The sequence below is a fragment of the Crinia signifera genome, chromosome 4, assembly GCF_055691185.1.
Source record: "Crinia signifera chromosome 4, ASM5569118v1, whole genome shotgun sequence".
Classification (NCBI taxonomy): Eukaryota; Metazoa; Chordata; class Amphibia; order Anura; family Myobatrachidae; genus Crinia; species Crinia signifera.
In genome coordinates this window covers 333,244,138-333,316,226 of record NC_139220.1, presented here as the reverse complement: position 1 = coordinate 333,316,226, position 72,089 = coordinate 333,244,138, and the positions used below count along the sequence as shown (strand labels likewise).

General features: G+C 46.0%; 1 protein-coding gene across 1 annotated transcript; it reads left to right on the top strand.

Annotated features, from left to right (window-relative positions):
* The first annotated feature begins 14,322 nt into the window (after nt 1-14,322).
* LOC146076010 (uncharacterized) lies at nt 14,323-50,465 on the top strand. The gene is made up of 2 exons (XM_083185772.1): nt 14,323-14,417; nt 46,071-50,465. The coding sequence occupies exon 2, from the start codon at nt 46,241-46,243 to the stop codon at nt 47,939-47,941; it is 1,701 nt and encodes a 566-aa protein (XP_083041898.1). The 5' UTR covers nt 14,323-14,417; nt 46,071-46,240; the 3' UTR covers nt 47,942-50,465.
* The last annotated feature ends 21,624 nt before the right edge of the window (nt 50,466-72,089 follow it).

Here is a 72,089-nt window from a genome sequence, read left to right as displayed (position 1 = left end):
TTATAAGTACAATGGCCTTATTGTCTCTGGAGTGCAACATACTACTGACATTAAATTAAATGAAAAACATCTTTGATTAAGAAAAGCACAATAACTATTCGATATTATAAGTGAATTCACGATTTAAGGTACAACGAAGAGAAAAGTAATTTAAAGCTAATGACACTGGTTTAATGTGTATAATAGTCTAAGATATTAGTCGACAGTCTATTTATCATATTCGTATTGTTCCTACATACTGACAATATTACTAATATCCATTGATTGACTATATAATTGATACAATGATGAAAAGATAGGGTGATAATTAACAATTTTCTTTTCACTTACACTTAGCTGAACATATGGTATCCATAAGAAAGATGATCATTTATAGAGATAATTCTATATTTTTGAGACCGATAATTATATATTAAGGGATGAAGCTGATTCTACACAAAGAATAATGCATGGGTTTATTCTAAGTAAGATTCTAATAAAATGGTTTATGAATCAAGACAATAGGTTACACGATTATTAATGCATTGTGCTCCAAGATTACAGAAGTTTCTCTGAGTACTTCAAACTGATCATCCGGATCCAGAGATGTCACCTGTATCTAAAGAAGTCCTGTCAACTATAAATCTTCATTTGTGGGAAAAACAGGAGGAACTGTTAGGATGGGACAAAGTTATATTTCCACACAAGTTGAAGATTTCAAGTTAATAAGCAATATATATATATATTCAGTATATGTATCCAAGGACTTATATGTGACATATCGTAATTGCAAGCTACTATCACCTGTTCCTGTCAATCAAAGACCAATCAACAAGCTATTATGAGGATCACCAGTTGTTCCTGTCAATAGAAGATATCGTGAAGTGAATGTATAGCTTAAATGTATAATTATAACATGTTTACGTCAGAGAGCCGATTAGAACTGCTGACCAATACTAAATATGTTCTTCCATATATGTAATGATTTAAATAAAGGTAGTTAGCATGATCACCATATATGAAAGCACCCCCATACTATTGTGGCCAAAAATAGATAGTAAAAAGTATAAATTGTATGATGTGACGACAGCAAAGAAGGAGGGCTGGGGCCTGCCCCTCCTCCTTCTCCACACTACACACTACATGTCCTTGGATGCTGTGCTGTCCTGTTCTGTCTGTCTAAAGAAAAGCAATATTGTATAATATATTATTTTGGATAAATATGTAGTTACGTGTCATTTATTTATCCTCGAACTTAACAGTGGATTTATTCCCAACTTATCAGAAGGGAAAAAAAGGATGTCACTGTAGTCGAACCCAGGTCTCCAAGCATGAAGAGCCGTGCAGCTAACCACTAACCTACGCAGCACATTGATATGTACAGGCTGTGGAGTGCTGCTCATACAATCAGTGGCATCTGCAGCCCTAGCAGCGAAACACGAATCCCTGCATCCCTTACATGGATTAGCGCTGTAATATAATGTATTGTACTTTTGTGTACTGTAGGTCAAGTCTGGAAGGGGAGGAGGCGGTTGCCTTTAGCTGCATACTGTACACACTAGGTGATTCATCGCGCCCTACGGGCGCTCTTCAAACCGTCGTAAGGGGCTGCGCCCCCTTAATTTGTGAACATTTGCATATGAGAAAGATGGTTAGAATTGTATGAAAGATGGCCTGTATTGCAACTTGAGTTATAGGTGAAATGTGTTAAATAGAGAGCATATGATGTGGAAGGGGGTGTGTATTGTTTTGTTTAATTAAAAAGCGGTTACAGAGCAAGATGTACATTGATAGTGTGGATGGTACAGTGACATTTGTGGGTGTGGGGGGGGCTGTGTGTGCGTGTTGTTTCGGTGTGTGTGTGCAACAGTATAGTAGGGTGTTTCTGAGTCAGCGGCTCCCCACTGGCGGAGGTCACGACACAGGAAAACAGGAGGCTGGGTAGTGATAGGGGTGTGTGGGCATAAGGGGGACTAAAGAGGAGGGTGGGAGATACTGTGCAGCTTCTGCCAGTGGGTGAGGGTCCAGCGTGGCAGTACAGGAGTACAGGATGGTGGCCCTTAGTCAGTGTCTCCTCCTACTGGATGGGAGTTCGGGTGCATGAGAGCAGGAGGCTGGGCTATGAGGCATGATAGGGCATGTGGGCAAAACAGCGTCAGCGACTCCCCAGTGGTGGAAGTTACGGTTCAGGAGAGCAGGAAGCTGGGTAGTGATAGGGGTGTGTGAGTATACGGGGGACTAAAGAGGGGCTTAGGGGTGCTGCCGTGGGTGGATGCCATGAATTGCGGGAGGAGGGGGGGGGCCGCGGGGGTGTGTGTGTGGGTACCGCGAATTGTGGGAGGGGGGGCGCGGGGGGTTGCAGTGAATCGCGGGAGGGTGCGTCGCGGGGGCGGGTGGTTGCCGCAATGACAGGAGGGGGGGTCAGGGGTGGGGAATCGCGGTAGGGGGGTCGTGGGGGGCACCGTGAACAGCGGGAGGGGGGGCCCGGGGGGTTGGCGCGAATCGTGGGAGGGCGGTTCGTGGGGTGCCGCAATCGCAAGAGGGGGGGTGGGTCCGCGAATCGCGGGAGTCACCGGGGGTGCCGCGAATTGCGGGGTGTGTGCTGCAAATCGCGGGAGGGGGTCGCGGGGGGTGCCGCGAATCTCCACAAGAAAAAAATCAACACAGAAAGTTCAACACATGTAAATGTTGACATAAGTGTGGCACTTCATCGGTGTCCATGTCGACACATGAGAATGAATATGAAAACATTAAAAAAGAAAAATAAATCTTCAAAAACTCATGTCAACCTTTTTCATTGTCGACCATAGCCGTGCCAGTGTTTTGCATGTGCCATTTAATCCTGGGGTTGCCGTGAATCATGCGCGGGGGTGGGGGGGAGGGAGGAGGTGAGGGGTGTCCGCGAATCACGGGAGGAGGGGTCATGGGTGGATGCCGTGAATTGCGGGAGGGGGTGTCGCGGGGGGGGTGTGGGTGCCGCGAATTGTGGGAGGGGGGGGCGCGGGGGGTTGCAGTGAATCGCGGGAGGGTGGGTCGCGGAGGCGGGGGGTTGCCGCAATGACAGGAGGGGGGGTCAGGGGTGGGGAATCGCGGTAGGGGGGGTCGTGGGGGCACCGTGAACCGCGGGAGGGGGGGCCCGAGGGGTTGGCGTGAATCGTGGGAGGGGGGGTCGCGGGGTGCCGCGAATTGCAGGAGGGGGGGTGTCACGGGGTGGGGCCGCGAATCGTGGGAGTCACCGGGGGTGCCGCGAATTGCGGGGGGTGTGCTGCAAATCGCGGGAGGGGGTCGCGGGGGGTGCCGCGAATTGCCACAAGAAAAAATCAACTCAGAAAGTTAAACACATGTAAATGTTGACATAAGTGTTGCACTTCATTGGTGTCCATGTCGACACATGAGAATGAATATGAAAACATTGAAAAAGTGAAAAATAAATCTTGTCAACCTTTTTCATTGTCGACCATAGCCATGTCAGTGTTTTGCATGTGCCATTTCATCGTGGGGATGCCGTGAATGGGGGGGGAGGGAGGTGCATACCTCCCAACATGACCCTCTCCAGGAGGGACACATTGCTCTGTTTCTGGACTTTCTTCTTAATTTATGGATTACCATCACCTGTGCTTAAACACCTTTCTTATCAATTACCCTGTTTAAAACAGGTGATGACAATCATAAATTAAGATGGAAGTCCACAACCCAGCGTTACAGCTCCAGACACACTTTGAGTGACAGATGTAGCCAAATATATAAGAGATTACACATTACTGTTACACATTACGGCTACGTGAACAGCTTGTAGCCCTTTTGCTCACTCCTACGGCCACGAGCGTCTCATTTCCTACGAGCGGCTCATTGTGCACGAGCGTCTCATACTGTAAGCGCGCTCTTTACGGCGAATAGCGGGATACCACTGGCACATCACTCCGACTGTAGCTTGATGGAGCATTAGCCACCCAGTGGTGGCGGATTGTATTACATGGCATGCTCCCACACCCCTTGGCGGATGCCAGCGCCAGGAGAATATCAATGCGCCAGAGCCTCCGCCATGGCGGCCTGGCGGCAAAGATTAGACCCGGTACATCTGTATATGCCATTTCTATGTCATCAACACCCAATTGACCTCATGTAATATAAATATTTAGTAATGTGAAAATGCAAACATTCACTGTCAATTATGTGTATTTTGTGTCAATACTTACAGCGTTGAAGTCGCCGCCTCAAAGCCTGCAGAAGCTACGGCGGGCGCCTCCGCAGGTCGGACCATCGCCTCTCCAACTGAGCGATGGTCCTCCGCACATTTGTGCGGGCGTATATTCGGCGCCGGGCTGCAACGTATGCCCGGCGCTTGTCCTGGTTGGACACATAGGGCCCTGCCTGCCCCAGCCTCCTCTCCATAACCGACACCAGCGACAGCAGCTCCGCAGTGCTAAAGGCTGCTGCGTGCTGGTATGCCGCCATTTTAGCACTGGCACATGAAAAATCTTCATGTCCTGTGATTGGTTGTTAACTTTACTATTTGGTATTAACTTTATTATCCATATTGACATGAACATTGTGTATGCGCCCAACAATCGGCGAAAACATCGCACCGCCAAGCAACGCGTGCTATAGCTTGGCATTGCATAGCTGTACTTCGCATTACTTACTGTATGCATTTATGTGTATGTGTACATTTATGAGAAAAAACACATACACATACTAGCACTTCTCCTGACTACACCATTATATTGGACACCTGCCTGCCTGCCTAGCTCCTACTTCAAATATATTTACAAAGAAACACCCAACAAAATAGATATATATATATATGTGATAATAAATATTACATCTACAAATAAAATAATCACCCCCACATCCCACACATACATGGTGAAAAAAGTATGAAATTCAATGTACTCACCAGACATGGATGATAAGCTCAGCTACAATAATGGAAACATAAAATACATTTTCAAATCTATGTACAAGGTATAATTGTGACCTGCAATATTGGTCTTAAACCAATACACCTCAAACATAATATGTAGTGCTATTGATATTGGCATTAAGAGGCCATGCTGGCTAATGTTTAATTTGAAGGACACAAAATTAACATCATTTTCCACCTTGATGGGTGTAATTGATCTGAAATTGGGTTGGTCTGTGCAACATTCAAAAATGTACCTGAAGAATCTCTGGGCCACAGAGTCCCGCAGCTGGTATCCACGACGGCTTTCCGGGGAGCAGGATGGGCGCAGGGGCGGATCTTGCGGCTCAGATGGTACCTCCCACTCATCAAAGGTTATCTCACGCCGCACAGCTATGTTGTGAAAGCATACACACAAGCCCACAATCCTCGACACCATTTCAGGCGCATACTGTAAGTCACCACCAGTCCGGTGGAGCACTCTAAATCGACCCTTTAACAGGCCAATTGAGCGCTCCACCACTTGCCTGGTGGCAACATGCGCCCTATTGAATGCTTCCTGTGGGCCTGGTGCTGGGGAGCTGTACGGCGTAAGTAGCCATGGCGTACATGGGTAACCGGAGTCACCCAGAACCCACACATCACGGCCTTCAAGCTCCTGGAGTCTCTGCCAAATCCCGGTTTGTCGGATAACATGAGAGTCATGGGCACTTCCGGGAAACTTCGAGTTGAAGGCGAGAATTTCCATGGATGGGCCACATACCACCATCACGTTGAGTGAGTGGAACAATTTTCGGTTCCTATAGATCTTCTCACTTCGTGATGGAGGCACAAATGGTACATGGGTGCCATCCACAACCCGTATCACATTAGGGAAGCCAGCAATTTGATGGAATGCCTGCTGGCTTCTGTGAAGGGTCTCTTGGGCAAAAGACATGGCCATGAAGTGCCCCTTGCACCTAAACATGGCTGACATCACACGCCTCAGGATTCTGCTGAAAGCAGGCTGAGATATTCCAGCAAGTACTGCCACTACTTGTTGGAATGATCCTGAGGCGCAGAAATGCAAGACCGCCAGCAGCTGACCGTGAGCCCATGAAGAGGTTCTAGATCACTCTCAATTAAAGAGAGTATATCTAGAATTACATGTGGGGGTAACCGGTACCTAGTAAGTACCTCATCATTGGGCATCCCAAAGAGTGTCACCCGTGTGTGAAAGATTCTTGCATGTCCTGGCCTCCTTGGGCGACGAGTGGGGTGAGACGCAAGTGCCCTTAGGCTATTAGCCATGAAGTCCATCATTGCTTCAGCAACCTACAAAGAAATGATCATAAATAATGAAGCACCTATGCAAAGATTGGTCATGCCAAAAAATTAGTCTCATTAGATGAATCCATACGTACAATAGACGGCCGCCCAGTGAAGTCCCGAATATCCATAATGATCTACAATGATGTAACAATAATATTACCTCACCACACACCTTCTTAAACACAAATATCTCGAATACATGTAACAACCAAACACTAATTAAGTATTATAGGTTTGAAAAATTGATCAATAAATCATGTAGTCAGACACATGTATGTCAAATGGAAAGAATATGTTGGGTGAAAATGCATGGGACAGCAAAGTGTGCGCCTTCTGATGGTGTGAAAGGGAATGTTGTAACCAGAAAAACCTCCATTGTGAATTGTAACAGTATTTCACATTGAAGTATGACACATTTCAACTATTGCTGGGACATGTAGTTCAATAATATATGGTGACACTCAGGTTTAACACCTGTGAGTTAAATGGTGGCCAGGTAACATGTTTCAATAATGCTAACAAGCCTTTGCTGTCCCAACAATCTGTACTCAGTGAACCAATGGTGCATACATTATTACCCTTACATTGTTAATGTATATCATCTCTACAATGACCATGGGAGAGATTACCTTAGACCCTGGCACAATACAGATCTGGAGACAAATGAATCTAGCAGCAAACCACTATTTATAGGCCTATCACATGTGTTGTGCATCAGTGATGACTATTGCATGACTTGTGGCCTGGATTTCCCAATGGATTGGGTTACTTAAATTTTTAGGACAATCTCAACACTAGCACAGTACTAATGAACATTCACAGATAGCATTTATGATTTCATAACGTTGGAGGTGTCCATTATAGCAAATCTTACAACAGTTCACCTAAATTAGACTTTGAAGGTACGCCAGGTTTTGCACAATTGAATTGCCGCTACTATGGGCGTGGCCTATGCGCCGCACAAACAGCACGGCGTACGCTGCCGCACGGAAAGCTGCCGCACGGAACGCAGGGTGTCGCTGATGTACGCCAATTACAGAAATAGTATTTAAAGGTGTGCTAGAAAGGCAAAAAGTTGTTGCAAACATGGCTGGATCTCAATCTGAGGGAGACCAGGAGTGCCAGGAACTGTTTGCCCGGCTGGACTCCAGCACCTCCTATGTGCCCCTCAACACAGACCAGCCAGTGGGAGAAGAGCAGGCAGCTGGGCCATCCACATCAGCCCAATCTGCAGCTGGCCCATCTTCTGCCGCAGCAGAATCATTGGGAACACAACAGGTGGCTTCCCAACAGAGTAGCCTGGCCAGCACTTCAAGTACAGCGACAGGTGGCCGTGGCCGAAATAGGCCAACGGAGGAACCAAGCAGCAGGAACATGGCATACGAACCGCAGGAACTTGCCATACTGGTACCCCGCGCACGGGATTGGATCGAGTGTCCACAGGACAGGTTGACACACACAAGGAGATGGAAGATTTGGGAGGACATAACTGCGGAGATTAATGCGGTGGCTCCACAAGTTCGTGAGGCGGAGCACGTTAAGAAGAGGCAAGTTCATGTGTGTTACATTTGACCAGTACAAGACCAGTAATGTTTAAAATAGATGTTAGATGGAGTTGGTAAATGGCCGGTCACGTTGCTTGGAGCCACACACATGATTGCCATGTCATTTAATCGATAGTTATTGTAGGGTGAGTGTGAATGTATCTTCTAAGGGTTGTTTGTATATTTCAAGAGAATGTAAGTTGTGTGTAATGAAGCACATGTTGTAATCTGTTGCAGATTGCAATGGGTGCTACAGCAAACATCAGGAGTGACATGTAGTAATATGTAAACTTTGATTGCAGGTGGCACGACTTCAAAACCAACCTCAAGAAGAAATTGACCAAACGGTGGGAACACAGCCACACCTCTGGGGCTGGCCCCATGCCAGGCCGCCTGAAGCTCACCCCCCTGGAGGAGATGGCCGAGTGCTGCATTGCAGTAGAGGAGGTCCGGGGGGTGAGCAACATGGATAGCGAGGCCCCAGCGGAAGTCTTTGCTGCTTTTGTTGAAGGTAATTATTTGCCATGGCATAAGTAGTTGGTACTAATTTGCTTGGAATGTGTTGTAATTGTAATTTTCTCTTTCACCAGCATCCCCACCGCTTGGTCAAGAATCTCTTGAGGAGGTGGCGGAGTCTGTGCCACCTGCCACCAGTGGCAGGCATGTGCAGCAGCAGCAGCCACTGGCCGAACCGAAATACGACAGGTGGGTGCAGGTGCTTGGGCAGATTCACCAGCAGGGAGACTTAGCATCAGAGCGGATGCGTAGGACCGAGGAGGTCATGCAGGGTTTGGTCAGCACCCAGCAGACAATAGCTGGGAGCCTGCAGGCTATGGCTCAGGCCCAGCAGGCCATGGCTGGCACCCAGCAGTCAATAGCTGCAAGCCTGCAGGTGCTGGCAGATCAAGCCCTGTGGCAAAATTACCTCCTCCACCACCATAATGAGCTTATGGTGGAGCTAGTTTCCAGCATTAGGGCCCTATTGTCATCCGTTTCTGGTGCATTTCCACCAGCAGCACTCCCTGCTAGCAGAGGGGAAACACCATCCCCCCCCCTCACCAGCATCTGCTCCACCTGCGCCACCATCCCAACGTGGCCGAAGAGCAGCTGCACGTGGCAAGGAGCCTACCAGGGCAAAACGTGCCCGCAAATGAACTTGTGTCCGCATTAATCTCCACCCTTATGTCTTCCCAAATCTTTCATTGAGCTGTGTGTGTCAGCTTCCTGTGTCCAATCCCGTGCAGAGGGTACCCACATTTGCCCTCGGTTGGAATGTCTTGTTTGGTTCCCCTGTTGTCCTCTTTTGGCTACCATTACTGTCTGCTGTACTTGAAGTGTTGGTGCTGTACTTTTGTTGTGAAGCCACCATACATGTTTTTATTTTGTTTTCTTTGTGTACATTCCTGGCATGGTACCTTTTAATTTGTTACATGTGTCGAAAAACATGCTTTTCCCATTTTCTGTTTGAAGTTATTTTAATAAATTTATATTTTGATCCCCAAATGTGTGGTTTAATTGGTAAATGTAGAAGTGACATGTATATTTCTATTAGTGATAGTAAGTTCTGTCCATTGGTTGCAGTGTAAATGTGTGTCCAACGTGCAGCATATATTTGTGTGTTTAGTAATGGTCCATTTAAGCTGCAATGGTTCCAATTGAAGCACTGACAAGCGTGTAATTAATGAGTAATGAGTAAAGGAGTGGATTGTATTGTGTTCAGCTGACATTGGTTGAGGTGCGTCCATACTGATTAGGCGTTCCGATTGCCTAGCGCATGACCGAGTGGTATCCGCAAAACAATACTTGCTTATGAACACCGCATATTTCTAGCCTTTTTGTTCGCGTGCATTCGGTGTGCTGTCCGAATGCACGCCTACCAGAATGAGTGCATCCCTCGTGTCCGCCCATGTTTACGCCCAGTTTAGCCCACTTTGAAACTACGCCCCTGTGTACTTCCGAATGACGTCCATCATACGCCCATATTTCCCGAGTGATTGCGGTGCACATTTCTGTACGGTATTAGTGAGAACAAGTACGGAGACCATGCGTGGCACATGCGCATAGCGTTCCCCACGCATGCGCAGACGGCTAAAAAACACCTTCCGAAAGAGTGCGCGAAAGTACGCACAGACCAGAATAAGGCCCCATGTATGCTATCTGCAGAGCATTGCACTCAGGTCCATTCCTTCTCACCATGTATGCTATCTGCAGATCATTGCACTCAGGTCCTGTCCTCATCTGCAGATCATTGCACTGTGCCCCAGTCCTCCTCACCATGTATGCTCTCTGCAGAGCATTGCACTCAGGTCCAGTCCTCATCTGCAGATCATTGCACTGTGCCCCAGTCCTCCTCACCATGTATGCTATCTGCAGATCATTGCACTCAGGTCCAGTCCTCATCTGCAGATCATTGCACTGTGCCCCAGTCCTCCTCACCATGTATGCTATCTGCAGAGCATTGCACTCAGGTCCAGCCCTCATCTGCAGATCATTGCACTGTGCCCCAGTCCTCCTCACCATGTATGCTATCTGCAGAGCATTGCACTGTGCCCCAGTCCTCCTCACCATGTATGCAATCTGCAGAGCATTGCACTCAGGTCCAGTCCTCATCTGCAGAGCATTGCACTCGTCCAGTCCTCCTCACCATGTATGCTATCTGCAGATCATTGCACTGTGCCCCAGTTCTCCTCACCATGTATGCTATCTGCAGAGCATTGCACTGTGCCCCAGTTCTCCTCACCATGTATGCTATCTGCAGAGCATTGCACTCAGGTCCAGTCCTCCTCACCCCGTAGTCTGCCCCCTGGTGACACAAGGACCACCCCTTGTTTTTATTTATCTCAGTGAAATTATTTTTCAAAAGTAGACAACCCTGTGGTAATAACCCCATACCTCCCAACATGACCCTCTCCAGGAGGGACACAATGCTCTGTTCCTGGACTTCCCTGGTAATGTATGATTGCTATCACCTGTGTTGAACAGGTTAATTGATGAGAAAGGTGTTTCAGCACAGGTGATGGCAATCATACATCAAGCGAGAAGTGCAGGAGCGGAGCATTGTGTCCTCCCGGAGAGGGTCATGTAGGGAGGTATGTAACCCTGTGGTAATAACCCTGTGGTAGCCCTGTGGTGACCCTGTAGTAGCCCTGTGGTAATAACCCTGTGGTAATAACCCTGTGGTAATAACCCTGTGGTAGCCCTGTGGTGACCCTGTAGTAACCCTGTGGTAATAACCCTGTGGTAATAACCCTGTGGTGGCCCTGTGGTAATATCCCTGTGGTAATAACCCTGTGGTGGCCCTGTGGTAATAACCCTGTGGTAATAACCCTGTGGTAGCCCTGTGGTGACCCTGTGGTAATAGCCCTGTGGTAATAACCCTGTGGTGACCCTGTGGTAATATCCCTGTGGTAATATCCCTGTGGTAATAACCCTGTGGTAATATCCCTGTGGTAATGACCCTGTGGTAATAGCCCTGTGGTAATAACCCTGTGGTAATAACCCTGTGGTAGCCCTGTGGTAATAGCCCTGTGGTAATAGCCCTGTGGTAATAACCCTGTGGTGGCCCTGTGGTAATATCCCTGTGGTAATAACCCTGTGGTAATGACCCTGTGGTAATATCCCTGTGGTAATAACCCTGTGGTGGCCCTGTGGTGACCCTGTGGTAATAGCCCTGTGGTAATAACCCTGTGGTAATAACCCTGTGGTAGCCCTTTGGTAATAGCCCTGTGGTAATATCCCTGTGGTAGTAACCCTGTGGTAATAACCCTGTGGTAATAACCCTGTGGTAATATCCCTGTGGTAATAACCCTGTGGTAATAACCCTGTGGTAATAGCCCTGTGGTAATATCCCTGTGGTAATATCCCTGTAGTAACCCTGTGGTAATAACCCTGTGGTAATAACCCTGTGGTAATATCCCTGTGGTAATAACCCTGTGGTAATATCCCTGTGGTAATATCCCTGTGGTAATATCCCTGTGGTAATAACCCTGTAGTAACCCTGTGGTAATAACCCTGTGGTAATAACCCTGTGGTAATAACCCTGTGGTAATATCCCTGTGGTAATAACCCTGTGGTAATAACCCTGTGGTAATAGCCCTGTGGTAATAGCCCTGTGGTAATAACCCTGTGGTAATAACCCTGTGGTAATAGCCCTGTGGTAATAACCCTGTGGTAATAGCCCTGTGGTAATAACCCTGTGGTGCCCCTGTGGTAATATCCCTGTGGTAACAACCCTGTGGTAATAACCCTGTGGTAATATCCCTGTGGTAATAACCCTGTGGTAATATCCCTGTGGTAATGACCCTGTGGTAATATCCCTGTGGTAATAACCCTGTGGTAATAGCCCTGTGGTAATAGCCCTGTGGTAATAACCCTGTGGTAATAACCCTGTGGTAATAGCCCTGTGGTAATAACCCTGTGGTAATAACCCTGTGGTAATAGCCCTGTGGTAATAACCCTGTGGTGCCCCTGTGGTAATATCCCTGTGGTAACAACCCTGTGGTAACAACCCTGTGGTAATATCCCTGTGGTAATATCCCTGTGGTAATAACCCTGTGGTAATAACCCTGTGGTAATAACCCTGTGGTAATATCCCTGTGGTAATAACCCTGTGGTAATAACCCTGTGGTAATAACCCTGTGGTGCCCTGTGGCTATATGACAGCTGCTGCTGCTGCTGCTGCTGCTGTTGGTGCACTAGAGATTTGCAGTCAGTCTCTCTCTCTGCCAATACCTTCAGCCTAAACCTGATCTATATTTGTATTACATCTAAACCCACATTTCTCAATGTGAAGACTAAACCCATATACACATGTATTCCTTTATTATTAAGGGTATAGTGGGAGAGAATAATTATATTAACCTGCGGACAATGGATTATTCCGTAAAATGAATGTAATAAATGCATATAACTAAGACCTAGCGATATATTATGTAATGTGCGTATATTAAAGTGTATTTGTAGTACATAAGGAGTTAAATATTAACCTGCAAACTGTCATTACCGTCCGTAGTATGAGACTGAACTCTGGGCAAAAAGTATATAGCCAGCTGGGATTTGCCCTTACATAAAATGGCCACCGGAGCATCGCCGTATACACACCTCTCTAGGAATAGGAAGGGGGTGGGGACTGACACAAACAGGGACGCCCCCGGCCTGACCCGGAAGTGGAGGACCAGCAAATAGTGCACACAGTGACCCGGAAGTAGGGGGTGTAAGTCGGAGACAGAAGCAGCACTGACTCCTCCTGTACATTGGTACCAGCAGCTGGGAGACCCGGATTACTGTGGTCCTGAGGGGTCTGTAATACCCAGCAAGGTATGTGATTAGTCTGACCATGCCGAGTATTGTGTTATATATGTCTGTTCTACTAACAGCGGGCAGTACTGGGGATAACAGCACTAACCACACTGACTGCTCTCTGTATGGGAACCAGTATGTATGTATATATATATATATATATATATATATATATATATATATATATATATATATATATATATATATATATATATATATATATATATAGCACTGCACTAACCACACTGACTGCCCTCTATAGGGGAACCAGTATGTGTATATATATATATATATATATATATATATATATATATATAGCATTGCACTTACCACACTGACTGCCCTCTGTATGGGAACCAGTGTGTGTGTGTGTGTATGTATGTATATATATATATATATATATATATATATATATATATATATATATATAGCACTGCACTAACCACACTGACTGCCCTCTATAGGGGAACCAGTATGTGTGTGTGTATGTATATATATATATATATATATATATATATATAGCATTGCACTTACCACACTGACTGCCCTCTGTATGGGAACCAGTGTGTGTGTGTGTGTATGTATGTATATATATATATATATATATATATATATATATATATATATATATAGCACTGCACTTACCACACTGACTGCCCTCTGTATGGGAACCAGTGTGTGTGTGTGTATGTATATATATATATATATATATATATATATATATATATATATATATATAGTAGTTGGAGCAAGGTGGCACACAGTTTGAGATGGTTATCGGAGTTGCGGTGCAAGGTTCATAAGGCAATTGATACAAACAGTTATCTCCCTTGGACTCGGGAAAGAAAAGAACCAGCACACGCATTAGGCAAAAAACGAAAGTGTATTAAAGGTACATTACAGTTAGTTGAACGAAGGTATACAGCGGCTGACCCGACAGCCGTTTCAACTGGCAACCAGCCAGTTTTCCTCAGGGGTACCAACAAGCATAGGACGTGTGCATGTTTAAATACCTGTGGCGCCAAATCCTCCTCCGTGTCAGGTAAGAGTGCGCTGTCACTCAGCACCACCGATGTTGCGGCGCGCGGCTAACAGGGAGTGTGGAGGGAGCGTCAGAGGGAATCCCCTGTGGGACCAATCAGCACGTCCTGCGCTCGTAGCCCTGTGACACCCAGTGCCCAGTGTGGTGGAGTGAAAGTGTCATGTGAAAAACCTAAAAAGGGGTGAAAGGGTGGGTTGCAGCAGATTAAGTGCGATGGATAGAACGACTGGTCGTTGTTACGGTACAGACAGAAGCAGCACTGACTCCTCCTGTACATTGGTACCAGCAGCTGGGAGACCCGGATTACTGTGGTCCTGAGGGGTCTGTAATACCCAGCAAGGTATGTGATTAGTCTGACCATGCCGAGTATTGTGTTATATATGTCTATTCTACTAACAGCGGGCAGTGCTGGGGATAACAGCACTGACCACACTGACTGCTCTCTGTATGGGAACCAGTATATATATATCTCATTGCACTAACCACACTGACTGCTCTCTGTAAGGGAACCAGTGTATGTATATATATATATATATATATATCACTGCACTAACCACACTGACTGCTCTCTGTATGGGAACCAGTATGTATATATATATATATATATATATATATATATATATATATATATATATATATATATATATATAGCACTGCACTAACCACACTGACTGCCCTCTATAGGGGAACCAGTATGTGTATATATATATATATATATATATATATATATATATATATATATATATATATATATATATATATATATATATATATATATATATAGCATTGCACTTACCACACTGACTGCCCTCTGTATGGGAACCAGTGTGTGTATGTGTATATATATATATTTCTCCTTCATCCACCAGGTGGCACTGGAGATCTACAGTGGGGAATAGAGGGCGACCACTAGGAGCTTGGGCACTATAAAAAAAATTACACAGAGTGGCTAGCTCCTCCCCTCTACTTCCCCCTACCCGGTAGTCTTAGAATGTGCCCGGGGAGCTGGGTGCAACAGTTTGCCCTCGCAGGGCAAATGAAGATTTTTTATTTTATATATATGTTATTTATTCAACTTTATACACTGAGGACAGACAGGCAGCGTCTGCCGGCTGCCTGTCTGCGTCGTGGGAGCTGCCGGAGGGGACCCCGACGCCACTGCTTGCGGTCTGCGTGGGGTCCCCGGCTCCTGGGACCACCGTCCCAGAGTGACTGGACGCCGTCGCTTGCGGCCGCGTCCGGTCCGCACAGCCCACCGCCACCGGTCAGCGAGGCAGGGTGAGTAGAGCCCGGCTCCCTGCTATCAAGGGGGGGCCGGGCGTAATGGCGGTGCTATACACAGCGGCGTTATTAAGCGCGCTGTAGTCGGGGGGCGGAGCTATGGCGCGCGGGAGGATTTCCCAGCTTCCCCTGCGTTCTCCTCACACCGGCGCCATTACTGCAGCTCCGGAGCACTGCTTAGCCGCGTCCTGCCGCTGGGAGTGTGTACAGCCCTACCGAGGACCTCTTATCACCCAGGTCTGTGAGTATACAGTGGGGTGATAGAGGTAAGGCTAGCGAGCAAGGGCTGTGTCAAATTATTGTCAGAGCCCTGCAGGTTTCTATCGCTGGGGGCAGATCTGACTGGTGGGTGCTCATTCTCCTCTGTCTCACCCTACCTGTTCTACACTGATTCTTGCTATACTTTACTTTATCTGTAAGAGTGATTATGGCTGGGGGTTCTACAAAAAAGGTGACATGTAAAAGATGTCAGGATAAATTCACCCCGCAGGTGGAAGGAGCAGTACTTTGTGTAGAATGTTCTGACTCCCCGACTGCACCCCAGCAGGAGGTCCCTGTGTGGGCTTCTCAATTGACACAAGTGATTTCACATTTATCTGCTGAAATATCAGCCTCTCATAAGGATAGAGAGACCGCTAGGTCCCAACAGGCTGAATTAACCTCAGCAGTGGAATCATTAACTAGGGCACTTAACCCTAGGGATGCGGACCCAATAGCTCCGCCCAGCTTGCCTAATGAGCGCAATCTGCTCACTGATAGATTTCACACATATGGGTCAGACGATGACATGCCTCCCCTCGAGGAGGGTCAATATCCTGACACTGACCCGGTGGATTTGGTACAGGTACAACCAGCTCCTGAGCCGGTTTCTCAGGGGTTAGAAGACCTCATCGCTAAGGTGAAGTCAACCCTAAGGGTAGACGACGAAATTACTCTGCCAGATCGCCCTCAGATGTTTGGCAAGCGTCGCAAGCAGGCGGCCGCTTTCCCCGTATCTGAGGAATTAGATCAACATTTAAGGGATGCATGGCTTCATCCAGATAAACGTTTCCAGGTCTCTAACAGGTTTCTAACAGCATATCCTTTTCCTGCAGACAGTAGGAAATTATGCGAGACCCCACCGGCCGTGGATACATCGGTCTCCCGTCTCTCTAAGAAGACAGTGCTCCCGATACCGGGAACATATTCGTTGAAGGAAACTTCTGATAAAAAACTTGAGAACACTCTTAAGAACATCTACACGGCGGCGGGATTGATTCAACGTCCTGCGCAAGTGGGATGTTGGGTGAACAAGGCAATGGAGGCCTGGGCAACCCAGATTCAGGAGAATCTCGGCGATGATCCCGCAACTGGTGAGTTAGTGGCCTTAGCGGACCACATTAAAGAAGCCGCTGCTTATCTGGTAGAAGCATCTTCGGATGTTTGTGTTTTGGCGTCCCGCATCTCCGCTCTGTCCATTTCGGCCCGCAGAGCCCTCTGGCTACGCCAATGGCAGGCAGACGCGGAATCCAAAAGAGCAGTGGAGGCACTGCCCTTTCAGGGGGAGTGTCTATTTGGACCAGAATTAGACAAGATGATTTCCCAGGCCACAGGGGGGAAGTCATCTTTCTTACCTTCCGCAGCGCCTCCCGCTCCGCCTAGAAGGCCCTTTCAGGGACCGTCCTTTCGCCCTACGGCAAGGTTCCGGGGCCGCGCGAGGGGTGGCCTCTCGGGTGGCAGAGGTTACAGAGGTCGGGGTAGAGGTGTCGCTTCCGCAGCTCCCCAGGACCCCAAGCCGGCCCCAAAGCCAGCAGCATGACTTACCTCAGCCCCACTCAGGAGACTCCAGGGTGGGGGCGCGGCTGCGTCTCTATCATCAGGTCTGGAGCCTATCCTGTCAGGATGCTTGGGTCACAGAAGCTGTGACCCACGGTTGCAGGATAGACTTTCAAAGGAAGCCCCCAAACCGATTTTTCACAACCGGTTTGGCAGCTTCTCCAGACAAAGCAACAGCCCTCCTGCAGGCAGTTCACAAGCTCAGGGGAATGGGCGTAATCATCCCAGTCCCGCCGGAGCAGAGAACTCAGGGTTTTTATTCGACCCTTTTCCTCGTGCCGAAGCCAGACGGCTCCACACGTCCAATTCTGAATCTGAAACATCTCAACCCTTACCTGAGAGTGGTGAAGTTCAGAATGGAGTCGTTACAGTCGGTCATAGCAGGTTTGGAGCCGGAGGAGTTCTTGGTGTCCTTAGACATCAAGGACGCCTACCTGCACATACCAATTTGGCCGCCTCATCAGGCGTTTCTAAGATTCGCCATCAGAGACGATCACTTTCAGTTCCAAGCTCTACCCTTCGGACTTTCATCGGCACCCCGGATCTTTACAAAGATCATGGCGGTGATGATGCAACTTCTCAGATCCCAAGGGATTTCGATAGTGCCATATCTCGACGATCTGCTTCTGAAGGCGCCGTCGGCAGCCATCCTTCATTCCAACATAGAGCGTACACAGGAGATACTGATACGCCACGGCTGGATGCTCAATTATCAGAAATCTCAACTCCAGCCAACACAGAGGTTACTGTTCCTCGGAATGATGCTGGACACAGTCCAACAGAAGATCTTCCTGCCAGAGGACAAGATTGCGTCACTTCAAGCCCTGGTCCGGTTGGTGCTACAACACAGACGGGTCACAGTTTTCCTGTGCGTCCGTCTGTTGGGAAAAATGGTAGCAACATTCGAAGCGATTCAATACGGACGGTTTCGCTCAAGACCTCTTCAACTCTGCCTACTCAATCAGTGGTCAGGTTCCCATCTCACGCTCCATCGGAGAATAACTCTATCTCCTCGGGCGCGCCTATCATTGGCGTGGTGGCTCAATTCACAAAATCTCAATCAAGGAAAAAGATTCGGAATATGGGACTGGACGATTCTCACCACGGATGCCAGCCTCAGGGGGTGGGGGGCAGTCGTACTCGAACATCAGTTCCAGGGTCTGTGGTCCCCTCTGGAAGCCTTACTCCCGATAAACATCCTAGAACTCAGAGCAATATACAACGCATTGCTGGAGGCGGCAGACTTGCTTCAAAACAGAGCCGTCAGAGTACAGTCCGACAATGCCACAGCAGTGGCATATGTAAACAAGCAGGGAGGAACACGCAGTCGGACCGCAATGAAGGAGGTCAGCAGAATATTACTCTGGGCACAGGAACACCTCAGAGCAATTTCAGCAGTTTTCATCCCGGGAGTAGAGAACTGGGAAGCGGACTACCTCAGTCGTCACAACATTCACCAAGGAGAATGGAAGCTTCATCAGCAGGTTTTTCAGAGTCTGATCCATCGCTGGGGTTGTCCACAAATAGACCTGATGGCCTCCCGCAACAACCACCAGCTTCCGAGATACTGTGCTCGGACACGGGATCCGGCAGCAGAGGGGGTAGATGCACTCACGATGCCCTGGCATTACCAGTTTGTTTACATCTTCCCTCCATTTCCGATGTTACCGCGGATTCTTCAGCGCATTCGCAGAGAACCAGTCACGGTGCTGCTAATAGCACCGGACTGGCCTCGCAGGTCGTGGTACACCACGCTCACAGCTCTACTGGTAGACGAGCCGTGGCCTCTGCCGCTACAACAAGACCTGCTGTCACAAGGTCCCTTCGTCCATCCGGACTTACAGCGGCTTCATTTGACGGCCTGGCTACTGAGAGGTCAATCCTAAGAAGAGCCGGGATTCCTTCAGCAGTGATTCCTACTATGTTACGAGCAAGGAAGGAAGTCACCTCCATTCATTACTATCGTATATGGAGGGCATACATTTCGTGGTGCGAGAGCCGTCAAGTATCACCTAGATACTTTAAACTGCCGCGTCTGCTGCTCTTTCTCCAGGCGGGTCTCACAGCAGGATTACGCCTGGGATCCCTGAAGGTCCAAGTTTCGGCACTTTCCATCTATTTCCAGAGGAAGATAGCACTACTACCTCAGGTGCAGACCTTTTTCCAGGGAGTGTTGAGGATTCAACCACCTTTTCGAAATCCCACCTCACCATGGGATCTAGATTTAGTTCTCTCTTTCCTTCAGTCTCCACTGTTTGAGCCGTTGGAAGAAGTGGAGTTAAAATATCTAACCTGGAAAACAGTTCTTCTTGTGGCGTTAGCGTCAGCTAGGCGGGTTTCAGACTTAAGCGCATTATCATGCCGCCCGCCTTTCCTGGTTTTCCATGAGGACAGAGCAGAATTACGGACGAAGGCATCCTTCCTCCCAAAGGTGGTGTCCTCTTTCCATATAAACCAGCCCATTGTGGTGCCTGCGTTTACAGAGGACTCCAGTGATTCAAAATACCTGGATGTGGTAAGGGCCCTCAGAATTTACACCTCCAGGACAGCTTCCCTGAGGAAGACTGATTCTCTATTTGTTCTTTATGACATGTCCAAAAGAGGTTGGCCGGCCTCCAAGCAGGCCTTAGCCAGGTGGATTCGTCTTGCAATCAGACAGGCATACCTGACGGCATCTCAGGTGCCTCCTCCGACGATTACGGCACACTCTACAAGGTCTGTAGGCCCTTCATGGGCGGCTGCCCGAGGCGTGTCGGTACTTCAATTGTGTAGGGCCGCCACCTGGTCGGGACATAGAACATTTATCAAATTTTACCGGTTTGATACTTTTGCGGCTCAAGCTTCCCAGTTTGGCCGGGCAGTGTTGGAAAGATCTCAGCGCCTTCCCACCCGGGATGGGAGCTCTGGGACGTCCCCACTGTAGATCTCCAGTGCCACCTGGTGGATGAAGGAGAAAATGGGATTTGTGTACTTACCGTTAAATCCTTTTCTCCGATTCCACAGGTGGCACTGGACGCCCTCCCGGCGCTGCTACCTTTTAAAGGTCTTCTGGTATTCATTACAGTTATCACAGGGTCATTCGAAGTTGTCTACAAGGGCCTCTGTTCTATTCAAGTGTTTGGTTGTCTCTGTTTGACTGAATTTTCTAATATTCTTCTGTTCTACGATTTCTAGAATGTATGTTGTATGTGGTTGGTGATCCTCCTCTCGGAAGTATGTTGCATCTTCCAGCCTCCTCCGGGCACATTCTTTAGACTGCCGGGTAGGGGGAAGTAGAGGGGAGGAGCTAGCCACTCTGTGTAATTTTTTTATAGTGCCCAAGCTCCTAGTGGTCGCCCTCTATTCCCCACTGTAGATCTCCAGTGCCACCTGTGGAATCGGAGAAAAGGATTTAACGGTAAGTACACAAATCCCATTATATATATATATATATATATATATATATATATATATATATATATATATATATATATATATATATATATATATATATATATATATATATAGCACTGCACTAACCACACTGACTGCCCTCTATAGGGGAACCAGTATGTGTGTATATATATATATATATAGTAGTTGGAGCAAGGTGGCACACAGTTTGAGATGGTTATCGGAGTTGCGGTGCAAGGTTCATAAGGCAATTGATACAAACAGTTATCTCCCTTGGACTCGGGAAAGAAAAGAACCAGCACACGCATTAGGCAAAAAACGAAAGTGTATTAAAGGTACATTACAGTTAGTTGAACGAAGGTATACAGCGGCTGACCCGACAGCCGTTTCAACTGGCAACCAGCCAGTTTTCCTCAGGGGTACCAACAAGCATAGGACGTGTGCATGTTTAAATACCTGTGGCGCCAAATCCTCCTCCGTGTCAGGTAAGAGTGCGCTGTCACTCAGCACCACCGATGTTGCGGCGCGCGGCTAACGGGGAGTGTGGAGGGAGCGTCAGAGGGAATCCCCTGTGGGACCAATCAGCACGTCCTGCGCTCGTAGCCCTGTGACACCCAGTGTGGTGGAGTGAAAGTGTCATGTGAAAAACCTAAAAAGGGGTGAAAGGGTGGGTTGCAGCAGATTAAGTGTGATGGATAGAACGACTGGTCGTTGTTACGGTACTGTGGATGGATTACGGGCTGTGGTAACAGTCTGCTGGTTAGTATAAAGATGTGTGCCAGATATTTGGGCAAATATGGCAATGTGTCTGGCGTGTCAAACAATAATGGTCGGCCAATCGGGATGTGTATATTCCTGTCAAGTGACACATCTGTTCGCTATAGCATAAAGCAAACAAAAGACAATATACAACAAAGGCACACGGCGGTGCTGATTGGCATGTCGACACATTAGCTGCGTCAACAGTGGGATTGCAACACAGTAGGTATAATACCAGCAGCGTGCACACGGCGGTGCAGTCGACATAACACCAACATGTAGATATATCACTTATGTTGACTGTGGGAAGCAAACAAAAATGGATTCACTTAGGAATCGTGTTTAGGTCAGACCACCCATTGTTGGTCAGGGGTATATTAATCAGTAATGCACTAAGGCATTGTACGTGTGTGAGGCTGTATATTATCTCTGTGTGGTGCACTATTCAATAGTACACTTAGGCACTGTACGTGCGTGGCAAAACCAACAGTTAAATAAAACAGCCCATTTTAAAATCCTCATTCAGTCCTAGGGGTGCCAGGCAATGCAGTCTGTGGATCCATCTTAGTTCACGCTGCAGCAGAAGTTATGCTGATTGGTCCCACAGGGGATTCCCTCTGACGCTCCCTCCACACTCCCCGTTAGCCGCGCGCAGCAGCATCGGTGGTGCTGAGTGACAGCGCACTCTTACCTGACACGGAGGAGGATTTGGCGCCTTTTACACAGGTATTTAAACATGCACACGTCCTATGCTTGTTGGTACCCCTGAGGAAAACTGTCTGGTTGCCAGTTGAAACGGCTGTCGGGTCAGCCGCTGTATACCTTCGTTCAACTAACTGTTATGTACCTTTAATACACTTTCGTTTTTTGCCTAATGCGTGTGCTGGTTCTTTTCTTTCCCGAGTCCAAGGGAGATAACTGTTTGTGTATATATATATATATATATGTATATATATATATATATATATATATATATATATATATATATATATATATATATATATATATATATATATATATATATATATATATATATATATATATATATATATATATATCTATACACATACATATATATATATACACATACATACATACATACATACACACATACATACAGCATTGCACTAACCACACTAGCTGCTCTCTATAAGGTGTATATATATATAGTCCTGGGGGATGGCAGCACTCCAAATAATAAATGTCCACACTCTGGTATTATTTGGAGTTCCATCATCCCCCAGGACCATATGTACAGCAGCCACAGTGCTGCATATTGGAGGGCACCCTTTTCATCACCATACAAGAGCATTGAGCAGGGTTAGCCACAGTTGGAGTGCTGCTTAGGAACTGTATGTAGATAGATAGCAGGGTGAGATCTGCACTCTCTGAGATTCTCCAGCATAAGATGCCCAGGTGCCTATACTCCTGAACCAGCGGGTCCAGGTAACACAGTTTGTAAGAAAACAGGCACTCACGGGACTTCAAAGTGCCCAAAAAATGGACACAAGGGCCACACTGTCAAGCAACGTTTCGAGCTTTATTCGCTCGTCTTCAGGCTCAAAAAATGACATGTACAACTCTTACCTATATCACCTTCCACCACCGTGAAGAGACTGCTCGGCGTCCGTCCCGGGTTGATGACGTCATGCTGGCTCCGACGCTCACCCGCCCGACAGCCCCGGCCAGGGACGGTTGCCAGGCAACCTCTGTAAACAAGTGCATATAAACATTAAAAACGCTGGCACGTATAATACAATGTTACATATCCTGTTCAGTAATATGCATGGGTTTTAACCAAATGCATGGAAAAACTTAACTACAACTTAACGACTTTGCCCGTGCTGCACCCCTTCAGTGGAACGCACTCCCTCGCTCCATTAGACTCTCCCCAACCTTGCAAAGCTTCGGGCACTGAAAACTCACCTATTCATCAAAGCGTACCCTCCCACTGCATAAACCAGCTGGTTCTCCGACCCCTTGCCTGTTTACATCCTGCTATCTAACCACTACCCCCTCGCTTGCACCTCTTGTAATCTGTCTGTCTCCCCTTCCTACTAGATTGTAAGCTCCTCCGAGTAGGGCCCTCTTCCCTCCTGTTGTCAAAGCCCTCTTCTCTTCACATTTCACTCACAGCTCTCCTTTACTCCAACACTCAGTGACCATCTTCATACTCATCTCCATCATTGGCCTCAAGCCTCTAGTGGTATGTTGATTGGGTCATCACTACTTACATTTAAGCTGTAATGTGTATTGAACTGTGGTGCTCTTTATTTGTACTGTATTTTTGTTATTTATTCAATGTTATGCCAAGCTTTGTCTCCCTGTATTGTTCCTTTGTACGGCGCTGCGAAACACTTGTGGCACCTTATAAATAAAATTATAATAATAATTATAATAACTACAAAGAAAACAATCAAATATCAGTGAGAAGCACAATCATGGACACTACAGAAAAGATATATATGATTTTAGCTGTGACCATGATAGCAAATTTTAAAGAAAACACATGTTTAAAGAAAGCACATGAAACTACAATATTCGTTGAGCCTGGCCGGGTGCACCGTATTGAGCCGGAGTATCCAGCGCGTCTCTTTTTGGAGTAATAGCTTATTGCGGTCCCCCCCTCTGATGCTTAATGGTACCTGATCTATAATTTTATAGCGAAGAGACGCCAAGCTATGTCCATTTTCCCTAAAATGTCTCAGGACTGGCTGTTCGTTGTTAACCTTTTTTTCCTTCTAGAGATTGTCGAATGGTCGGCCGGTGTGTCGCCATTCTTTCCTTGAAAGTCCTTGTGGTCTTCCCCCACATAGAGAAGACCACAAGGACATTGAATAATATAAATAACGTAGGAGCTAGAACAGGTTAACACCTGTTTGATGCAAATTTTAGCACCCGAATGGGGATGTAAAAAGGATGCCCCTATTTCCAGATAACTGCAACTCGTGCAGTTAATGCACCTATAGCATCCAGGGTTCTTGGTTAAAAAATTGGCAGTATTTTGTTCATCAAAGCCAGAAATATCGTTTTTCATGAGCCAGTCCCTCAAGTTGCGCTGCCTTTGAAAGCTAGGTAAAATGTTAGAATGTTTAAATGTCTTAAGGCCCGGATCTCTTTGTATCATCGGCCACATATCTCTCGCTGTTTTAACAATGGCCGTGCTGTATTTTTGTACAGGGTTTTCTAGTTATTTTATCATTGTTACTGCGCACTTTGGGAACTAAAGTTTTAGCTCGCGGGGTTGACATGACTTTGGCTTTGGCTGCTAGTAAATCTTTTTTGCTGTACCCTCTAACCAAAAATGTGGTCATCATAAGGTTTATCTCCCTTTCCACTTCCACGTCATTGTCGCATATGCGTCGTACGCGTAAGAATTGTGAAAAGGGGAGTCCCCTGACAGTGGCTATGGGGTGTTGACTTGAACAGTGCAGCATTGTGTTTCTGTCTGTCGGTTTTTTATATAAACCTGTGGTGATCTTACCGCCCTCTAGATTGATCACTACATCTAGATAATGGACGGATTATAGCTTATATCATAAGTAAGTTTGATGGTACTTTCTAACGCATTGATGTTAGCAATTAGATCCACAAATTCCTTTTCTTGACTCGTCCAAATAAGGAGTAGGTCATCTATATAGCGTGTCAGAAAAAAACACTTTTGACCCCACACTGCTGTCAGAGTAGAAAGAATCATGTTCTATGTTGAACATATAGCAGTTGGCGAACGCCGGAGCTACGCAAGATCCCATTGCGCAGCCCCGGCGTTGCAAGTACATTTGATAATGTCATAGACAATAGTTCCAAGAAGAAAGATAAATCAGGACCATTATACAAGGGGCTGGAGGACAGTAACCTGCGTGCCGCCTCCACACCTGCCTTCTGGGGAATGCAGGTGTAGAGGCTGACAATGTCCAGGGTACATAACAGGCTGCCATCAGGTAGTAGTAGTAGTACGTTTATTTATAAAACCTTCCGAGGTATCCTCGGAAGGTTTTGCAATGTAAGCAGTAAAGATTTTGTATCCTTAAGATAAGTTTTTTTGTGCTTGAATGGTCGGTTGGAAATGCATGTCCAGAGATTTAGAGACCTTGTAATAGATTGAGTTCCGGGCCGAGATAATAGGCTGTCCGGGGGGATTTACTGCATCTTTGCAGTCGTCAGGGTGATGATATTGGATTTTACTGCTTGTTCCAGAACTCTGTATAGTTGCGCGTTAAATTGTGCTGTTGGATCTGATTGTAGCAGTCTGCACACATCAGTGTCACATAATTGTCGCATAATCTCAGAGCGGTACTGGTCAATGCCTTGAATAACAATCCCACCCCCCTTATCGGTGGGGCGGATTATTATACTATTATTCATCCTTCGTCAGATTAGGATAACCTACATTTGCAAGTTTGCCAATTTCTTTAGCTTTGTGGTCCAGCACTTTGTTAAAGCTCTTAAAAGTTTGATTATTTGTAATGGGGTCAAATGATAATGTTTTTTTCAATATTATTGGTCTGTCCACCGACGGGGTGGATTCCAAAGCTTTATCTGTATTGCTCTTTTAACCGTAACTTGCGATTGAACCTAAATGAGTCCACTTGCCACTGTAATTCATCATAACCTACAGCAGGTACGAAATTAAGTCCCTTGCTCAGAACAGCCATCTCACTGTCCCTGCTCAATAGACGGATGTTACCTTTAAGGAAAGGATGGCGCAACACCGTTGTGCGATAAGAGCTGCAGTGAAGTCAGGCTCAAGTGAGCAACCGGTGGCAAGGCACTTTGCCGTAGCCAAGCATAGTCTGGCATCATTGAGATATTGGATAATTGACCACGTACCACCAATGGTACGGGGAGGAGATCGCTCAAATGCACTATTAAGGCTAGAGTCCCGTTGGATTACCCAACTGGATGCTCTAGCACCAAGAGGTCTAAATGAGTCCCTTAGGCTACATTGTTACCTTAAATTATTTCGTGCATCTGTGCCATCCTGAGTGTCACCAGTTAAATATGTTAAATTGTTTGTGATTGTGCTTTAAATATTATGTGAGGATTGTGCCCCACTCTAAAAGCCTGATTGGTTGGAGCCTAGTTCACAATGGGTTAATGCCGCATCGTATATGTCTTTAAATGTGGTGTTGGTTTTTTTACGGTTCCACTATAATAGTGTATCCGTTTTTCTATGTGGTGATTTTGGTACTCTTTACCTAGAACGGTGCTCAAGATTTGGATCTTGGGCATCGCAAGGTAAAAAATTGCGTCGGTCGCATCGCATGCGATGCGACCAATGCAATTACCGCAATTTCACATAGGGAACAATGTTAAATGGCCCAATTGACCCGATTTTACATAGGGAACAATGTTAAATGGCCCACAGAGCCCAAATAGGCACCCTCAAGTGTAAAATGGCCCCCCCAATTGTTAACGCCACCCCACGATCAAAGTCAACCCGAAGCGTGGCGAGCGGCGGCGGTACGCGTCCTCCGACCTTTTCATACCCCCACTATCCACGTCGGCGTGGAGTTGAGAATAGAAAGTGTGGCAAGCGCAGTGAGCCACCGAGCCCGAAGCGTGGCGAGGGGACGCGGATACCTTCACAGGTATCCGCGTCCCCTCGCGGGCTCCACAGGTATCCGCGTCCCCTCGCGGGGCTTGCTACGCTCGCCCTTGCTTCGGGCTCGGTGGCTCGCTGCGCTCGCCACACTTTCTATTCTCAACTCCACGCCGACGTGGATAGTGGGGGTATGAAAATGTCTTAGGACGCGTACTGCCGCCGCTCGCCACGCTTCGGGTTGACGTTGATCGTGGGGTGGCATTAACAATTGGGGGGGGGCATTTCACACTTGAGGGTGGTTATTTGGCCTCTGTGGGCCATTTAATATTGTTCCCTATGTAAAATCGGGTCAATTGGGCCATTTAACATTGTTCCCTATGTGAAAGCGCGGTAATCGCGTCGGTCGCATCGCATGCGATTTTTGGTCGCATGCGATGCGACCGACGATTTACATTTTAACATGTATTTCTATGTGAAATCGCGGGCATCGGTCGCATCGCATGCCATTATAATGGCATGCGATGCCCGCGATGGGCGCCGTTCTAGGTAAAGAGTACCGTGATTTTATATATGCCACATTTGTTGCGATGGTATATTTGCTATTATTTGTATCCATGTTTGTATGTTTTTTTGTATCTATTGTGCTGTATGATGACGTCACCCCCGCTGGCTGCGTTCCGGATGTGGGAGGTGTCTGTTGGAAGCCGTTTGCTATATATACTGTTTTTGTCTATTTGCACTTTGGCTCTAATAAAGGGATGCGGTCATCTATTAGAATGAACTTAGGTCTACAGTCATTAGGTCGACCCCACTAGGTCGACTGGCAGGAAGGTCGACCTGACTTAAGGTCGACATGGGCCAAGGTCGACATGACTTAAGGTCGAATTTGCATAAAGGTCGACATGAGGAAGGTCGACTGGTCATAAGGTCGACATGGGTTTTTCACTGTTTTTTGAGCCGACATGTGCCGACAGGCGGTATTTCATGCCCTACCATCCACTAGGGCGTGGTGGGAGAATAAAATAGTGTGCCGAGCGCAGCGAGGCACCGTGCCCGAAGCATTGCGAGCGAAGCGAGCGATGCGAGGGTCCGATTCTCATTGCCAACTGTGTCCATGTCGACTGTCGACATTCGGATCAAAAAACAGTGAAAAACCCATGTCGACCTTATGACCAGTCGACCTTCCTCATGTCGACCTTTATGCAAATTCGACCTTAAGCCATGTCGACCTTGGCCCATGTCGACCTTAAGTCAGGTCGACCTTCCTGCCAGTCGACCTAGTGGGGTAGACCTAATGACTGTAGACCTAAATGCAGTCTGACGAATGATCCCATTCCCTAATAAAAGAGTTGAAACGTTGCTGTAAAGAAACCTTGTGCACGGAGTGATTTCCTCTACATTGCCCCATTACAAGACCGGAGTGACGCTGATTATTCTTTATATATATATATATATTCTGTCCAAATCCCCAGTGGGGAATAAACGGCACTCAGGAGACGGTTCAACTAGATCAGCAAAACAAAGTGTATTGGGGACGTTTCGGAGGACAAACCCCCTCCTCAGCCCAATCCTACAGCACAGCCCCACACCACAAACTTCCGCTTTATACTCACCAGTTCCCGGGACTTCAGACGCCACCGCATCCACAGAGCCGCTAACCGGAAGTGGTCACCGTCACTTCCGCCAGCAAGATGTTGCTTGGCAACCCCCTGGCTTGCGTTTCACCTAGCAGGAAGTGAGCCGCGTTTCCTCCTCTGGTCTGACCCGCATGGACGCCTCCGTTGTCAGAAGCCCAGGAACTGAAAAATACAACAAAATACACATAAAACATTGAAGTGCAAAATGTAACAGAGGCTGTATAATGGAAATAGTGAAATCTCACTGGCTCAAACAATGCATGGGGGACAGCCACTGTGATGGTGCCGTCTCCCTGCAAGAATCACCGCCAGCCAAGTTACACTATATCCTATACGCATCTCGGCTTAAGCATGTTACTTGCAATCCACTAAATACATAAAACATAACAGGATAATATTAACAATACATGAATTGAGAATCATTAAAGGCTTAACATCATATAGGTATAAAACACCTTAGCACACTATGTCAGTTCTAGAACTCCTATAGGAGACTGTTCCAGTTAATTCTCTTATTTAACCCCTTGGGTGAAATCGTATCTAAGCGAAAAATCCACTCAGATTCCTTTAGCAACAGTTTTTTTGCCCTGTTGCCCCCCCCAGTGACTCAGGGACACAATCAATCATAAAGTATTTGAGTTGTGAAATCGAATGACACTTGTTTTTGAAATGGCGTGCCACCGGTTGGTCCACCTCTCTGCCTTTGAGCGACAGATTGATGGCCGTTCGGTGTAACGCCATTCTCTCCCGGAAGGAGGGAATGGTCTGGCCTATAAAGTATAGTGTTCCTTCTAGGAACCAAACGGGGCAGGGCGCTGGAGGGGCAGACCAGGCATGGCGACGGCACATATGGGGGTGTGCCCAGGCCGCCGCGTCACCGAAGGGGGCGTGCCTGGGCCACCACATCACCGAAGGGGGCTTGCCCGGCCGTGACTACGTCCCCGAGCTGCCGGGAAAGCGCCGTGCACTGCAATCTATGGCGGCACTGGGCTTCATCGGTGCACTCCGGCAGGACAGACAGCAGGCTGCTAGAGGGGCAGGGCGCATTTTGCCCTTTAAAAATCGGGCAGGGCGCAGCGCCCCGCTAAAACAGCCTAGCGGGAACACTATAGTAGAGCCCACAAGGGCATACAATGGCATAGACAACATGTAATGTTCTACACGTCATCACATGTCTGATGGTATATTTTTTGGGAGTGCGGGTGTTTGAATGTTTTACACGGCAGCATCTGTTTACATGTTTCACATGCGGCACAACTGTAGCAGCCAGGTGGCTTGATATAGGTGTTAGGGGGCCTGGGGACACCTAAACCTGTCACATCAGTTTTAACCAGGCGGTCCCTCAAATTCGGGCCTCTCGTAAAGGCAGCCAATGGACGTATATTACTCAGGCCTGGAAGGTCTGGGTCTGTTTTAACTATTGACCATAAGGCATTTGTGGCATGCCTGATGACCGGGCTTGCTACTGAAAATGTGCTGGCCCACGGGAGCACTGATGTCGGGTTCCTGACCCTTGGGCTCATTAGTTGTGCTCGTGGCATCTTCAAAACTTCGAGTTTTTGTTGGTTTAGAATTATAGGGCCATAACCTCTTGCAATGAATTTATTGATCAAAACATTGAGTTTGGGCTCTACATCCTCTGCATTGCTGGTTATCCGTTTTACCCGGTTCATCTGGGATCTAGGAAGGCCCTTTTTCAGGGCATGGGGATGATGACTACTGGCCATAAGGAAGGTGTTTCTGTCTACATCCTTAAAGTATACATCTGTATACTGATTCTGTTCTCACAGATGGTCTCTGACACATCTAGGAAATTAATGTTATGTGAATCATATGCCGCTGTATACTTAATGGTGGACTCCCCCGCATTAATCTCCACCAGAAATTGCGACAAATGCTCATGGCCCCCTGTCCACAAGATAAAGACGTCATCAATATAACGAGTAAACAGCAGTATGTGGCGTCTGATCTCAGCATTGCCAAAGAAGGTTGTTTCCTCCTGCCCAAACATAAAAACATTGGCAAAAGAGGGGGCCACGGATGAGCACATGGCACACCCTCTTAACTGTAAAAAATATGACACTTCAAAAATGAAGTAATTCCGTTTGAGAGTCAACATTATAAGTTCCACAAACAGCTAATGATTGAAGAGGCCAGGGTCTAAATATTGACCAACGAAGGACTTCATCGCCTCTACACCCTCCCTATGAGGGATCGAGGTGTAGAGGCTACAAACGTCCAGACATATCATGATAGTTCCATCAGGTATCTCTCCAATCTGATCCAACAGTTTCAAAAAACTTGTTGTATCCTTCAGGAATGTTGGTTTGAGTAATAATAAAGGCTGCTCACTTACTGCTAGGTGAAACGCAAGCCAGGGGGTTGCCAAGCAACATCCGGCAGGAGGCGGAAGAGACGGTGACCACTTCCGGTTAGCGGCTCCGTGGATGCGGCGGCGTCTGAAGTCCCGGGAACTGGTGAGTATAATGCTGATGTTTGTGGTGTGGGACTGTGCTGTAGGATTGAGCTTAGGACGGGGTTTGTCCCCCGAAACGTCCCCAATACACTTTGTTTTGCTGATCTAGTTTACCGTCTCCTGAGTGCCGTTTATTCCCCACTGGGGATTTGGACAGATAGATTGCATTCTTTCTGGCACCGGGGCAGCTGCTCATCATCACCTGTGGAGTGCCAGCAGAGTTGGAGATAGATCCGCCAGCAGCCTCGCCATCGATCAGACTGAGACGCGTGTGCGTCTCACGCGAACGCGCGTCTCAGTCTCCGTCGGCGGTGCGACGGAAACCCTGTCCGTCTCCGCCTCAGGGAGACGGACAGGGTTGGGGGGGGGTGCGGGCAGGCGGCTGGGACCCCGGGTTACCGCCGACAAGCTGGCGGGGACCCGGGGGAGCGGATGGAAGCACCGTCGGAAGGGGACGCGCGCGCGCCCCCTTCTCGCCATCGATATGGCGCTGGCGACCTGCCCCATCTGTAGCTTGCTGCGGTGCGATCCAGGGAACTCAAGGATCCAATGTAACCAGTGGGAAGGAGGCGGCACTCTCACAGACTTATTCAATGGTTAAAAGTCCTTTATTATAGTGGTCCTTACGCCGTTACAAAGTTACCTCCGTCATCAGGGACACAAGTGCATAAAACAAACACAGGCAATAATTACCTTTACACATACAATAAACACTCCACCCATGTCCCCCCCGATTGGCTGCACACTCACCATCCCCCTTCTGCATCCCGCCGCACACCTGTCCACCCTGCACAGATTAGGACCGCTATATTAAAGGACAAAGGACTTTTAACCATTGAATAAGTCTGTGAGTGTGCTGTCTCCTTCCCACTGGTGAATATATATATATATATATATATTAGAACAACAGCAGAGGGCACTCACAAGATTTGTAAAGCTGCACAGCGGCAAACTAACAATAAGTATAACAATTGACACAAGAGGTTGTGAGTCAACGTTTCGGGCTGGTCATACTTTCTCAAGACATGTCTTGAGAAAGGGCGACCAGCCCGAAACGTTGACTCACAACCTCTTGTGTCAATTGTTATACTTATTGTTAGCTTGCCGCCGTGCAGCTTTACAAATCTTGTGAGTGCCCTCTGCTGCTGTTCTACTACATTTCCTACCAAGGAAAGAGGGACACCCAAGTCCTTGCACACTTAGCTCGAGTGCCAGGATTACAAATATATATATATATATATATATATATATATATATATATATATATATATATATATATATATATATTTCCAGTTTATAGTGGCACTGCACATAATTTCAATAAATCTTGCTGGGGTGCATAGCTCAGGAACAAATCCATCCAGGTTTGGTCCATAGATAGGGGGTACATTGCAGAGAGCACCCACCAGACTTGTTGCATATCCCTATATGTTTATTCACAACAGCATAGAGTCGACGTTTTAGTCCTCTGTGGGACCTTTTTCAAGACCACCTCCAGGAGCAAGTGTATACCCCTCAGTGGAGCCCTGCAGGATTTTATACCCTGTATCCCATTACTCCGCCCCTTAGCACAGACAAATACCGGAAATGGCAATGAAGAGTTATTAACAGTTATTAGCATTACACTAGCCACATCTACTTAATCTAGTCTACAGCAGTAAACACCCCCAATAAGACATGTACAAGTTACCTCCATGCCGCTCATTCACTCCATCAGCGGGACATAGATATGGTTCAAATATCGCTGTGCGTTCCACCCCAGCTGGAACGCACCCCGGCGGAAACAGTCACACAAGCCGCTGCTTCCGGTCCATACTGAGCTACGGCATTTGCACACAGCGCCGCACTCAGCTATGTGATCAGGAAATCACCTGACCACTGGAACGCAAACAGGGAAGTACAACCAGCGCTTCCGCGTTCCACTGATCCATACTTTGGGTCTATAGCAAATTCATCACTATCGTGCTTCAGGGCGGAGGTAGCAGAACAAAGGGTACACACATCCTGACGCCACCATATTAAACATATCCAAAACCATTAGCAATACTACAGACACACAAATTTGATAAGCATAATCAATATAATAAAAAAGAATATATAGGTCACCTGCCCACTACCACCAGTAGCTCTTAATTTTACTACCACATAAAAATATATAATTTGTAGCATAGTTTTTTATAATTTTATCTTTTTCTCTGTGTCCACATGACTGTGTCGATATATTATCAAATGTGCAAAAAACGCCTTATGTGCAAAAAAAGCTTTTGTGCAAATGTTGCCAAGCTGGAACCTTTTGTCATATCCAGCCAGTGTGCAAAAAAATCACAAGGGTAAATAATTATGATTTCTCGGATACCAAAAAACATCCATATACAGTATATAGTCAGTTCCGTTTTATTTCCCCTTTGATGATCATTAGAGGAACATATGCAGATGATTCACCTCATTGAGGCCCTTAGGTGAAACTGTCTCCAGTGTATGTATCCACCTGGCCTCTGTTTTCAGTAGAATCAGACCTCTGTCACCTCCCCTACTGTATCCCCTATGTATCCAGTCGATGATCATCCCTCTGAGTGCAGATATTTGATGTGCGCACTTCAGGAAATGAATTGCCACGGGCTTGTCGGAAGAGCCCGTCTCATAGGCAAGTCGGATATAAGACCTATGTTGGGTCATTCTTTCTCGGTATGTCCGAATTGTCTTTCCGACATAAGAGTCCACAGGGACATACCAAGATGATATGGTCCAATGGGCAGGTCAACCTGTGCCTTAGGAAAATTTTCTTCCCACTTTGTGGGTGACAGAAGTGCTTTCCAGTAATCATTGCTCTGCAGGCTGTACACCCAAGGCAGCGATAACAACCCTTTGATTGGGTCAACCGGTTCGAGCTCCGGTTCCTCTCTGGCGAAGCATCAGCCCGTAGGAGTAAATCCTTTAGATTGTGCCCTCTGTTAATGCTTAATAAGGGCAGCCGACTGCTGACTCTATTGAAAGCTGCAACCAGCCCCCAATTTTTCTTGATGGTCTTCTGGGTGCTATTCAGATTAGTGTCACATTGTATGTTGAGGATAACCCGACCAGGGTCCATGGGTTTCTTTCTTATTCCATCCTGAAACACAATCTTTTTTGCTCTGGTGAGGCAACTCTGCAAGGTATTTTTGTCGTAACCCCTTTCTATAAATCTGTCCTGGCATTCTTTAAGCTGCACTTCCGCCAGTGCCTTATTAGAGTTGTTACGTAGTACACGCACCAGCTGGGAAATCGGCAAGCTTGATTTTAGATGTTGAGGGTGGTGGCTACTCGCCCACAACAACATTTTGCGGTCAGTTGGATATAGTGTGTAGTCCACTTTACGTCCGTTAAGCAACAATGTCAAATCGAGAAAGTTTACTGTATGTGCATCCGCAGTTGCTGTAAAGCGGATGGGTGAGTCCAAAGAATTTAGAGTGTCAACCATGCCATGGAAAGATTCAATACTCCCCCTCCACAACACAAAAATGTCATCAATAAATCTCCGGAGGAATACTATATTAGCAGAAAACTGTCACAGGATATGTTGTTGCTCATACCAGTTCATAAATGTATTGGCATACGCCGGGGCCAAATTAGGGGATGCAGTTAAGATCCCGGCGGTCGGGATCCCGGCGTTCAGAATCCCGACGCCGGAATCCCGACCGCCGAAATGCCGACACTTTCTCCCTCCTGGGGTGTCCACGACACCCCTGGAGGAAGAATAAATTAGTGTGCCGAGCGTAGCGAGGCACCGGGCCCGCTGCATGGCGAGCGCAGCGGGCCCGCTGCGTGGCGAGCGCAGCGAGCCCGCAAGGGGGGGGGGCGATCCACGTCCCCCCCTTGTCGGCATTTCGGCTGTCGGGATTCTGAACGCCGGGATCCCGACAGCCGGGATTCAATACTGAATCCCAAATTAGACCCCATAGCGGTGCCAGCAATCTGCATATAGTATTCCCCCAGATACATAAAATGATTCATTTCCAGAACCAAAGTCAACAATGACAACATGAACTCTATCGGTGGGCCATCATAGGGACCCTGTAGGAAAGCTCTCTCCACTGCCGAAACCCCTCCTTGTGGGGTATCACGGTGTAGAGAGAGAAAACATCCATCGTTGCCACTATACAATCATCGGGAATAAGGCTTAAAGAGTTCACCTATGAATTGGCCTGTATCCTTCAAGAAAGTCTGTGTTTTTTGCACAAATGGCTGCATAAAGAAATCAATATATTTAGCTATCGGTTGCAAGATGGATCCTCTTGCTGAAATAATTGGTCTGCCCGGTGGCTTTACCAATGATTTATGTATTTTGGGTAATGTATAAACCACCGGGCAGACTGGTTTAGCAGTTACACAGGGTTGGATCACCCAATCAGAGAATCAGCCTTATTTTTAATCCGTGTCAATTTTTAGATAGGTCTTATCTGATAGCTGTCTCATTATCTCTGTGTCATATGCAGCAAAGTCCTGCAGGACTACAGCCCCGCCTTTATCGGCATTTCGTATGACAATACTTGTGTCCTTCTGTAAAGTTTTTAAAGCTAGCCTTTCACCTCTTGTTAGATTATCAATTTGATTGCCTATTTTACTGTCTTTAAAACAATCTCGGTTAGTTATTCTCAAAAAAGTTTTCAGGTTAGCATTATTTGACTGTCGGTCAAAATGGCTTGGGTTCTTGAAGGGGATACGTGTCTCAGGTTGTGATGTCATTTTGGTCTCTTTATCCTTAGAGTACTCTTTTAATCTAAGCTTCCGACCAATTTTATAGTGGTCCACCGACCACTGAAAAGAGTCAAATCTATTGGTCGGACTAGATAAATTGAATATCCATTCCTGCCCCTCCTGCCTCTCGGCCTTCCTCTTCCCCTTTTGCCCCCTTCTTGGGTGTGGTCTTTTAACCTTAGGTCTGGACCAGCCCTGTTCAGACCCAGGCCTGGATCTAAAAAAGAGGATGTAGAAGCACCAGTAGGAGGTAAACTATCGTTAGTATCGGATCCTGAGGAAGATCTATAAAAGTCTTCACCTCTATTCACATATCGTCTGTCAGGTCTATGTGTCTGGAATCTCCTTGCACCTCCACTATTGCCAGAAAGCCACTTATATACACTATGCTTTTTATAGTCAACTTGAAACAGTAGAGGTTGACTATCAAAAGCATAGTGTGTATATTATCTATCAATTTTATCTTATATGGATATTGATACCGGGGACCCCTTTGTGGGGTACCCCTGTTAATTTTGTGGCACAATGGCGGCGATGGAGGTGTCTCTGCATGGAGACCATGCAGCCTCCCACTCAGACTGGATGTTTTTGTAGCACCACTGGGCCACCAGTGCATGTTACTTTGCAAAAAATGCCAGTATAAATAATAATGAAAGCCCCAGCGCCATTACAGGGGGTGGGGCTTCATCGGTGTGCGTGTTCTGGTTTCGCCAGTGCTGCACCACAAGGCACTCCTGAGCGTGTGGTCATTGATGGGTTCTCATAACAGCAGAGACAGCTGAGGAAAAGCGCCTAATGACACTTTCTGTGTGTTTTTAACCCTGTTACCCATACAGTTGTATTTATATAGCCTTGTTTACCAGCTACTAAATCTGGGGGCTCAGGTTTAGGGTGTACTGGCCCCCTGGTTTTTCTAATTCCTCACCCCACGCGCTTGTTAAGCATTTCACACAATCATCTACAGGGGTATAGTTACTTCACATAGTTTTCTCTTTCGTCCATCCCGGTGACACAGCTAACCTTGGGATGTAGGAGGGTCCGCAGGAGCCAAGGCATCTATGCTGAAAGCTTTCCTCTGGACGCAGGCTCCTCCCTTCAGCATCCCATCATGCCTCAGTTCGTTTTAGGTGCCCACAGGACTGGGTGCTATGCTGATTGGCTGCCATTTTTTTTTTTGGGGGGGGGGGGGGATTTTTTACTAGAATAGCTAGTTTTTTTTTATTTTATTAACTTAATGTTTAGTGCAGGTTTTTCACCAGTGTGCTGCTTCTGATAGAAGCGCTACACACTGAGAGTGCAGCAGAGGCTGACAGAAGCGTGTCCTGTCAACGCTCTGTGTGCAGGGGTGTCTGCGCCCACTGTACAGCACTTAACCTCTGCTCTGCTGAGGTTTGCCTGGGCCCTGGGAGCGTCTGGAACCGGCTCCTTGCTTAGAAGGGGATCATGGGGGAAGGACCTCCCATGATGGCGGGCGCCATCTTGGAAGGGCTTATAGACGGAAATCCCACTAGGGAGGTGAAGTCTACTACAAGTGTTCAGCGCAGCTGGACGACTCCAAGTGATCCCATAGAGAAGGGGAGGCACTGGAGGTGAGGAGAAACACCTAAAGAGGGGGAAGGGCGCCAATCTGGCTACCCTACCCCGCTGAAGCAGAGACTTGGTCTCTTCCTACTCTGTGTACTGGTGCCATTTCTCTCCATACTGCGGAGCTGAAGACTGGATGTTTTTCTTCAAAGTACAGAGGGTGCAGTTTCTCCTGAAAAGCGCTATCCCCGCTGACACTGAGGTCACTGACAGATAAGTGCACTGTTTACATTGCTCTGTGCTTTGCCTGACATTGTGCACCGTGGGTTAATTATGACTGACGCGTGTGATGATGATGCTGCTGTGGGGGGGGGGGAGTGCGGGGCATGTTATTGGACTGCAGATTTGCGGGGTTAAATTAACATGTGAACAGATGGATCAAGGGGACCTTTGCCCTGCTTGTGCAACTGTGCCCAGTAGTGCGTAGTGTTCATTCTAGCACCCGCCATGTTTGAAAACCCATGCAGTTCCTCTTCCCTGCCTGGGGTGTCGCTGTCTGCTGTGGTGGTTCTAGTGCACATCTGGTTTGCATATCGGTGCTCATATACAGACCACATTGTGCTAGAAGCACTACAGCAGACAGCGACACCCCAGGCAGGGAAGAGGAACTGCATGGGTTTTCAAATATGGCGGGTGCTAGAATGAACACTAGTGCGCAAGCCCTGAGGTCTGAGCAACAAGAACCTGCATGGGCTGCTGCATTGGGGAGGTCTATGAATGCCTTGGTTGAGGCCCTTAATAGGCAAAAGGATAACTTAATAAAGTCTCCTGGCCCTAGTTCCTCCTCTCACACTTCTATGGGATCCATTGCTCCTTCGCAAGGGGACCCCATGTTATTGCAGGTTATTCAGGACACTGCACAGGGGATTCATAGGCTGAATTCTCTTATGGAAAAGTTTGCAAAACCCCCTGAAAGTCCTTCCTCCAGGCGGCCTTCAGCTACACCTCCTCTGTTATCTTTTGGATTCTGATGATGATGGTGGGTGTGCAGATGATTTACGTTGGGAGCAAAGGGAAGAGGCTGATGCTTTTGTCCCGGGCATTGGGGATTTAATCCTGGCCATTAAACAGGCATTAGACTTGTCTGAGGAGGACAAGGTACAGGCTCATTGTGTATTCAAAAGGATGCATAGAGATTCTGTTACATTCCCTTTGGATGAAGGTATGGTCTCCTTGTTGGGGGAGGCTTTGAAAGTTCCAGATAAAAAAGTGACAAAGAGGTTTGGAAATATGTACCCCATGCCTGAGGAGCATGTGAAGTTGTGGGAGAAAGTCCCGTTGGTAGACGCTCCTGTGGCTAGATTATCAAAAGCCATGGCCTTACCGGTCCAGGCTGGAGCAGCCTTCATGGACCCAGTAAACAAAAAAGTGGAAGGATACCTTAAACTAGTTTTGAAGGAGTGGGCTATACACTCCGCCCCATTATTGTATCAGCTTGGTTAGCCAAAGCTATGATTAAGTGGGCTGAGGCTTTAGGAGATCAGCTGCGGCCTGATTCCAAGGCTTTTCTCTTAGCAGAAAGGCTCAGATGTGCAGCAGAGTACATCACTGAGGCTGGGGAAGAAGGCGCAAAGATGGTGTCTGCAAGGTGAGCCCTCTGGCTTAAGGCCTGGGATTCAGACAGTGAATCAAAGAAATCCCTTGAGTCTTTGGCTTTTAAAGGGGAAAAAATTGTTTTCAAGTGTTTAAACGCTTTGTCTACGTTTCCCTTTGATCCCTCCAGGAGAAAGGTGTGGGAGGGGCCTCCTGTGGTAGATGCCTCTGTCTCGCGTCTGTCTAAAAAGTGGTGCTGCCAGTCCCTGGGGCATCCACGCTTAAAGATGGGGCAGATTAAAAGCTTGAGAAGACACGAGTCCATGTACAACGCCAGTGGGGCTTCTCAATGTCCTGTTCTAGCCAGTTGTTGGATGACTAAGTCCATTTACACTTGGGCTTCCCATATACAGGAAGGTTGTTGGGTGACATGGAAAAGAAATGGCTCCGTGCATCAGGCGTAGATTTTCCCTGCACATCCTATGCCTGAGGTGATCTGCCTCCCCAACCACACTGCCGGGTTCCTGCACCTCACAGCCAGTGGTCCGGGTGTGGTATATATCACTGACAGTCGGGATTCCGACAGTCATTACTCAGACGTCGGAATCCCGACTGCACAGCGGGGGGGGGGGGAGCGCGATGAAGCCCCTTGCGGGTTCGCTGCGCTCGCCACCTATTTTATTCTCCCTCTATGGGGGTCGTGGACCCCCACGAGGGAGCAGTCGGGATTCCGACGTCGGAGTAATGACTGTCGGGGAGCCGTCCGGCACCCAGTGGTCCTTGGATTCTCTAAAAAGTTCTAACAACCATCAAACCTCCAGATATAAACTAGAGCGCGCCACAGTGTGCCTTTTACTTCCGCTTCACCTGGACGTTCATCCTTCAGCGGCTCTTGGACTCCATCATTTTGGCAGCCAAATTTTGTCCAGTGCAGGTTTATCCCCCTCAGGGGTCCCATGTCTTACTTTGTTTTATGAATTATATATGTAAAATTAATTATATTAAATGTATTAATATCCTTAATTCCCTTGTTTTTATCATAAGGGCACCACGTACACCTTCTTTTCCTTGTTTTTACATATGGGAATCTTGACTAACCCCACAAGCAGCTGCTCCCACTAAGGGCAGTATTCAATGAGGCTGATTCACCATGTTCTACGGCGAATGTGTGCTATTTTCATGCTCTAAGGCAGGGGTCAGGAACCTTTTTGACTAAGAGAGCCATGAAAGCAAAATATTTGGAAATTTATTTCAGTGAGAGCCATATAATATATTTTAAAAGTGAATTCAACTAAATGTCAGTATAAAACGCCTCTGAATTTATTCTTTTAAATAATGTTGTTATAATACTCACCATTAATGCGAGCAGTATAACACACATAATGCCCCCAGCAGTATACCCCACATAATGCCCCCAGCAGTATACCACACATAATGCCCCCAGCAGTATACCACACATAATGCCCCCAGCAGTATAACACACATGATGCCTCCAGCAGTATACCCCACATAATGCCCCCAGCAGTATACCACACATAATGCCCCCAGCAGGAACACAGATAATGCCCCCAGCAGTATAACACACATAATGCCCCCAGCAGTATAACACACATAATGCCCCCAGCAGTATAACACACATAATGCCTCCAGCAGTATACCCCACATAATGCCCCCAGCAGTATAACACACACATAATGCCCCCAGCAGTATACCACAGATAATGCCCCCAGCAGTATAACACACACATAATGCCCCCAGCAGTATAATAGAAGTGCACAGAATGCCCCCAGCAATATACCACACATAATGCCCCCAGCAGTATAACACACATGATGCCCCCAGCAGTATACCACACATAATGCCCCCAGCAGTATACCACACATAATGCCCCCAGCAGTATACCACACATAATGCCCCCAGCAGTATAATAGAAGTGCACAGAATGCCCCAGCACAAACTTACTGCTGTAAGTTACACTCACCGTCAGTGTCCAAAAGCCTCCAGCACCCGTGTGGCGCGCAGTGATTCCCCACGTGTCAGCAGAGGTGGGGAGCCTATCAGCGCGGCGGGCAGCCTGTCAGCACGGCGGGTGTGGGATGTAGCTGGAAGAGCCTACAGTACACACTGCGGCGTATCAGCTCTTCCACCCACATCCCCCCCCCCCCCCCGCCGCCGCGCTGACGGCTCAATCCATTCCCCCGATGTCAGCCGCGTATCCTCATAGAAAGGGGATAAAAAATCAGGCAGTCTGCGAGCCATATGCAATCATCAAAAGAGCCACACCTGGCTCGCGAGCCATTGGTTCCCGACCCCTGCTCTAAGGTGAATCTTTTTACTGAAAAAGTGAATCACCCTATTCAACGTGCAATATTCGCCATGGCGAACAGTGAATGACGGACAATTCACCGTCTAATAGTCTCCGCAATTCGCAGAGGTTTTTCAATGGGTTTTTGAATGTGATTCGCCGTGAGTGTATTCAATGATCAGATGGCGAATTGCTTTATAACTGATTTTCGTCATGTGTCACCGTGTAGCAATCGCCATCTTCTTATGCTGAAGTGGAATGTGAACTTTTAAAATAAAGTTGTTTTAAAAAAATTTGGTGTAAAAAAATCAGGAATTTTATTATCTGAAGGGGCATGCTATTTTTATTCATGTGCTCACTGCACATGAATATATATTTAATTATTATTTTTTTACACACAACAGCCAGCAGGTGGCCGAGAGCCAAGACACGCTCATTAGATATTCATATATTCACTGCTCCCATTACATATGCACGATCGGGAGCAATGCAAGCAGCTTCCTACCTTCGTCCCCTGCTAGCTCTCCTGGGGGGGGGGGGGGGGGGGGACGCTTGTGCTGCCTGGGTCCCGGGGAGCCCTCCTCTCCCCACATACATTCTGGGGCAGGCAGGGAGACTTCCATCTCCCTGCCTGCCATCGTCCCCCATCTCCCTGTGGCGTTCGCCGCAGAGGTTAAGAATCGCCATCAGGGCCAGCAAGCCCCTGCGGCATTGAATACGGTGACAGCGAGGGCTGGCAGCGAAGGCTCCAGCCCACTGAATCCTAAACAGGATTCGCTGCACATGCCGAAAATCATCATTGAATACTGCCCTATGGAACCAACCATGTAAAGAGCTCAGTCCAACAATTTATTGTTGGACTTTGTTTGGTGACATGCCCATGGTGCAGGTTGGTGAAAGTCCAATCCTGAATCTGAAATCCTTGAACCCCTATCTAAAGGTAAATTGTGATAGGTAATTACACACTGCACTCACCTTGTAAATGTTCTACTATTCGCGGGTGCTGCTCTCTCAAGGGTGTCCCAGTCCCTTTTGGCTAAAGTAGTATAGATTGGGGGGAGAAAGCGCTGTCCTGCTTGCGCTGAATGCGGAGAATGAATGGTATCGGTGTGTAGGAAATGGAGAGAGGACAAAGATAGATGTTTAAAAACTAATTTATTTTTAATGCAATTGGGTTAATGAAAATGTCAGTGTGTACCGAAACCTGGTATGATGGGGAATTGGGGATGGAGTCTAATACCCTATGGGCGGTAATAAATGGTGTTTCTGTTCCACCTACTGTAATTGGGGTCCCCACTGGGTGGGAATCTTATCTATGAACCTAATCTTCTTTATCCTCTTACCTACCATTTTCTAGCCATCTTTGCACAAGCACAACAATATTCTGCATGTCCAGTTACACATTAAGAGTATCCTATTACCTACTTTATCTCTCTCCCAAATAAAAACCACTAGTATTATCGCCATTACATTTACCGAAGTTTATTAAACTTTATACTTTCCATTTCATTTTCTATTACAAACCATATCTGATACTGCCATCATTTGACAGGATCCCACTTAGCATTACGCTGGCATTTAACCAACATGCCCACACTATTTACCATATCAAAATCAACAGTGATACACACTCCCATTGTAACCTCCCAGTCACCCCAAGGACCAATCAGACACGAGCAGGGCGAACCGATCAAAGAAACCGCTACCACTTAAATGAACATCCAGCAGAGATGAACAGTAACCTTGAAGAAGGCTGGATAAGCTGAAACGTGTCGATACCACAAGAAACCCACACCGCACACAATCGTGAACATTTAAATTACTGCTCCTCCAACAGAACGGAGAATCCCACAGTGCGGACAATAAGCGCTGACTGACAGCGGCACCCGCGATCTCACGAGATCCGGAAGTGCCGCAGGAGCAAAGACACACGGATGGAAGAAGACGCAGCAAGCTCCGGGGAGCCGTTGCAGAGAGCAAGTCAACCCCACCACTGACAAGCCGCTTCCCTCATCGAACCGTGAGTTGCATACTGCGAAGCGGTATGCAGCTAGCAGGACTTTGTTGGGACACCATTTGACATTCACCAGACATATCATTGTTAGCGTGACAGAGAGGACATAGGTTCAGAAAACCTATGAGATTGTAAGGGGGTTCCGTTGGAATCGCTCTAAGCCGCGGAGGCACCTCACTGCCCACGTATACCACCGTACTGTACTTCACCCCCCTCCCACCTTTGGAAATGTCAGAAATTAAGTACTGTACCTCACGTGAAAGATGGTGTTTTTTTGCCACTGTCTACGGCTCGACGTATATCGGAATTGGAAACCTTCTCATGCAAGAACCTACATCTTTTCTTTCATGAAGATAGGGCGGAGCTTGGGATGCGTCCGCAGTTCCTGTCGAAGCTGGTTTCTGTATTCCATTTTAACCAACCCATTATGGTTGCTTCTGGTGCCACTCATCCTGGAATTCCTGAATCCTTGGATGTAGTACGAATGCTTAAGGCGTATATAATCTGCTCGAGTTCATAAGAAAGAATGTTTTTTTTTGTTATATGATGCACAAAAGGATTGTCCTGCTTCAAAGCAGACGATTGATGGTTGGATTTGTTCTACTATACAACAGGCTTATGGGGCAGCAAAATTGCTTATACCAACCTCGATAAAGGCTCATTCTACGAGGACGGTGTGATCATCCTGGGTGGCTGTCCATGGGGGTTTTGGCCTTGCAGCTCTGCAGAGCTACTACGTGGTCAAGTCAACATACCTTTGTAAAATTTCACAAGTTTTACGCTCTGGCCAGACATGATAACCAGTTTGGGCAAGCGGGGTTGCAGCAGTCTCTGCCTGTTCTGGAAGCTTTGGGACATCCCCATCGTATTGAGACCCCAGTATCTCATATGGATGATAGAGAAAATAGGATTTTATTTACCAACCGGCAAACCCTTTTCTCATAGTCCATATGGGATACTGGGCGCCTCCGCCTCAGTGCGGAGTTCTTCTGCATCTGGATGTCACTTAGTGTTCATTCTAGCACCTGCTATCTTTGAAAAACCATGCAGTTCCTCTTCCCTGCCTGGGGTATCGCTGTCTGCTGCAGTGCTTCTAGCACAGTGTGGTCTGTAAATCTGCACGGATATGCAAACCAGACCTGTGCTAGAAACACCACAGCAGACAGCAACACCCCAGGCAGGGAACAGGAACTGCATGGGTTTTCAAAGATAGCGGGTGCTACAATGAACACTAGTCACGATTATAGTTGTGACGTTGTTGCCTATGTTGTCACTTGAGTGACTTTGTTTATTATGTTTCAATAAGTTAAGTTCTGTTAACTGTAATTGTGTTTGTTTTGTTGTGCTGGTATGAATCTCATCACATATCATAGAGGGGATTTTTTTAGGAAAAGATCCTAAAAAGAAAAACGGTATTTGCGCTTGTGTGAGCTGCCAAAGTCTTAAGGTTAATTGTATTTTGAAAATATGCTAGAGGGAAGCAAAGAAAGACTGGCGCTTGAATGAGAGGGTACAAGGAGGAGAGGGATGAAAATACAGTGTGGAAAAAATAGATGCAATAATTGATTAAAAATTGTAATATATATATTTTTTCAAATAAATAAAAGATAAATATAAATAAATTTTGATCTTTTATTTCATCAATTTTTTCCACACTGTATTTTTATCCCTCTCCTCCTTGTACCCTCTCATTCAAGCGCAAGTCTTTCTTTGCTTCCCTCTAGCATATTTTCACCACATAGCTTGTATACACATATCCTTTTCTCACATACATTCATCCTCCTTTGGGCACAGTTTTACTTAACTGGCTTGTGGGTGGGGATGTGCAGGGAAGGAGCCAGTACACCCACTCTGAAGAGAGTTATATGTGCCCGTCTTCTGCGAAGACCCCTCAATCCCAATGGTATTGAGATCCCAGTATCCCATATGGACTACGAGAAAAGGATTTACCGGTAGGTAATTAAAAATCCTATTTTTTTTATATCTGATTCCCAAGCACCAAACCTCCCCAGATATCTAACATAGAAATGTGTGATCCCTGATTCCTCTGCACACATCACACTGAGCTGAGTGACTGTGAGATGATCACTTTGTCCCCATCTCCATTGTGTGCCCGGAGAGAGTGTGGTGACATCCTGCTGCATCAGCTGACCATAGCAGGACAGGATCACTAGCATGTGTTACCCATGTGTGGTCAGTATTGTACATTCTGCACATCTGAGGTCAGAGGAAAAACATTATACAACAATGATAGACACATTAATATACCGTGTATACTGTAGTTGGGTAGAGGTCTTTGTGCTGCACGTGTGACTGCAAATAGAGTCCCAGCAATTTGGGAATACAGAGATGTGTCCACATGCATCTATCCCCCACTCACCACAAGTCGGGTTACACATAACATGTGAGCGCACTATGACTGGGTACCGCCAAGCGTCTGATCATGTGACTTTTCTGTTATGCGTATTATTCACAAAGTGATGCGATAGGACACACAAGCAGCTTCTGCTTATTAAAATATGTTGCATTCCTATTTACTGTGTGCGACGACTGCTGTATCTGCATATGAAAAACTGGAAAACACTAAAGTAGCATTTCTTATGTAGACACAATGCAGGGATTGCACATATTTTAATTAGCAGAAGCTGCTTGTGCGTCCTTGTCACATCGCTCTGCGAATAAGATGCATTTTAATGGAAGAGACGCTCAGTGCTACAGTCCCACTATGGAATGGAGCAACTAGAAGGACTGTTTAACACACAAGGAGGTTGGATGTATGTGGTCACATCTGTACACAAATGTAACATCATAGTCAGTGTCTGTGACATTTGCTATTGTGTATAAATATACGTCTTATACAATATAAGTAGCGTTATCCTGGTAACCAATATGCTTTTATATATTAACTTTCTTACAGGACCTATAAGGAGCAGGATTCAAATTAAGAGGACGTGGAAAGGGAAATTGTTCGTCGCTCAAGCCAACTAAATACATCATATCTCCTTACACCTCAGGAGGAGGAACAAACACTATTTTATTTTCTGGATAGAAGAAACCTTCAGCAACTAATTTGTTCTCCCCTCATACATGATGAGTCTCACAGAAGAGAAACCACATGTGTGCTCTGAGTGTGACAAAGGCTTTACATATAAAACACAGCTTCTCATACATCAGAGGAGTCACACCGGAGAGAATCTACATGTGTGCTCTGAGTGTGACAAAGGCTTTACATATAAATCACAGCTTCTCAGACATCAGTGGAGTCACACAGGAGAGAAGCCACATATGTGCTCTGAGTGTGACAAAAGCTTTAGTTTTAAATCAAATCTTCTCACACATCAGAGGAGTCACACAGGAGAGAGACCACATGTGTGCTCTGAGTGTGACAAAGGCTTTATACATAAATCACGGCTTCTCAGACATCAGAGGAGTCACATAGAAAAGAAACCGCATGTGTGCTCTGAGTGTGACAAATGCTTTACATATAAATCACAGCTTCTCAGGCATCAGAGGAGTCACACAGGAGAGAATCTACATGTGTGCTCTGAGTGTGACAAAGGCTTTACACATAAATCACGTCTTATCATGCATCAGTGGAGTCACACAGGAGAGAATCCACATGTGTGCTCTGAGTGTGACAAAGGCTTTCCATGTAAATCACAGCTTCTGACACATCAGAGGAGTCACACAGGAGAGAAGCCATTTACATGTTCTGAATGCAGCAAATGTTTTTCTCAGAAGTCAGCTCTTGTCCAACATGAGAGGATTCACACAGGGCAGAAGCCATATAAATGTTTGGAATGCAGCAAATGTTTTTCCATGAAGTCACAACTTGTCCAACATCAGAGGAGTCACACAGGGGAGAGACCATATAAATGTTCTGAATGCAGCAAAAGTTTTTCCCATAGGTCAAATTTTGTCCTACATCAGAAGAGTCACACAGGAGAGAAGCCATATTCATGTTCTGAATGCAGTAGATGTTTTTCCCAGAGGTCACGTTTGGTCTTACATCAGAGGATTCACACAGGAGAGAAACCACATGTGTGCTCTGAGTGTGACAAAGGCTTTACATGTAAATCACAGCTTCTCAGACATCAGAGGACTCACACAGGAGAGAAACCGCATACATGTTCTGAATGCAGCAAATGCTTTTCCCGGAAGTTACATCTTGTCCTTCATCAGAGGAGTCACACAGGAGAGAGGCCATATAAATGTTCTGAATGCAGCAGAGCTTTTTCCCGGAAGCCAGATCTTGTCCTACATCAGAGGATTCACACAGGAGAGAAACCACATGTGTGCTCTGAGTGTGACAAAGGCTATTCATGTAAATCAGAGCTTCTCAGACATCAGAGGAATCACACAGGAGAGAAACCGCATACATGTTCTGAATGCAGCAAATGTTTTTCCCGGAAGTCTTATCTTGTCCAACATCAGAGGAGTCACACTAGAGAGAAGCCATATAAATGTTCTGAATGCAGCAAATGTTTTTCCCGGAAGTCACTTCTTGTCCTACATCAGAGGAGTCACACAGAAGAGAAGCCATATACATGTTCTGAATGCAGCAAATGTTTTTCCCAGGAGTCAAATCTTCTCCAACATCAGAGTAGTCACACAGAAGAGAAGCCATATAAATGTTCTGAATGCAGCAAATGTTTTTCCCAGGAGTCACATCTTGTCCTACATCAGAGGAGTCACACAGAAGAGAAGCCATATACATGTTCTCAATGCAGCAAATGTTTTTCCCAGGAGTCACAGCTTGTCCAACATCAGAGGAATCATACAAGATAAAACTAAAAATGCTGTGTTGGCGGTATTGATAGACAGATGGACAAACAGCACTATATGGGGTATAGACAGACAAAGCATCATATAGAGGTATAAACAGATTGGGGTGGTATACACAGTTAAATGTATGGACAGAACACCATAAGGGGGTATGGTCGGACAGGTGACTAGGAGGACAGACAGAGCACCATATGGGGATTAGCTTGCCAGGAAGGGGCATACAGACATGGCTGGACACTAACTATACAGGGTACAGGGAATGCAGCTGTTATGGGACTTGGTGGCTTGTGGGGGCCTTGTGTCACAAATCACGGTGCGCAGTCCCGTTTGCACATGTGCCCCTTGCCTTTGCGCGGGTCCGTGCTGCATCACAGTCCTATTGCTTGTGTCACTTTAGGCTGCAGCTCATGGTGCAATTTCCCCAGTGTCCCTTGTGCCCCCCGGGCCTTTGCACTGCATCCTGTGCCTGTCCATGCCAGGCTTATGCTGCGCAGGTGTCATGGGCACAACCTTGACACCTCTGGTCAGCTGTCAGTAGGGGCCAATTGCGCTGTCTGCTGGCCTGAACCCTGACCCTGTTATCTGTGTCAGAATCCAGGTAGTTCCAGCTACTTCCTGGTTCTGATTGCTGGTGCGGCTTGCAGCCAATCAGAGATAAGTAAGGGGGATATAAGCCAGAGTTCTAGCCCAGCCTCCTTGCTTTGAACAATTGTTCCTTCTGCTCCCTGTGTGTTTGCCCTAGAGACAGAGATTCTCAGGCTCCAGTCTATCTAGTGCTCCCAGCGATTCTACCTTCAGTGTCCTGCTGCTGCTGCTGTTATGACATGGTTGCTCATATGACATGATATTGAAATAAGCATATAGATGTACAATGGCTAGAACCATATACCTTTAACATCTGGTGCATTCACCATCTACCATTTCTCCTGCTTATTACATCCCAGTAGTTGAGTGCCCAGCTATCCCCAGCAGAGGTCGCCACTGGCCCTGGCTAGCTGTCTCTTGCTAGCTCCCAGGCTAGAACTATATATTGGCTCCCATTCCAACCTGTTACTTTACTTCAGTGACTATTTCCATCACAAGTCCTGACCATCAACAGTGCCATCTACACCTGGGTAGACTACTCATTGCTGCAGCCTTCAGAGACTTGTACCATCTCAAAGTCCTGACTGTCTTCAGTACCGTCAACACCTGAGTCGACATTGCACTTCTACAGTCCTCAGGGATCGTTATCACCAGTATCCTGACTGTGGACAGTACACCAGAGACATTTACCATCCCTGTCGTGGCTGTCGAAAGCTCCAGCCGTCGACACTCCTACCGGCTCCCAGGCTGTCTATAAGCTATTACTGGCTCCCAGGTCGTCTCAAAGTATCTCCAGCTCCCAGGCCTACAAGACATCCCTCAGTTCCCTGTCAACATCCTCAGCACCAGCCAGCTGCTGCCAGAGGACCAGGGCAGGGGACCGTGACCTGCTCATCAGATGCAGCTAAGTCCAAAGCTCCTTGCGGGGCTCCCTGTTGAATACCGCTGACGGGTTAGACTCCGCGCCCCTGTTCCTGGTCTTCGCTAACTCTCTGGTCCAGCTGCTTCCTGATGTCCCAGTGCATGAGTACTCCATACCTCAATCCACCCTCCTTCCAGTTCCCAGTGCCCTCCACTTGTTCACCACGTTCACAGCCCGGAACACAGAAAACCCCGGTAGTGACAGTTTGTTCAAGGCTGATGGACTCGGTTCACGACCCAAGTGTGGGACCAACAGTTCTCCAAGATGTTGCCGCCCGGATAGAAACTCAAGAAGCCACCCAGCAATGGGTGATCAAGTATCTTCAAGAAGTGTCATCCCAACTGGATACACTACAGCAGTCACTGGTACCACCTGTGACACCTACCCAAAATGTTGACATTTGGCTGAAAAAACTGAACCCCCTCATGTCAACCTTTTCACTATTGTCCTTACCCATGTTGGCCTAATGCTTGCGTTGACCACCTTTTTACCTGTTGACTTAAACCCATGTTGACCTTGTCCCATGTTGACCTAGACCCATGTCGACCTTTCTGGCTGACACTGAACCTGCCACCACTGCAGGGTACCCCAGGTGACCTCTCCTCACACTACGGCCTGCTCCAAGGCCACGACCGGGGCCTAAATTGTAAAGACTACCCAACAGCTGGGTTACACACCAATAATGACAGCAGCTGGGGCCTACAAACCTCACTCCAGTACAAGAAGTGATCGATGAAACAACTATAAGACCCCATCAATCTTTCCAATGATAAATCCTGGATTACAGGCTTAGCCCTCAGTCAGATTGGATGCAATCGCACAAGATTGGTGGTTACAATTATATGGTCTGTATATAAGGCCCCCTTATCTCTTGGTTAAAAAACCTTCTAGGGATATGTATTATTGTAGGGGTGTGCTACCACTGACAAATATAATGGATTTCAAGGAAAGGGAAAGAAGATTTGTCCTGGTGTGGTGCACCAACAAGAATTTTATTCATAAAACATAACTTTTAATTGATTAATTAAAGCAGGCGAAAAAATTGTTAAAAACACAAATTAACAGACAAAAAGACAAATGTGTGTGTTTTAAAAACTTGACACGTGCGGACGTGCTGTGTGTGCTTCACTTTTTTATGAATAATCTCAGAATTGACACGCTCAGCTTAAGTTGTTACTCAGGCTGGGAATTCATTGGATTCCTTTGGACAGACACTTTTTATTATGTAATATTCGCTAGTCAGGCAGATTTATAACATTGTGTCCTGTAGTTCAAAGGCTGATTGGCAACAATTGCAGAGATTGTATGCAATGTGTCAATCTCCCAGATTGGTTACAATGCACTCAGCTCTGTGTATTATAACTGTCGTGAGTCCTATGAGTGGGTAATACAAATACTCATAAACTTGCACCATTGATTCAATGCTGGAGGTATAGGTTATGTCTTCATAGACTATTATGCGTGTGATCGCTGCTATTCTGACATAGATTAGTACATTGGGGAGCCAGTATGTGTGAGGTTAAAACGGACTACTACAGCGGGTTCAAAGGATGAAGAATCCCCGCTGGTGTCTTTCTCCACAATGGCAATAGAAATATGATCCTTGACAAAGCGGTTAGCGAAAGCGCGTGCTCGGCAATTCAGCCGTGCGGGCGCAGCTAACAGTGTGCTCTGTAATCCTTGTATCTGTATAGTGACAGCGCTCCGACTTCAGCCCTTCTAAGGCCTGTGCCTGCTCTGACACTCAGCCTACGCTGAATCTTATATTATACTATTTAAACTGTGTGTACCTGTGTGGAGTTATCAGCAGCAGCGTGCTGTATACTACGCATTCCTGCTGTTTAATTTGTACCTGTGAGAGCCGTATTGGCTCTAGACCTATTTAGGGCATTGCACGATCATTTACCATATCTGCAGTGTATGCCAGCAATTTAATATTTAACATTGGAGTGTCTATATTTAACGGGGATCATATTTCTATTGCCATTGTGGAGAAAGACACCAGCGGGGATTCTTAATCCTTTGAACCCGCTGTAGTAGTCCGTTTTAACCTAACACATACTGGCTCCCCAATGTACTAATCTATGTCAGAATAGCAGCGATCACACGCATAATAGTCTATGAAGACATAACCTATACCTCCAGCATTTAATCAATGGTGCAAGTTTATGAGTATTTGTATTACCCACTCATAGGACTCACAACAGTTATAATACACAGAGCTGAGTGCATTGTAACCAATCTGGGAGATTGACACATTGCATACAATCTCTGCAATTGTTGCCAATCAGCCTTTGAACTACAGGACACAATGTTATAAATCTGCCTGACTAGCGAATATTACATAATAAAAAGTGTCTGTCCAAAGGAATCCAATGAATTCCCAGCCTGAGTAACAACTTAAGCTGAGCGTGTCAATTCTGAGATTATTCATAATAAAGTGAAGCACACACAGCACGTCCGCACGTGTCAAGTTTTTAAAACACACACATTTGTCTTTTTGTCTGTTAATTTGTGTTTTTAACAATTTTTTCGCCTGCTTTAATTAATCAATCAATTAAAAGTTATTTTTTATGAATAAAATTCTTGTTGGTGCACCACACCAGGACAAATCTTAACCTTCACAGTGCCTGCTCTTAAGGCCCCCATACATTATGCGATTTGGACCCGATTTCACCCGATTCAGATGAATCGGGCTGTGAAATCATCCCAAATCGCATGTTTTGACACCTGTCCGACCCGATGCGCGGTCCTGTGCGCATCGATCGGAGTCGGGCAGTCACATTGGCTGCACATAAGATTTCCTAAATCTTATGTGCAGTCTCCGGGCAGGGTCAGCAGGTGGGGGACGCCGGGGAACTGCAGGGAACAGCCGGCCAAGGTGAGCTGACAAATAGTCAGCAGGCGGGGGGATGCCGGGCATGGGGAGAGGCTGGCAAGGGCAGCTGACACATAGACAGCGGGCGGGGGGACGCCGGTGAAGGTGAACCAGGGAGGGGAACAGCTCACGTGCTGGGCAGGAGGACCAGGCAGACGCAGCTTCAATACAAACGAATGGGGAGGCAGTGTTTGGCTGAGAGCGCTCTCTCAGCCAATCACTGCCTCCCCATTCTTTGTATTGGGTTTTTCTTCCTTGCAGCTGCGTCTGCCTGGTCCTCCTGCCCAGCACGTGAGCTGTTCACCGGCGTCCCCCGCCTGCTGCCTATGTGTCCGCTGCCCCTGCCAGCCTCTCCCCATGCCCCGATCACCAGTGTCATCCGCCTGATTACTATTTGTCAGCTCACCCTGCCCAGCTGTTCCCTGCAACTCCCCAGCGTCCCCCACCCGGCTCTCCCCCTGCAGCTCCCCGGGGACTGCATATGATAAATGCATGAGTTTTATCATATGCAAAATTTGGCACATCAAGTGCCTAATCGTGTGTCCCCCTCCCTGGAAGCTGCAGGGGAAATCAAGTCCGACTTGTCCCTAGGACAAGTCGGACTAATGTATGGGGGCCTTTACTTTACTGATTAGCAATGGCCATCTTGATTATTTCTCTATCTGTACTCCCAGCAATAATATGCTGAGCTACACAGCAGCCTCTCTTACATATTGACTGCCCTGTTGCTGGATATTTTAACATTCCTGCTGGCCCCCAAATACACTTTGGAATTATAAGTGGATTTAGAAGCTATAATACTGGTTTTGCGAGACTGTAAAAGGTTACAGAGTGATAAATCTACTTAACACTTATTTAAAACAACACAGACTGAACCTTTGGTCTTGAAGAGTGACTAGTAAACTTCCGTGGATCTGATACCCCCACTGGTCTAAGCCTTACTAACCCTGTCGGAAACCCGCAGAAACAGATCCAGCTCCCACCGCAATGTTCCCACAATGGACAAATTCCTGGGACCTTTGTCGGTTGCAAAACCCTCTTCCCAACTACAGCCACAAACTCAGAGGCAGGAGAAATGCAGAGGACAACATACTATGGCGTCGGGATCGGAATTTGATCCAGAGGATAGTCCCGATAGTCCAGGTACTTCGCTTTTTTCTTACGAAGAACTTAAACAAGCTATACAGTCAGTAATGGCACCTTTGCTGCAGAAAGCAGTTCCTGATATCACCTCACAAATAAGCCACCTAGAAGACCTCATTGCTACAGCGGAAACTCATATAGGGGAGACATGAGACATTTTTTGATTGACATAAAAGTACAGCACCCTCTATTAACCATCCACATAACTCTGTCACAAATAACATCTTTAGATATTCTCTTAAACTACGTCCTACTCAAACCATATAAACTAAAATACTTATACTTAATGGTAGTTAAATTATGTTAGGGTAAAGATAATAAACAGTGGCAATTGTTATTAGTGAAATGGAACAAAGATGTTCCAACAACTAACATTGAAGATATTACACCGTCCTACTCCTTTTCGATGAAATCTTTAAATTCAGTATACCTTCAAGAGGTCCATCTAAGGACCAACCAGAAGACATATATCACCCCAGATCGGCAAAAATGTATGGTGCCTAATGAAGAAGGTTCCTTTCTGAAATGTAGGTCACTTAAGGCAGACTTTCCACACTGTATGTGGGACTGTTAATGTTGGCATAAGGTTGCAGCATTCCTCAGCAAGGTATTCCATTCCACATTTGTTATAGATGTCTCAGCATGTATGGGACTTCATTTTTGTAATTGGTTGTTGGATCATCTTCATAAAGGAAATATCGCCCTTCTTATACTGACGGTATCAAGGAAATGCATATTGATTAACTGGGCAAACAAAACTGCTCCACTGTTGTCCACAGTAAATCAAAAGCTACTACAAATTCTATATTTTGAGCGGAAATACACACGACTAGACTTGCAAAATGGAGCCAAAAAGTTTTATTACAAATGGACACCGTACATTGATACTCTTGACGTCAATACTTAAACACGCATTTTCTCTATTTTCGAAACTAGCGCAATGTAATTTTAATATCTCATGGAAATGTTGTTAATAGATATTAAGGATTATAGATGCTATAGTGTTTAGATACTTTAGAAATATCACACCAATCCCCCTCAACCCTCTTTTTCTTCCCCCCCCCCCCCCCCCCTCTGTCTAATCGTCTTTGCCCTCGTTTTAGTATATGTTTTGGTATGCTGTATGTAATCTCTAAAACTTTGACTTACAGTGAAAGTGTTATTTGCCAATATTTAAGGGTTATGTAAATGTTTTGTGTACATTACCTTTTTAGGACACTATTTGTTTCAATATATATTTTGAATGTATATTTATTTGCATACCAAGCTAAATATCTCAATAAAAAGATTAAAAAAAATATATATATATATATTCCCTTCAAAGTCGGTATGTTGCACCAAGAGGTGATGGAGTTCCTAATGATTCCCAGGCATCCTATGTTATAGTTATAGGACTACGCTGGCTCCGACATAATCCCAGCATGAATTGGTCCACCTTACAGTGGGAGCGGTGGAGTCCGTACGGTCACCACCATTGTTTCACTCCTGTTCTTCCAGTCCGTTCTTCCACAGCTAAGATGCTGCCTGGTCTACCTGATACCTACAGGGAATATGAAGATTTATTTAGTGAACAAGCTGCAGACACCCTGCCACCACACCGGGAGTGGGATTGTCCCATTGATCTGCTTCCAGGAAAAGCTCCTCCCAAAGGTCGTGCTTAACCGTTATCTGTTCCTGAAACTCTGGCCATGTCGACCTACAGCTGGAGCCACTGTCATCTATTGCTATAATAGGATTCAGTGAGTAATTGGATTACTCTGCTAATCCCCTACTGTATTGTTCTATGTATTGTATTGCAGCTAAGAACATTAAGATAACCATGGCTAGCCATGCTGAGCCATGGCCTAAAGATGATAGATGAGATGGGCTCCTACTGTATATTCAGGAAAATCTCCAGAAGGGATTAATTCGCCCCCATTCTCTCCTATTTGCGTATGTTTCTTTTTTGTAAAGAAAAAAGATGGCGGTCGCAGACCGTGTATCGACTACAGAGGTTTAAGTGACATCACGGTCAAAAACAGCTACCCACTGAAATAACAGTCCTATACTCTCTTACTTTATGACCCTTAAATATAATGGCAAACGCTGAAATAATTCACTCAATGGCAACTTGTAAAATATAAAAAAATGCTTTACTTGAAAAATAGTAAAATATAGTAACAGATAACTGGATTACATGTATTGCAAAGGTCGAAGCAAACGTAACACATTAAAGATAATAATAATGGACTAATTCCTTAATAAAACCCTACCTCAATTACAGGGGACAGGAAATCCGCCAGCACCTCAGGGATTATTACCTGCACCCCAGCTCCAATCATGTGCCCTCTAAACTGCTTCCTCAATTGCTTAACCACTCCCTTTTTATGCCCAATAATTATACTTGATTCAGTTTGGTAATTACAGTACTCCTAGGGGCTAAGATGTGATTGGACAAGTCAGTATTCAGTTAATGATATTTTTAATAATTCACGTCATCTAAGCCTGGTTACTAGGCAGAGAAATTTTAAGGCCTCCTAGACCTGAAGACCTTGGGGTCTACGCATGCGTACCTTTATTATCTGGTTTGTCCCCATTACTGTTGACTGGCTGTCTGCCCTCATCTTCTGTTCTATCGCATTCTTATACCCAGAAAAACAAAACAATTCTCCATAAGAAATCACTTATTTCAGTAGTGGTCTGAATCCCTACGCCATATTGTGACGCTTTTTGCAAGTCATAGCTGACAGAATGGTTGCGGGTTCTGACGAACACCTGCTGCTTAGCGCAAAGGGAAGGCCTCATACGCCGTGGCTAGTACCTTGTGCAACAAGCTAACGCCACCTGCAGCAACAATAACAGTATTCAGGAAAACAGTGTAATAAAAGCATAGAATTATAGATGCGTTGATTTCTGTTTTACCAGTTCCATCCTCTGAACTTTATCCACATCTTCGAAGTAAGTTCATATCTCTCGTAACACGCATCATTTGTCTCTTTCTTAATACTTCAAAAAACCTTCTTGAAGCATTTCACTAGTATATAGAAAATCAATAATATTATCATGGCAAAAAAGATTAAACTTCCCTACGTATGCATGATATTGACCAACCAATCTACCACCCATGCAAACCAAGTATTAGTGTTCCCGCTAGGCTGTTTTAGCGGGGCGCTGCGCCCTGCCCGATTCTTAAAGGGCAAAATGCACCCTGCCCCTCTAGCAGCGCCCCACTTGTGTTGCCCCTCTTGTGACGTCGGCAGCCCGGGACTGCCCCCAGCTGTGACAATCGGCGGGCCCGGTCCGACCACCGGCGCCGTGCCCACTTTAAATGCTAGAAGCGCTGGGCATCGCCGTCCACGACAGCGCTGTTGAGGCTGTTTTAGCGGGGCGCTGCTAGAGGGGCAGGTCGCATTTTGCCCTTTAAGTATTAGGATTTAACCAAGTGAACCAACTGTCGGGAATCACACCATGCTTATTTCGCTCAGCGTTAGTGGTGTGTGTACAGCATTTTAACCCATATATTGTCTGCAGTGTAACACAATATCCTGAGGTTGCGGCCATAAGACAATCCAGAATCATTCTATGTTGCATTACCTCGGTTCTTATTGATTTCAATTTGCTCCCTACAAATATAAAAGTACTATCATAAATGTCTGTGATATTATTTATTAGGTCTCTCAACTCAAATGTGATTTTTCCAAATCCCAGGCCAATGTAAAAAAGTGTTTATACTCCTCATGTACTACTTGTATCTCCCTCTTCACCTATTCACTCTTTTTGGAATTAAACCATTCATGTATGTTTCCTTCAAATCCTCATGTTTTATTACCACTGCATCAGGTAGTATTGTACCTATAAATCATATCCCCAAATAATTAATTGGTAACCATCAATAAGCTCTAAGTCCACAAATGTAATATAACCCTTGTGGAAGTGTCCAGGGCTTATTAGACAATATACTTGAGAAAGCATCATAAGGAACATTACAATGGGTATCCTCTTTATCTCCATTGCCTCCTAGCTCACCACACTCTGTCACATAATAACTACATGTCTTGTTGTAACCCAATATTCCTGCGGTCATTATGCATTTCACCAGTTCCTGCACACATTGTTCTTTATATGGTTTTGTGTATTTAATGATCTCAAAAAGAGTTTTTCCCCAATCCTGTTTAGTTTTAAAGGGTCCCTCCTCTAAGATGATGCTGAAAACACTGGTTCCCAAATAAGTACCTTCAGCTCTTGAATCCCATACAGTCTTATTAATACAGGTAATACTTTCTAGACCATACCTTTGATATTTTGTAAGTTTTAAACCTGGGGAGTCCATATCAACATAGGGTTCACTTGTGTGAGACCCCCATAGAGAGTGAAGTGTTGTTTGATTTGGCTTTAATGGAATAGCCATTAACCCAACATTGCTGGAGTAATATTGTAGATGACTACACACTCAACAATTAGTTAACCTTATTGTTTTTCCTATCAACTCATGGTAAGTATCTAGAGAAGAAATGTAAGTTAAATATGTGCGTTTGTCTGTGGATATTGTTGATAAACCACTTCCGCTTATTGCGGGAACGGGATTTACCACTATGACTCCTCCTTGATAACTCTCTGCACCATTCTTGTCAGCCACTGATTCCTGGTCACCCTTATTCACTATTGAAAACTAAAAGTTGGCCAAAAACAGAAAACAAATGGCCAGGATTAGTATTGGCATGTGGTTGCTCATGGGAATCCTTCCTGTCTTCTGTCCACAACCCACAGGGACACCACTAGGGAGGTCCCCCGATTCCGTGAACTTTATCTTAGTCGGAACTGCGGTGACTTGGAATAAGCCCATCATCGTACATTTTTATTAAGTTCAATTCTGTGTCACAATTTTTATCTGCTCCAGTATCTTTTCCGTCAACTGACTTCACCACCAGGTCAGAAACCTTCTTGCATGTGATGCGTGAATCCAAGTGTCTTTCTCAGCCACTTTCAGGGACATTGAGGTTGTAAGCAGAACCTGGAATGGACCTTGCCACCAATCTACGAGACAACCAGAATGCAAGAAATTTCTCACCATTACATACTCTCCAGGTTTTACTTCATGACAAGGCCCCTCTGGCAGGCCCTTCATCAGCTGTCCTTGCTTCTTTTGCAAAAAAGTGGGTTTTGAGGGAGCGCTTGAAGGAGGTAAGGGAATCAGAAAGCCTGATGGGTGGCGGGAGGTTGTTCCAGTGAAGGGGGGCAGCACGAGAGAAGTCTTGGACACGGGAGTGGGAGGAGGTGATTAGGTGAGAGGTCAGGCGGCGGTCAGCGATGGAGCGAAGAGGACGGGAGGGAGTGTGGATAGAGATCAGTGAAGAGAGGTAAGGAGCGGTGGAGGAGGAGAGAGCCTTGTAGGTGGTGGTGAGGAGTTTAAAGAGAACTCGGAAAGGAATGGGGAGCCAGTGAACAGATAGACAGAGGGGGGAGGCAGAGGTAGAGCAAAAGTTCTCGTGTTTCTCAAGCTTGCGTGATTCTTTCTGGAGAATTGATTGGCATTGGTAACAGAGGATTGGCTCCTGCAAATTCAGGGAATAAATTACAGGACTAGCGGGATCTCTGATCATTCGCCACTAGAAATTACAGTAGATACAGGGGGAAAAAGGGCTTTTCCTTCTGGAAACTGAACGCCTTTTGGTTGACACTCTTAGAATCTGTGGATAAATTAGAATCTTCTTGGCAGGAGTTCTTTGAGAAAAACAGAGATACAGGATTGGCTGGAAATATATGGGGGGCATTTAAGGCCTATCTCAGAGGTTCCCTGATAAACAAAATAGCTGGGTTGAAAGCCTCATACAGGAGGGAAGAACAGAACCTGGAACTAACCTGTAACAGTCTAGAACAAAAATAACTGAGTTAATAGGACAAATGAAAATAAAGCCCAGGATACATGGCATAAACGCACTTGGATAAGGGACCTATTCGCGGTTAATACCAGATACGCTAATGGAGATAGGCCTGGGGGGGGGGGGGGGGGGGATATAGTTTATCAGACCCCAGAAATAGAGGAGTGCTTTAGGCAGTATTATTATTATTTAATAGCTGACCTGCCCGGCGTTGCCCGGGAAAACCTTGGGGTTTTTTTATTTCCAAAATTGCTGAAAAATGTAATCTTACAGTATGCTGTGCCAAAGACCTAACATTGGGGTTTATTCTAGTTCATTCTTTCTGACAAAATCCTTCTTAGATGGTCAAAACCATGTGCACTGCAGGGGGGCAGATGTAACATGTGCAGAAAGAATTAGATTTGGGTAAGTTATTTTGTTTCTGTGCAGGGAAAATACTGACTGCATGATTTTACACTTCAATATAGATCTCACTTTGAAGAAAAACCCCACCCAAATTATCTCTGCACAAGTTACATCTGCCCCACCCGCAGTGCACATGGTTTTGTCCATCTAAGAAGGATTTTGTCAGAAAGAATGGACTAGAATAACCCCCATTGTAATTTGTTATAGATTCCACCATAATGTTAGAATGTGTTTGCATTGATACTCAATGATGGCAATGAAATCAGGTGTGGAGTTGTTTGAAACACAACGCTCCTGAGTTGATAACTTGTATGTTTGATGAATTCTACATCCACTCCTGATATTTAGCACCTATGACATACCCTCCAAAATCTGAGGGTCAGAAATCAGTACAAAATCAGAAGGGACGTGGCCACACCTCCATTTCTAAACTCAATGGTACAGTTTCTAGGGTGTGTAATTACAGGCGCTGAGTGCATGGAGACCGGGGTTGACGTTACTTTCGGCGCCATAATTAATAAAAAATTCACCGCTCCCTGCCACTGCAACTCCCCTCACCGATCCTGCCTGCAGCAGTCTCTGAGCTCTGGAGATCTGTAAAGCACATGCACCGAGCATCTCTACCAAACAGTGGGGCAGCCCCTGAGTGTGGGAGCAGGTCCGCAGGCCTTGCCACATGATGTCATGACGCGATGCATGCTACCCGCACCACTGCAATGCACCACTGGGAACGGGTGCAATGGGCCAAATTCTTCCCTACACCCGCCGGGCCAATCCACCGATCCAGCCATCGCAATCATAAATGGGTGCATTGATAAGGTTTGGAGTGTAAGTAGTTGAAGAATAAGACTGAGATAAAGATTTGCCATGTTAAAGTGTACAATTTACGCAATAAATCGTGAAAAAAAATATAAGTGTACATAGAAGTATAATCAAGAAATGAAAGGATTAAAAAATAAGTTCTGATTCAAACTGATAATTCTTTGGATGGGGGTGGGGTGCGAAAAAAATCTATAGGTGGGGGGGTATTGATATTGTGGGCATAATTGGTGTTTGGTACACATACAGGGGATCTTCAATTGATGGGATTTTCACTACAGTGTCACGGTCACAGTGTCACCATAGGGCAGTGGTTCCCAAACTGTGTGCTGTGGCTCCCTGGTCCAGGACCAACTCAAATTATTAATGGTTAATTATTTATGAGCAAAACCAGTGCTGGTGGCTGCCAATCATAAAATGTGTGCAAACAGAAGCAAATACTGCCCTTTACCACATAACTGACCCTAGGAATCGTATATAAACCCAATCGAATTAATTTTGTTTTGGCCTAGGGGTGCCGTGAAAAAAAAATCTGATACTCTAGGGTGCCGTGATTCAAAAAAGATTGGGAACCCCTGCCATAGGGTGATTCCCAATTGGGATCCAGGTGGTCTTTTAGGGACCCTTTACAATCCCGTAGGTCTCTTCTCCTTGAGCCTACGGTCTCCCTTAATGATAGTCAATCACTGAGGGAGACCATAGGCTCCAGGAGAAGAGACCAATGGGATTGTAAAGGGGTCCCTAAAAGACCACCTGAACCCCAATTGGAAATCCCCCTATAGTGACACTGTAGTGAAAATTTCTCATCAACTGGGGACCCCCTGTAGGTGTACCAAACATCAATTATGCCCACAATATCCATACCCCCACCCCCATCCAAACAATTATCAGTTTGAATCAGAATTTATTTTTTAATCCTACTTTCATTTCTTGATTGTACTTCTATGTTCATATATTTATTTCACGATTTATTGAGTAAATTGTACACTGTAACGTGACAAATCTTCATCTCAGTCTTATTCTTCAATAAGTTGGATGTTAGGCACTGCTCTGCCTTAGGGGTTTCCCAGACTCTTTTGGTTCATAGATAATGTTTGGTCGATGGGCTTGCTGGGACTCATAGTTCTACAGTAGAAGACAATAGTTTTTATTCTTTTTTTTACACTTTGCATCAGCCCGATGCCCACCGCCCAGGGGCTTTTTGAGCCCAGGGCTGGTTATGCTTAGGAGGGGGACCGCACGCCTTTTTTTTTCTTTTCAACACAGCGCACTGTACTGAAAATCGCACATTTTCAGGACTTAAAAATCGCCCGAAATCGCACCATATCGCACTTTTTTGCCGCAAATTTGCATCTCATTACATATGCGAATTCGCGGCAAAAAATTTGATTTTTAAAGGTTTGATTTGGTGCGATTTTTTTTTGGTCTAAAAAATCGCACCCTATTACATTTCGCCCTTGGTGTTTTTTAAATTTCTAAGTGAAATTTCCCAAAAATGCACACCACCGGGTATAGAGGTACCTTGTTGCCAAATTTGGGGGATCTGAGTGCCACGGTGTGTCCGCAATGCAACGGACACGCACACACACACACACGCACACACACTCTTCAACTTATTATATAGATATATAATATATATATCAATTTCGTTTTGGCCCGGCACTCCCAATCAAGTAATCAACAACCGCGGTGCCCTCCAAACAAATATAGGCAGGTAAGTGTCATGCGATTCTATTGGGCGGCACTCTAGGTGTGCGTCTGTCTCTATACTGACCAAGTTAAATCCGTTGGAGTGCCGCCCTATAGTATCGCATGACACTTGCCTATATATATATATATATCTATATATATATATATATATATACATATAGCAATTCCACGTGGTTGCACTCCGTACAAAAAAACGTATTACACCGCAGGGTAACGACAACGTTTCGAGGTTTTATTGTTCACCTCTTCATCAGGTCACACGAACACATATCTAAACATCACAACATTTATACTTACAAGACATCAGTGCACGCCTCCCGGTTCCGGAATTCCCGCCGGCAGTCTCCGTCATCAACGTGCGTCGCCCTACATCACTGCGCACGGACGTAGACCCGGCGCACACGCTAGGCGGCATCCGTTGCCAAGGAGACCTGTAACAGTAAACATACAAATCCTTTAATATATTAAACATGAAAATCACAATGATAACATGTGAGAAAATATTAAAACCAGAAGCAGACATGTTAACCGCGAAGCAGCATAACATATTATAGACATATCATTGCAATTTGTGCGGCACATGACCATTTACATTGTAGCTATTTACTAAGCCTTATACGGCATAATGCAAGTAAATGTAAACCTCATCACAAACCCTAACGGGGCACACAAAATGTTAGCCGAAAGTATCAATCACATAACCATACACATAGACCGTTAGAAATATAATGCAATTTGCTGGTTACAAATAGCAGCGTAAACCCAGCTGCTCGTTGAGACCACGGGGGGGGGGGGGCATAGTCCCCAGACGGTATATCCAACTGGTCTCTCGTTGCAATAATTTCAATGATCTATCGCCCCTTCTGATTGAAGGGGGTATGTGATCAATCAGGATATATCGAAGTGAGGATATATTGTGACCAGCCTTTAGGAAATGCCTTGCCACAGGCTGGTCACTGGACCCACTCTCTAATGCAGTTTTGATGGAATGACGGTGGGTGGCCATCCTCTCCCGCAAAGTGCGGTCTGTCTTCCCGACATAACTCCGTCCACATGGACATGTCAGGAGATAAATGACGTATTTAGTCGTACAAGTTAACCTATGACGGATGTAATACTTTTTTCCAGAAGAGGGATGGTTAAAAGATGAGGATACCACCATAGATCTGCAAGTGATGCAATTAAGGCATTTAAAGCAGCCCATCTTTTTAGAGCGAAAGCATGTTCCAGAGGGTAATTTACAAAGCAGTCAAATACGACTGCTTTGTAATCCCTGATGACGTATCCATTCATATTAGTGGCCGTATATATGGCTGCTAATACGAATTTGTCTAGGCAGCCTGCACGGATCAGTCAGATCCAAGCAGGCTGCAGTGTGTACATTTTTTTTTTTTAATTAAAAAATAAAAAAAGAAAGAGTAGGGCTGGTATTAAAGATTCAGGAAACCATTCAAGTCAGGCTTTGCTGTGTTTTTTAAAACCAGCCCCAGGCTCCAGGGCCGGGGCTGGTTCCCAAAATATGGGGGACAAAATGACTAGGGGTCCCCCGTATTTTAAGAACCAGGCCCAACCAGCCATCAGGGTAATGCCACAGCCGGGGGGATACTTTTTATACAAGTGCCCCCGGCAAAAGCATTCAGCCCTAATGACCAGTCAGCCTGGTCAGGGGTCCTGGGGGAGTGGGGACTTCCGATTGGCCGCTAGGCGCCGCAAGCCAGCCAATAGCGCTATTCGGGGGCGGAGCTACACAATGTAAACAAAGACACCGTGCGGCTCCTGCTCAGTCTGGCATGGTTCGGGTAGTCGGTTTGTTTTTTTGCCAAGACCCCGGGGAGCCTTCTTGGAAAGAAGAGGACGTGATCTTCCCCGGAGGACACTTGTAAGTATAATTTCCTTCCACAGGTACCACTATGGATTTCCTTTGGACACTGGACCCAGACCCCTGGACACCGGACCCCAGAGCCCCAGGACACCGGACCCAGGGACCTACCTATGGGCTCAAGATAGGTAAGTATCAGTATGTATGGGCTTTGGATGAAATATACTTTTATTTTCAATGTGTGTCAGTGTGTTTATTTTACTATTTTAAGTACTGTGGAACTACAAGTGCCAGTGGGCCCTTTAATGCCCCGCATGCTGGGACTTGTGGTGCTCCAAGTCCCAGCATGTTGGGGAGGCTCACTGGGACTCATAGTTCCACAATACTAAACAATAGTTACCTCTATTTTTTTACACCATTTTATCAACCCGGTGGCCATCGCTCCAGGGTCACCGGGGACAGCACAAGGGGGGTTATTCTAGTTCATTCTTTCTGACAAAATCCTTCTTAGATGGACAAAACCATGTGCACTGCGGGTGGGGCAGATGTAACTTGTGCAGAGAGAATTAGATTTGGGTGGGGTTTTTCTTCAAAGTGAGATCTATATTGCAGTGTAAAATAAAGCAGTCAGTATTTTCCCTGCACAGAAACAAAATAACTCACCCAAATCTAATTCTATCTGCACATGTTACATCTGCCCCCCTGCATTGCACATGGTTTTGTCCATCTAAGAAGGATTTTGTCAGAAAGAATGAACTAGAATAAACCCCCAGGCTTCTGTCTGGCCAGGTAAGTCCTGGAGGGGGGGACCCCTTTATTGGGGGTGTCCTCACTCCCCCAGGCTGAGTGGTCGGTAGGGCTTAATGCTTTGGCACGGGGGAATTGTATAAAAAGTCTCCCCCTGGCTGTGGCATTACCCTGCTGGCCTGTTGGGCCTGAAGCTGGTTCTTAAAATACGGGTGACCCCTAGTCATTTTGTCCCCCGTATTTTGGGAACCAGCCCCAGCCCTGGAGCCTGGGCTGATTTTAAAAAATACAGCAAAGCTCAACTTGATACCAGCACCGGCTCTTTCAGCCTTGTTCTGACTGATCCGTGCAGGCTGAAGCCAAAAACTACTTGAAAATTAAGTGTATTTTCCAAGCGTATTTGACCGGCAATTAGTGGGTGTATCCCACTAATTACCGGCTGTATTGAAAAATTCTTTCGAATAGTGATTCCTATTTGTATTCTGTTGATGGTGTATTCATTCGTATTTGTATTTACAAATACGAATGTATCATCAATACGAATACAAATAATCATATTTTTGGCATAGTAAATGCCTAAAAATACGACTACGCCCCCAAAAATCGTATTTTACTATGAAAGTATGATTTTTTTTTAGGAATTTATCGGTACTTGTTTCCTAGCACGGCGCCTGCGATTTTGATTGTATTGATCGCGGCCAAAAAAATCACATCGATTACATTGCATGCAACCAAATTTTCATACCCCCACTATTCACGTCGGCATGAATTTGAATTTATAAAGTGTGGCGAGCGCAGCGAGGGGACGCGCATAACTTCACAGGTATACGCGTCCCCTTGCGGGGCTGGCTGCGCTCGACACGCTTTAGGCTTGGTGGCTCGCTGCACTCGCCACACTTTATAAAATCAACTCCATGCCGACGTGGATAGTGGGGGTATGAAAAGGTCGGAGGACGCGTACCGCCGCCCCTCACTGGCGGCGCTGCGCTCACCTCGCTTCGGGTTGGCATTAATAGTGGGGTGGCGTTAACAATGGGGGTGCATTAACCACACTTAATACCCATGAGGGGGCATATACAATGAGAAATTGGCCATATTGGCCCAGTTCCCATTGTTACCTATGTAAGATCGCGTTGATCGCATCGCATGCCATTATAATGGCATGCGATGGACGCGATCAACGTGATTTTAACTTTCAAAACTCATTTAACATTGTTCTCTATGGGAAAATCACGTTGATCGCGTCGGTCGCATCGCATGCCATGGACGCGATCAATGCGATTTTCTCATTACCAGCAATTATAGCTGGTAATTGACAGAAAATCGCGTCCATCGTGCCGATCGCATGCCTTAAGTACCTTAACTTAAGGCATGCGATCAAGTACGACGGGAGCCGTGCTAGGAAACAAGTACCAAGTACCAAATTATCTTAGTAATTTTCCCCCTTATAGTGAACCCTGTGACTTTTTTTTCCTTCCAATGGTTCACGTTTAAGCTAGATTGGTGTTTGTACTAAAATACCATCACCTTAATTGCATTAACTGAACCAGAAGACATCAGCATTTAGATTTAGAAGTTTACCCCTGATGAAGTCTTGATTATAAAATGAAATGCGTTGGATTACGTTACTTCTGTTCCATCTGTTTGAACTCATCACGACCAAATATTTTTGGATAAGCTTATTCTCACTTCATTGTTGCGGACCACCTCAAAATTCAGAAGTCATGGACTATTGAAACTACAGCAGGATATCACCTGCTAAGGAGCAATTGTTTTGGCGCTTTTCCACTTTTGTTATTCGTGTGTGTATGTGTATATATATATATATATATATATATATATATATATATATATATATATATATATATATATATATATATATATATATATATATATATATATATATATATATATATATATATATATATAGAAACAAAAAAAATCATTAATGCTTTTTGGTTTTTGATTCATTATATTTATTACCATTGATTGTTTGTTAATATTGGCTCTAGATTTAGGGTTACCATCTTTGTGCAAAGAGATTCCCGGACAGTGGCGTGACACTTGATCTGCTTTATGCTTTTTTTTCTCCTTTGCTTCAATTCTATTCTTGATATTGCAAACCATAATGCATCTTACACATTATGTCACACATGTAATGCATATTACACATTATGCCACACACCGTGATGCCCATTACACATTATGCCACACAACGTGATGCCCATTAAACATTATGCCACACAACATGATGTCCATTACACTATGCCATACACTCTGATGCCCATTACACATTATGCCACACACCGTGATGCCTATTTACACATTATTCAACACATCGTGAAGCCCATTACATATAGTGCCGCATTGTGATGCCCATTATACATTGACGCACTGTGATGCCCATTACACATTATGCAACACACCGTGATGCCCATTATATATTATACCACACACCATAATGGCTATTACATATTATATTACATAAGTGCCGCTTACCAACATGTTAATTGCTAGGGGTTTGTTGATCCATGCCAGGGGCTTCATATTTGATGCAACAGGGATTACATGACCGTTGCTACAGGGTCGTGAAATGCTTGTTGTGAAGTGCAATGCTCATTGCATGGGGGAGTGGAATGCTCATTGCTATGGGGGGTGGAATACATGTTGACAAGGGGGAGTATAATCAATGCTTGTTGCCAAGGGGGAGTTTAAGAGCAGTGAGTGAGGTGACAGTGTGGTGGCAGGCATCCAGGCAAGCCTAGCCTGGCAGTATCATGGCAGGTTTGTGCTATTTCAATTCTCACACCAGCTTACAGTCTGGCAGTCAATCAGGAGCCACCACTGCCACTCCAAATTGGCTGCCAGACCACGAGCTCCGATTGGCTTACAAGACGGCACATGATTTGAAATAGCCGGCCCAACTTGCAGGTCCGCGGCTATCTCTCCCTAGTCCCGGTACATCTCCTCTCATCTCACACTCCAAGTGGTGGTGCGATTCCCAAACATTGTATAGTCCGTTAACGCCACCTGTCCGGACTCTGGGCTTAATTACCGGACTGTGCGGAGTAATCTTGGATGGGTGGTAATGTGATGCACCGGTAAGTATATGAATGAATTCCCTTTTCCTTTCTTTTAGCAGGTAAGTGTATTAACTGTAAGAATGTCCATGGCAATGTTTCTTTCTTTTATATATCAGTTATTTTATTTTACAAGTTTAAAACATTAACAGGTATATTCAATAAACATTACATTAATTCAGTAACAAAGATAGTTACAATTATGACAGACACAAAACACAGAACTATAAGATAATTTAGAGATAAATATTCAACATAGATATACTCAGGGGTATTTTTCGGCTGGAACGCTCCGGAACGTCGTTCCTGCAGTTCTGTTCAAATATGTCCTCAGCAGGAACGGCGTTCCGGAAGCTCAATTATACCCGGCTGCCCAGCAAAAATGTATGCGTCCCCGCGGCAGCTGGTGGATGCGCTGCGACCCGCCCCCTGCCCTCCGACACCATGGATGCACGCACATGACGTTCATGGTGCACATCCATGGCGACTCCCGCCGACGCCGAGACTCACGCCGCCTGTGTGACCACTGCAGGGATGTGCACTCTCCCGCCTGCAGACCTGCCTAACTGACACCCGGCGCCCCGACAGTACCAGTGCACCATGCAGAGCTAACAGCCAGTCTGGTCACCTGTTTCCTCCTGGGTCCTGTGAGATCTCCCACTGCAGTGCCATCCAGACGGGACTCGTCAGCACACCACCGTCCACAGCTACTCTAAGACCCCTGCTGAGACTGCCTGCCCTGACCTGTAAAGTGCTTTTCTATTCCTCCATCTGCCTCCATCTGCAATTGTCTGGTATGGAGAAATAAAGTTGTATAACGGGCATCTTTGTGTTATGTTTAATGGGCAGCGTCACTGTGTGGGCCTTATGTATAATGGGCATCTCTGTGTGGGCCTTATGTATAATGGGCATCTCTGTGTGGGCCTTATGTATAATGGGCATCTCTGTGTGGTCCTTATGTATAATGGGCATCTCTGTGTGGGGCATATGTATAATGGGCATCACGGAGTGGGGCATATGTATAAGGGCATCACGGAGTGGGGCATATGTATAATGGGCATCACGGAGTGGGGCATATGTATAATGGGCATCACGGAGTGGGGCATATGTATAATGGGCATCACGGAGTGGGGATTATGTATAATGGTCATCTCGGTGTATGGCATATGTATAATGGTCATCTCTGTGTATGGCATATGTATAATGGGCATCTCTGTGTGGGGCATATGTATAATGGGCATCTCTGTGTGGGGCATATGTATAATGGGCATCTCTGTGTGGGGCATATGTATAATGGGCATCTCTGTGTGGGGCATATGTATAATGGGCATCTCTGTGTGGGGCATATGTATAATGGGCATCTCTGTGTGGGGTATATGTATAATGGGCATCTCTGTGTGGGGCATATGTATAATGGCCATCACGGAGTGGGGCATATGTATAATGGGCATCACGGAGTGGGGCATATGTATAATGGGCATCACGGAGTGGGGCATATGTATAATGGGCATCACGGAGTGGGGCATATGTATAATGGGCATCACGGAGTGGGGCATATGTATAATGGGCATCACGGAGTGGGGCATATGTATAATGGGCATCACGGTGTATGGCATATGTATAATGGGCCTCTGTGTGGGGCATATGTATAATGGGCATCACGGAGTGGGGCATATGTATAATGGGCTTCACAGAGTGGGGCATATGTTTAATGGGCATCTCTGTGAGTGGCATATGTATAACGGGCATCTCTGTGCGGCATATGTATAATAAGCATTACAGTGTGGGGCATATGTATAATGGGCATCACGGTGTGGGGCATATGTATAATGGGCATCACGGTGTGGGGCATATGTATAATGGACATCACGGTGTGGGCCTTATGCATAACGGACATCTCTGTGTGTGGCATATGTATAACGGGCATCTCTGTGTGCGGCATATGTATAATAAGCATTACAGTGTGGGGCATATGTATAATGGGCATCTCTGTGCGGCATATGTATAATAAGCGTTACAGTGTGGGGCATATGTATAATGGGTATCTCTGTGTGGGGCATATGTATAATGGGCATCTCCGTGTGGGGCATATGTATAATGGGCATCTCTGTGTGTAGCATATGTATAATGGGCATCTCTGTGTGGGGCATATGTATAATGGGCATCTCTGTGTGGGGCATATGTATAATGGGCATCTCTGTGTGGGGCATATGTATAATGGGCATCTCTGTGTGGGGCATATGTATAATGGGCATCTCTGTGTGGGGCATATGTATAATGGGCATCTCTGTGTGGGGCATATGTATAATGGCCATCACGGAGTGGGGCATATGTATAATGGCCATCACGGAGTGGGGCATATGTATAATGGCCATCACGGAGTGGGGCATATGTATAATGGGCATCACGGAGTGGGGCATATGTATAATGGGCATCACGGAGTGGGGCATATGTATAATGGGCATCACGGAGTGGGGCATATGTATAATGGGCATCACGGTGTATGGCATATGTATAATGGGCCTCTGTGTGGGGCATATGTATAATGGGCATCACGGAGTGGGGCATATGTATAATGGGCATCACGGAGTGGGGCATATGTATAATGGGCATCACGGTGTATGGCATATGTATAATGGGCCTCTGTGTGGGGCATATGTATAATGGGCATCACGGAGTGGGGCATATGTATAATGGGCATCACGGAGTGGGGCATATGTATAATGGGCATCACGGAGTGGGGCATATGTATAATGGGCATCACGGAGTGGGGCATATGTATAATGGGCATCACGGAGTGGGGCACATGTATAATGGGCATCACGGAGTGGGGCATATGTATAATGGGCATCACGGTGTATGGCATATGTATAATGGGCCTCTGTGTGGGGCATATGTATAATGGGCATCACGGAGTGGGGCATATGTATAATGGGCTTCACAGAGTGGGGCATATGTTTAATGGGCATCTCTGTGAGTGGCATATGTATAACGGGCATCTCTGTGCGGCATATGTATAATAAGCGTTACAGTGTGGGGCATATGTATAATGGGCATCACGGTGTGGGGCATATGTATAATGGGCATCACGGTGTGGGGCATATGTATAATGGGCATCACGGTGTGGGGCATATGTATAATGGACATCACGGTGTGGGCCTTATGCATAACGGACATCTCTGTGTGTGGCATATGTATAACGGGCATCTCTGTGTGCAGCATATGTATAATAAGCATTACAGTGTGGGGCATATGTATAATGGGCATCTCTGTGTGTGGCATATGTATAACGGGCATCTCTGTGCGGCATATGTATAATAAGCGTTACAGTGTGGGGCATATGTATAATGGGTATCTCTGTGTGGGGCATATGTATAATGGGCATCTCTGTGTGGGGCATATGTATAATGGGCATCTCTGTGTGTAGCATATGTATAATGGGCATCTCTGTGTGGGGCATATGTATAATGGGCATCTCTGTGTGGGGCATATGTATAATGGGCATCTCTGTGTGGGGCATATGTATAATGGGCATCTCTGTGTGGGGCATATGTATAATGGGCATCTCTGTGTGGGGCATATGTATAATGGGCATCTCTGTGTGGGGCATATGTATAATGGGCATCTCTGTGTGGGGCATATGTATAATGGCCATCACGGAGTGTGGCATATGTATAATGGCCATCACGGAGTGGGGCATATGTATAATGGGCATCACGGAGTGGGGCATATGTATAATGGGCATCACGGAGTGGGGCATATGTATAATGGGCATCACGGAGTGGGGCATATGTATAATGGGCATCACGGTGTATGGCATATGTATAATGGGCCTCTGTGTGGGGCATATGTATAATGGGCATCACGGAGTGGGGCATATGTATAATGGGCATCACGGAGTGGGGCATATGTATAATGGGCATCACGGTGTATGGCATATGTATAATGGGCCTCTGTGTGGGGCATATGTATAATGGGCATAACGGAGTGGGGCATATGTATAATGGGCTTCACGGAGTGGGGCATATGTATAACGGGCATCTCTGTGCGGCATATGTACAGTATAATAAGCGTTACAGTGTGGGGCATATGTATAATGGGCTTCACAGAGTGGGGCATATGTATAATGGGCATCTCTGTGAGTGGCATATGTATAACGGGCATCTCTGTGCGGCATATGTATAA

Excerpts from the sequence above, each read along its gene's own strand:
- LOC146076010 (XM_083185772.1), top strand. The coding sequence starts at position 46,241 with ATGATGAGTCTCACAGAAGAGAAACCACATGTGTGCTCTGAGTGTGAC.